The sequence below is a fragment of the Desmodus rotundus genome, chromosome 2, assembly GCF_022682495.2.
Source record: "Desmodus rotundus isolate HL8 chromosome 2, HLdesRot8A.1, whole genome shotgun sequence".
In the NCBI taxonomy this organism is placed as follows: domain Eukaryota; kingdom Metazoa; phylum Chordata; class Mammalia; order Chiroptera; family Phyllostomidae; genus Desmodus; species Desmodus rotundus.
The window spans coordinates 170217846-170289934 of record NC_071388.1 but is presented as its reverse complement, the minus strand read 5'-3'; the positions used below and the strand labels follow the sequence as shown (position 1 = coordinate 170289934).

At 37.6% G+C, this 72089-nt stretch overlaps 1 protein-coding gene across 1 annotated transcript; it reads right to left on the bottom strand.

The window, feature by feature from the left end:
- Positions 1 to 24886: 24886 nt before the first annotated feature.
- On the bottom strand, positions 24887 to 45264 carry ZC3H15 (zinc finger CCCH-type containing 15). The gene is made up of 10 exons (XM_024561547.4): positions 45060 to 45264; positions 37289 to 37390; positions 32944 to 33055; positions 32131 to 32283; positions 31602 to 31693; positions 30074 to 30256; positions 28599 to 28745; positions 28332 to 28433; positions 27474 to 27597; positions 24887 to 25717 (listed from the first exon to the last, which is right to left on the bottom strand). The coding sequence occupies exons 1-10, from the start codon at positions 45132 to 45134 to the stop codon at positions 25527 to 25529; spliced, it is 1281 nt and encodes a 426-aa protein (XP_024417315.2). The 5' UTR covers positions 45135 to 45264; the 3' UTR covers positions 24887 to 25526.
- Between the last annotated feature and the right edge of the window lie 26825 nt (positions 45265 to 72089).

Below are 72089 nucleotides of genomic sequence, written 5' to 3'. Positions count from 1 at the left end.
CTGTACCCTCTGCTTCATTTTGCTGTGAACTAAAACTGCTCTAAAAAATAAAGTCAATGTAAAAACAAAACACAAAAAAGCGAAGAACCTCCCTGTACCTCACCTTCCCTTCTAGCTTCCACCTCATTTCTCTGCTCCCTTTTCCAGAAAAAAATCTCAAAAGAATTGCCTGTGCTCACTGGCTGCTTCTAGTTCCTCTCTTCCCATGTCTCTTGAATCTAGGCTTTTGCCCTCACTATTCCAGTGATATGAGGTCAATTCTCAGTCCTCATCTTACTTAAAATATGAGTTTTGACACAGTGATCACTTTATCTTTTTTGATACACTTACTTAACTTGGTTCTGGGACACCCATTTCTCGTGTTTTTCCTCTCCCCTAAGGCCCACTCCTTCTTGATCTTTGCTGATTTCCCCTCACGTCTCTAAGTGCTAACCACTGTGGTGTACTGAGCTCAGTCTTTGGTCTTCTTTTCTGTATCTATACACACTTTAAATACTGTTGGTAACTGAGGATGTGTCCATTCAAAATACTTAGTATACAGAGTTCTGCTGTGGACGACATGCGGTCATATACAGGGTCTGGCAGAAGTAACAACATGGAGTGTGGTTGGCAGGGTGTGTGAGTGTCTCACACGAGATGGACAGCAATTTGAACATTTCACCTAAAATGTCAGATTGTGTGCTTGAGAGTGATATTGTTACATTACAGAATTACATGCTTATGATGTTGTAATAAAAGATTTTATGTAATAAAAAGGGGGCATTATTTGTGCCGGATCCTTTATGTAAGGCACTTAAAATTGTGTCTGGAACAGAAAGTACTCAGCTGTAAACTTGCTAGCTAATCGGCATTACAAACGTCACATGTTCAAAACTGAATTCTAATTTTTCTCCCTTGCGTTCCCCCTCTGGTAGTCTTTCCTAACATCCTTAATTCTTTGCTTCCTAAAATACTCCCCATCTTGTCTGAGAAAATCCTGGTGGTTCTACCTTCAAAATATATTCAGATTCCAGCACGGGACAGGTAACTCAGTTGATTAGAGCGTTGTCCTGATATGACTAGGTTGTGGGTTTGATTCCAGGTCAGGGCACATACAAGAATTAACCAATGAATGTATAAATGAGTGGAATAACAAATCGATGTTTCTCTTTCTCTAAAATCAGTAAGTTTAAAAAAATATATACTCAGATTCCCAATCTTCCCTGTGTCTCATCGCTATATCCTTGTCCCAGGTACGATCATCTTCCACCTGCTCTGCTGCACATTTGCTGACCAGTCTCCCTGCTTTCCCCTTGGTCCAACACAGCAACCAGAGCGATCCTTTCACAAGGTAAGGCAGATCATGTTATTCCTTTGTTCTAAATCCCTCAATGGCTATACTTCTTACTCAGGAAAAAAGCCAATATCCCCACAGAGGCCTAGAAGGCCCTAAATTAATTGGCTTTTTGCTCCTTCTCTGACTTCATTTCTTGCCACTCTGTGAGGCTCACTCTGCTATGGCAGACCATCCTCCTTACTGTTTCTGCAATATCCCGAATATACCCCTGCATTACTGTTGTGCATGTATCTGCTCGGCTGTCTTCCCTCACATCACGTGCTCAAACGTCTCCGCTCACCCCTTCTAGCCTTCTTCGTCTCTCAAAGAATTTTCCTCCCTCTCCTGCATCATCAGGGCCACTGGGGAGGATCCAACCTGAAGATTATGAAGTCAAAACTTCAAAAGCAGGTTCTTGATGACATCCCTTGAGCATCTAAATCAAGCCTAATGACAGGCCTGTCCTTGGACTGTGATAAGAGGCAATCGTGACCTTTAGAGTTCCTTACAATATCTGGTGAACAACTTGGAAGGTGTGAAAAATATCATTATCACTAGTATATTTTAATCATAATTATTATTGTTCATATTATAATGTGATGGAATTGCGTAATGATGAGTCCCAGAAGAAAAATAAATTGTAATTTGTGTAAATAAAGAACGGAGAAGTGTACTGCCTTCCAGAGACGTTATGACATCGTGCAACCTGAAGAGAGGGGAAGCAGCGAAGGAAAGGGAGCTGACAGCTACAAACCGAAGCTTCGTGCTAAGTGTTTCATGTTCGTTTTCTTCTTTAAAATCCAGCCTCCCAGGGCAAATCTTTTTCTCCACATTTTACAGATGAGGAAGGAACCAAAGGTTAAGGGCATCTAGCTATTAAGAGGAATAGTCAGGATTTGCGACTAGGGCTCTGTCACTCCAAAGCGTGTCCCCTTGCCATTTTCATCATGCTGGGCTTGGTCTTTAAATCTTTCTACAATAAATGAGTACTGTTTATTGAGGCAGTGAGTGAAGCCAGAAACCAAGTGGAAAAAAGAATTCTTTTCAGTCTGCAAATGTCAAGGGTGATAATATGTAGCAGTGTTTTTACCACTGAGCTTAAAATCTTGCAACTCAGACTTTTGTCGAAATAGGAGGAAGAAATTTTCCTTCAGCACTTGTATCAAATTAAAAAATGATCAAATGCTACTGCACATAGAGACAATATTCCACATATTTCCTGGGACCCATTCAACGACAGGGGATGGGCATAAACTATAAATAGAATGTATTAGCTCATCTGTCTTACCAGATGCAGTGAAATTTAGTACCTAGGGTAAGGGTTGGTTTAAGGGTCCCCCTGAACTGGATTTTTAGTGAGCAAAAATTTTTGCATAGTATATGTCTAAGAATTTATGGTTATTCACTTTTAAATTGTGGATAAATTGTGAAATGTGGTTTAAAGCGTATCGCATTAGAAACATTTAAAGAAAGATAACTTGATATTTGTCCCAAAGAGATTAAACTACAGTAAAAAAAAATCTAGTGAATTCACTCAAGTGAACATTATTTATTTAGTGCCTATTTGTGCTTTGAACTCTGCTGGAGACTATGCACAAAGAGAGCAGTCATGGTGTACTCAAACTAGCCCACAGCCTCCAGAAATCCTTCAGGGACCCTTTTTCTTTTGTGAGCTCCCAGGCAATGCAAAAGCTATTTGCGATGAGCTACGTCCCCGGCACAAATCAGTCATCTAAGTTGGCCTGCTCCCCTCCTTCACACAACAGGAAGAACTAAAGTAAGGGTAGGCCGGGTATTCTTCTTCAATCCTTTGCACAACCAACCCACATTTAATCCTTTAAATGTCTTCTAAATTAATGTCTTACACATTCTTTTTTATTGCTATTCTTTGAATCTATACCAAAATACTTTGCATATTCCCAGTACTGAAATACTAAGAAGTAGATAATTTGTCTTTGGGGTTTTCATTGGGATAGCTGTCCTACCAAGGCTTATTGGTATTCTAGCTATACGAGATGCCCACTTTTCTTTTTAGACTCAATGTTGAGTTCATTTGTTGTTGCAGATGTCCTCACCCCCGTTCATGTTTTGTGCTGTGCCAATTAAAACAGTGTTTCCATCTATGTAACATCGTTTGTTTCTGCTCTCTAAAGAATCTGCAATAGCAGCTGATCTCCATTTGGGGCCACCAGTGTGTTACCACGCTTTCCTTTCCTGTAACAAGCAGTTGTTCATGGTGTTATATCATAGTTAAAAGATTCCAAGAAAAAGTTTACTCAAGTCCAAATCAGCCACACCTTTCCACACACACACACAGCCGTGTCTGTGCACGGGTGGGAAAAACACTTGGCAAAGAAGGCGGTTGTACAGCTGAGCAGGAGGAGGGATGACACACTGGCTATGAATTTTTACTCCCGAGGCCAAGAGCGCCTGTGTGCGTGCAGTGCGCTTGGGTGCTCTCCACGCCAATCAGGCTTCTGAGGGCCCGGGGTCAGGAACCCCTCCGAGTGCTGGCAGCGGTGCTTTGTTTGCACGGGTTCTGGAGACAGGGTGAGGTGTCTGATGGTTGAGGATGTGTTCAGACATGAGGTAATTTTCAGGAACGCTGAGAAGTGAGAAGTCATGACGACTAAGTAATGTTCTTCTTTCTTCTTTATCCAGTCATGGAATATACAACTTGCGTCAGTTTGTGGTCTGTACATAGTGTGAGGGCCAGGATGGGGGAGTATAAGGAGAGAGAAACATTTCTTCTTTCTACGTTCAAGTGTGGAACTCCAAAGCATATTTATAGTTACACCCTCCAAGCTAATGGGAAACATTAAGGTCCAACATGTCATTTTGCTATTTTTTTCAGAAAGAAAAAAACCTAAGTTGATAGAAATTAACTTGATATTGGGGTAAACTCTGGAAATAGATTTTTTTAATCTAATGTTGAATATATAAAACAATTCAAGGATAAATTTTGCATGTAAATACTGGACACATATAACTTAATCATCTGTTCTGAAATTTTAATTCATTAAGTTAATTAGACTCTTTTTTCTGGGTTGTCTAATCCAATAAATATAATTTAGTCAATGTAGTTAAATCTAATTCATGCTCTATAAATGAGCTAAAGTCTATCAAATTATATGCATATTAGACTGAGACATTAATAACAACTATGTTTGAAAGTTACTGCTGAGTAATTCATTAAGAAGTTGAGATGGGTGGGATATGCAAGAAAAGGGGGGAAATCAACCTTTTGGAGATCAAAACCTGGCCCCTTCTGATGGCATAACATAGTCAGTAAAATTCCCTGGGCATCCCTTTGGGTTTGACAAAACTGACTGCTAAAGAAGGTCGCCGTCCCTGGGACCCCTCAGGCTCAGTGGGCAGTGGGGCTGTTCAACCATTTTAAGAAGCAAAAGCTAGTCAGCTCTGAGCTCTGTGGGTCCTCTGGAGAATCTACTCAGGAATGAGCCTCCCTGAAGTCTTCATTCCCTGCACAAGGCACCTCCGTACCTCAGGACTTCAAGTCTCAATTTCTAGCCAGAAGTTCTAATTTACTCAAGTCACTAAAAGCCTTAAAAGAATCCAAGAATTTGACTTTTGCGGGGGAGGGGGGAAGAATACCAAGCCTATAATATTGCTTTTAGTGATGTTATTTGACTGTGAAAGCTTGCTTTTGGATTTTTAGGACCCACCCTGAATCTTAATTATGGTTTCCTCATGCTTAGAATGTTTCCAACCATAAATCAGAAATCTCTCACGATACCTTCTCTCTTCTAGTTCCAATTATTCTGAACTCTGAGCCATACTTGCTCGCACTTCAAGATTTAAAGTATTATTATGAGAAGCGTGACCCTCCCTGAGTTACGTGATCCCCTCATGTGCTCTCATGGCCCACACACACCTTTATCCCATGTACTAACATCATCCATTTAGTTTTCCATTTTCCCATTAGGTTGGGGCCTCGTGGAGGCAGGTGCTTTTTGTTTTTAAATTTAACTTCTACTATCCCCAATACCTTCTCTAATGCTTGCATATGGTAGTTGCAGAAGTGTTTGTTAAATTAATGAAAAAGCTGAGATGCTTAACCAACAAACCGGTGGAGACTTACTGGTCTTCCCCCTCCACATCTGACTGGACTAGAAGTCTTTGCTAAACAGACATAGCACTGAAATGGGCGGTTTCTACACTAACTCTTTCTCCTACAACGACCTCAGTAAACTACTCTGTAGCAACAAGTTGTCCGTGTTAGCCTTACCCAGCTAATGTTATGCATAATGATGGCATGTTATTAGTGAGGGTTGTTCTGGTCATTCTAATTAAAAAGCTCCAGTTATAAGGACTACTGTGAGGATAACATCACACTGAGAAAGAAGTGAGTAGGTCCAGGAATGGGATGAATGGATTCATTAAACGGCTGAGCTTCGTTTTACGAGTTCACTGGTGTCATTGCACAATCCTTCGGGCTCCAGGGTTTGGTATTCATGTTGAATGAATCTGCTGTACCTTAGCCCAATTAATTCATCTTGTGGACCCATTGTCTAAAAGTGAATAGATGAATAGACTCAGATATTCTTCTAATTAAATCATAGTAATGTTGATTTTTCTATTGATAGTAACAATAGCCCCACAGTATATTAGTTAAGGTCAAGAATAAAGAACTATTCATATAACAATGCCCTTAAGACTGGCTGAGATTTAATTTGCTTCTCACACTGGTGATTTGACCTTGGGACATTTTCTTAACCTCTGCAAAACTCATTTACCTTTTATGCAACATGAGGATAACAGGACTCAGCTCACAGGGCTGTTGTGAGGGATGCATGTGATGGGCAAGTAAAGAACTCAGCACGAGAGCTGGGTCACAGGAAGTGCTCAATAAAGAGAAAGCACTATCACCATCATCATCACTACTACTGCTTCTATGTAGGAATGTTATTCCTTCTTAAATCTGTAGGGTTTGAACCCCCATTAAACTGAAATCAAATCTAAATATAATATCAAAATTCAAATTAGTTAAAAAATTCCTTCTAAAATACTTTCATTTTAAGTATCCAGTAATTCATTCTATTATCTTCAGTTAAATACTTATAATGTATTTATAATAAAGTATAAATCTAAATAAACACACCTGACTTTGAAGACATTTACTTTTAGATGGTAAAGCTATTCATCTTGTCCTTCATATATATGTATATACACAAACACACACTTGCAAATACAGTTGGGTATTTTCTGGATTTTAGAACACACAACCTTTGTCAAAATGATATAGACAAAACAGACACGCACCAAACAGAAAGAGAACTCAACATGAGGAAATCGGTCGATGTAGTGACACAGCACATTTACAGAATGAAGAACAAAAACTATGTGATAATCTCAACTGATGCAGAAAAAGCATTTAACAAAGTTCAATACCCCTTCATAATAAAACCACTCAACAAATGAGAAATGAAGCAAAGTATCTCGACATAATAAAAGCCATATATGAAAGATCCATAGTAACATCATACTGAAAAGCGAAAGACCGAAAGGTATTCCACTAAGGTCCAGAGCAAGGCAACGATGCCCATTCTCACCACCATTATTCAACAGAGCAACGAAAGTCTAGCCAGAACAGAAAAAGAAATAAAAGGCATCCACATTGAAAAGGAAGAAGTAAAATGATCTCTGTTCACACATGACATAGTCTTATACATAGAATACCCTAAATATTCTGCAAAAAGCCCCCCCCCAAACCCTGTCAAAACCAATAAACAATTTCAGCAAAGGTGCAGGACACAAAACCAACATGCAAAACTCAGTGGCATTTCTATAGATGAATAATGACCAATTTGAAGGGGAAATTAAAAAAAAATCCCATTTATTAGAGCATGAAAAAGGATAAAATCTTAGGAATAAACTTACTAAGGAGGTATACTGAAAACTACAAAACATTGCTAAAATGAATAGAAAGAGATACAAATAATTTGAACATTTTATATTAAGTTAAAAAGTTCATACTGCCCCTAAAAAACCTTCAGATTCAGGAAATTCTAATGACAGTGCCAATAACATTCTTTACAGAAACAGAAAAAGAATTCCTGAAATTCATATGGAATCTTTGGAGCCAAAACAACCTAGAAAAACAAAGTTGGAGGCCTCAAATCTTCTGACTTCATACCATATTACAAAGGAAATGGGGACAACTGTAGCTGAACAATAAAAAGGTAAAAATAATAAAAATAATTAAAAAGGGAGAAAAAATCAAGTAATGCTTTAGAAAGGTCACGATGATCAAACATTAGAAATAATTATACATAATTTATGGAGAAAAATATACTGTGGTTTTTTTGGCAGTAGATGACCTTAGCAGTCTCTGGAGAGAAATAAATATGTGAATCAAATAATGAGCTTTATAAGGCTAGAAACTGTAAATAAACATATTTTATTAAACAAATTACAAAGAAACAGTAACCAGGACTGTGTCATATATAGACCGATATATAGACCAATGAAACAGAATAGAAAGCCCAGAAATAAACCCTTGTGTACATGGCCAATACTTTTTGGCAAAGATGCTAAGACTACGCAACAGGGAAAGGTCGGTCTCTTCGACAACGGTGTCAGGAAACATGCCAAACATAAAGTGGGACACTGACCTTACACCACATAACAAATTCACTCAAAGTGGATGAAAGACTAAGCATAGGGCCTGAACCTGTACCTGTTAAAAGAAACATAAGAGACAAATTTCAGGACAATAGATTTGACAATAATTTCTTGGAATAACACCAAAAGTACGGCCACAAAAGCAAAAATAGACTAGTGGAACTATAGAAAACTTAAAAAAAAATTGTATCAAAGGAAACAACAACAGTGAAAAGGCAACCTGTGGAATGACAGAAATCATATTTGCAAATCACATATCTGACAAGGGGCTGATATCCAGAATTTATAAGAAACTTCTATAACTCAACAACAACAAAAAGTAATTCAATTAAAAAGTGGGCAAAGGACTTCAGTAGACAATTCTCCAAAGATATATATGGGCTGGCCAAAAATTCATTTGGTGTTTCCATTTGATGGCTCTGGTAGTGCTTAGTTGTCTTTAACTTCATTCAAACCAATTTTGTTAGACTGTATTGTGACAGATGTCTTTTCATCATGCATTTGAAAAAAATTTATCAAAATTGGTGAATTTTTGTGTAGTCATTTTAATATTGAAGATGGGAAAAATATGCAACATTTTGGCATACTATGCTTTATTACTTCAAGAAAGGTAAAAACACAATTGAAATGCCAAAAAAGATTTGTGCAGTGTATGGAGAAGGTGCTGTGACTGATTGAACGTGTCAAAATTGGTTTGTGAAGGTGCTGGAGATTTCTCACTGGACGATGCTCCACGGTCAGGTAGACAAGTTGAAGTTGACAGCAATCAAATCAAGACACTCATTGAGAACAATCAACATTATACCACACGGGAGATAGCTGACATACTCAAAATATCCAAATCAATAGTTATTGGTGAAAATGAAAAATGTGTCTTTTTATTTTATGGAAAAAACTAAATGGACTTTTTGACCAACCCAATAGGTCATGAACAGCATATGAAAAGATGTTCAACCTCACTATGCATAGTTGAAATGAAAATCAAAACCACAACGAGATATCAACTCACACCCAACAGGTTGGCCACAATCAAAAGAACAGAAAATAACAAGTGTTGCCAAGAATGCAGAGAAAATTGGTGTACTGTTGGTGAGAATGTAAAATGGCGTGGCCATTGTGGAAAATAGCATGTAGTTTAGTTTCCTTAAAAATTAAAAATAGAATTACTCTATGATCAAGCTATCCCACTTCTGGGTATATGTCCAAAAGATATTTGCACACCCATGTTCACTGTGCCATTATTCACCATAGCCAAAAGGTGGAAGCATCCGAAATACCCACTGACAGATGAACAGATAAAGAAAATGTGACATATACATATAATGAAATATCATGCAGCCTTTAAAAAGAAGGAAATTTTGTCACATGGTACAGTATCAATGAACCAAGAGGACATGATAAGTGAAATCAAGCCAGTCGCAAAAAGTCAAATACTGTATTATTACACTCATATGAAGTATCAAAAGTAGTCAAAATCATAGAAGGAGGGAGAGTTGCCCAGGGCTTAGGGCAGGGGTAAGAAGGAAGGGGGAATTAGTGTTTAATGGGTATTGAGATTCAGTTTTACAAAATAAAAAAGTTCTACAGGTCTGTTGCATAACAATGTGAACATACGTAACACTACTGAACTGTTACACTTACAAATGGTTAAAGTGATGAATTTAATATGGTTTTTTGGGATGCAAAAATATGAAAGGTTAGGGTCTCTAAAATTACACTCCCTCCCTACCATAAACTACCACAAACATACTACATAAATACCATGTTACCGAGACAACTACTGTTGACAGGTATATAGCGTCAAGATCTTTTTCAAAAGATCTATACAGACACATACACACTATACACTCATACATACTTTTTAACAAAGTTCTTATACTTGCCTTTTTTCTTTTTTGATACTCAACAGAATGTCACAGTCACCTTTCATGTCAGTACATGGAAAAGTCTACTCTGTTCTTTTAAGCAGCTGCGTAGTATTTCATTATATGAGTGTACCATATTTGGCAAATGTAGTACTCATAGGTCTCATATTTCCAAAGAACTTCATTAAAATGTCAATGATAAACATTTTCATAACTAACCAATATTCATTGCCTAAAAGTGCAGTGCTGGGGTGGGGGGTGGGAAGGGCGCTATGCTGAGTGACGAAGTTCCTGTCCTCAAGCAAACAAAACTCCATCATGGAAGCAAAGACATACATATAGACGTGCAAGGTAGAAAGGCATACATACATATTAATTTCCATGTGAATTTATGACCCCCAATTTGGGGGGATTCAATGGTGGTGTCAAGGGAATACGTCTTCAGAGAACTCAAGGATAAGAAGGGTTTAGGAACGGGGGTATAGGGAGACTAGGGAAGAGGAAGAAATGTTTCACAAAGGAAGAAAGGGTAAAAACTACAGTATGGAAATATAATAGCTACCAGTTCCTGAGTGCTATCTACCAAGTACTTGGCACAAGTACGAAGTACCTATGTACCAAGCTACATTCTTTACATACGGTACCCCACTTCAGCCTCACAACTGAGGAAGAAACAGTTTAATTTCTATTTTTATGACGAGATAACCTAGGATCTGGAAAGTTAAGTGTTAACACTGAGTTACTTAAGAAATGACAATGTGTTGCAACAACGTGGACCTGCAGAGCATGATGCTAAAGGCAATAAGACAAAGACAAACTGTATGACCTCATTTATATGTGGAATCTAAAAAAACCCCACAGAAACCAAATTGATAGGAAAAGAGATCAGATTTATGATTACTGGAAGTGGGAGGTGGGGGTTGGGGAAATTGGAGGAAGGTGGTCAAGAAATACGAACTTCCAGCTGTAAGATATGAAATCAGTACTGGATAAAGTAACACACAATAACTATAGCTAATGCTGCTGAATGGTATATTTGAAAGTTATTAAGAGAATAAATCCTAAGAGTTCTCATCACAAGGACAAACTTTTTTTCTTTTGGTGTTGATATGAGATGATAAATGGTTAACTAAACTCACTGTGGTAATCGTTTCACAATATATGGAAGTCAAGCCATTATGCTGTACACTTTAAACTTACACAGTGCTGTCTGTCAATTCTATCTCAATTAACACTAGAAAAAATGATAATGTAGGGAAGGGAAGCTGTGACCACCTCGAAGATTTTGAAGATCATGTCTGAATGTTTAGATTCTATTTGGTAAGTAACTTGGAGCCATTTTAGAATTATGAACATGGAAACCTTATGATTAAAACAATGCTTTAAGAAGATAGGTCTGGTATTGCTTTGGATGACCTAGTTACAGGAAGAAAGGAAATAAGTGAAAATTAGAGTACAGTGACCACATGCCCAGGTCTACAAGGGGCAGTCTTTACGTAAACCAGTTGTCCTAGTAGAAGTATTAAAGAACCAGCTTCACTCTGCATATGTTCCTTTCACACTCAAAGACGTCCTGGTTTGGGAGAGAAATAATGTGACTAAATAGGAAGGTAGATGAGAACCTGAGTAATGTGGGATAGTGACAATGTGACTAGAAAGGGTAGATATGTGAGAAAACATGGTGTGGTAGAAAAATCAATCGGTACTTTTCAGTTCAAGTGGCTGGACAAAATCTCAATAACCAGGAAAAAAGGAAGAAAAGACTTAGGAGAATTAAAAAACAAAAACAAAAACAAAACAAAACAAAACAAAAAAACAGTTTTTAAACATATGACAATAAGTTGGGAAAAAAAGACAGGTTCCAAACTTAAGATCATATGTAACATGTTCTCAACCACACAGGAAAGTGTGTCTCGAAGAAAGACTAGAAGGAAATAAATAAAATGTTCATAGAAATTGACTCAGGGTCTAGTGGGATTAATTTATTTACTGATTTATTTTTGTACCTTTGGTAATTTCCAAATTTTGTACAATGACCAGTCATTTCCTGACCAATGAGGAAAATAAAGAACAAAAAAAAGAAAAAAAAAAAGACTTAGGAGAGAGAATGATGACTTTAGTTTGGAATCTGACGTACTGGCAGGACTTCACACTGAGCTGTGTGGTAGCTTATTGGAAATATTGGAAATACAGTTGCCCATATGGAAGTGATTACTGAAATCATGCAAGTCAACGAGATCGCCAAGGAACAGAGAATGATCAAAGACAGCCGAGGCCCGGAGGATCTCAGAAAGACTGATTTAGAAAAACTCTCAAATTATAGATAGTAAATGAGGTTAATAGGCAGTTTATAGATATTTCTATAATTACTTGACCATCTTGATCCCTGTCAAAACTACCAACCACCCATGTGAATGCTGAGTCTGAAAGTAGCTAGCTGGTCAGGAAACCAACGGGCAACTTCACAAACTGTGTCCAGCTTGTTAACTCAGGACATTTTCATCAACATGTTTCTTGTGAATGTGGACTCCTGAGTGCTGTAAACATATATTTAGATTAGAACTAGAGTGACCGACTCAAGTAAACACAGCAGCAGGTGATGTAGGTCACTGCAGTGTCTACATCCTTTGTCATGCACTTTCTTGTTCATTGAAATACGTATAAAATTGTTATTTCCTACATAACTTGCCATCAACTATCAAGCTGAGCTTTATTCCACAATTGAAGCTGATGATGCGAAGCCTAAAGAATACGAGTGAGGTCTATACTATCCGTGTACTCGGAGCTGCAGAGCATACCGGCAAACCCCTTGCTTAGTGTTCATGTGTGGGAGCGTGTGGCACCGTTTCACTCACTCAGAGATGTAAATCTCACTCAGGAAACACCAGGTGCACCTTAAAATTACTATATGGAATGGAAAAACATACCAAAAGGCATTTGAATTTAATCTCAAGGTTGATTTGATGAAGGAAAAAAATTGTATTTAAAATTTTTGCATCTTGTAAGGCAAATTCATATTCTTTTGCCTTAAAACAAAGCCATATGAAAGCACTTCAAATGCAAAAAACTTCATTTAACTGTCCATGAAGTTGAAATTAAACAGGAGTATCAGCAAGCTTTCTAAGCTTATCTCTTAAAAAAACCCCACAAAAAACAAAAAACAAAACTTTGATGTTTCAGTAAGCACCAATAACATACATAATTTATGAAAGTCTGACTGATAAAAGTGACTTTGCAATTATTTAACTATGTTTTCCTTCATTAAACAAAATTCGCTTTTTAAAGAAGCTTTTATTTATTGCTAGAGAGAGAGGATAGGAGGAAGAGAAGCATCAAATGTGTGAAACATCAATCGGTTGCCTCCCACACACCCCCAGCTGGGGACCAGGCTGCAGCCCAGCCCTGTGCCTGACTGGAAGTGGGACCTGAGGCTGTGCAGTTCACTGGACGATGCCCAGCCCACTAAGCCACACCAGCCAGGGCTAACAAAATTCATTTTTTAAACTAGACCACATATTTCTCCATATATCTGAAAGCAAATGGTACAGCCTATTGGAGTTATGTAAAATTTATGAAGAGGAAAATAGAGCGGAATAATGAATCTTTTCAAGCAACTTCAATACATCCAAAACCTTAAACTACTGTCAAAAAGACAGTGCAGCAACTCTGCAGTGACTCTCTGAAAAGCAGACGATGTGCTTTTAATACCTGCTTGGAAGAGAAACGTGTATGTATCCAGTTAAGAATGCAGATTCTTTGCCAATGTTGTGAAATAAATCCAGGGAGTATGGGAATCTGCAATATGCAGAGTTTATTACTCATTGATGCAACCAATTTTTCCAGGCTGGCCCTGGGCCTTTCACATGTAAAACTGATAATTTTTAATATGGACACAGATGAAACAAAATACAGTAAAATTAGAGACAACAGGGAGTAAACCCCGAAACTGTTATTTTGAGATGATCAGAAGTTGATAAGCCTCTAGCCAGGCTGATCAGGAAAGAGAAGACATAAACTCTAGTATCAGGAATGAGAGAATTAGCATTACTACATATTATATAGTAGTATACTAAAAAATAAAGAAAAATTAAGAACAAATTTATGGTACTAAAAACATGTATGAACAAATTCCTTGAAAGACACAAACTAACAAAGCTCACAGAAGGAATATGTTAAATAGCCCTGTATCTATTAAAAGATATTGAATTTGTTATTTAAAACCTTCCCACAAAGGGAGCTATAGGTCTAGACAGTTTCACTGGTGAATTCCACCAACTACTTGAGAAATACACACTACTGTACACATCTCCCAGAAAATTGAAGAGAAGGAAATATTTTAGTTAACATTAAATATTAACTATTAACACACTAAATGACATTAAAAATTTTAAAAAGCCATATGATCACTTAGACAAACATTTGACAAAATCCAACATCCATTCCTGATTAAAACAAAACAAACAAAAAATCCCAACCCTCAGTAAACTAGGAATAGAAAGGAACATAATCTTACCTAAGGAATCTATGAAAAATGTACTGCTCAAATTATGCCTTAAAGGTAAAAGACTGAATGCTTTTCACCTAAGCTTATGAACCAGGCAACACTGTTCGCTCTTAACCACTGCCTAGCCAGTGCGGTAAGGCACAGCGTGACCAATTTTTTTGTTGTTAAGGGCTAGATGCTAAGTCAGGCTTTGGGGAGCCATTCAGTCTTTGTGGCAACTACTCAACTCTGCCATTGTACCATGAAAGCAGGCAAGATAATACATAAATGTGTTTGCATAAAACTCTTCTTACAGAGACAGGTTTGCCGACTCAAGCAATAATGCAAGAAAAAGAAATAAAACGTATGCAGATTGTAATATCGTAATTTATTCACACAAGTCCATCAGATGATCCTCTGTGTAAGACCATGAAATCTACAAAAAAAAGCTACTGGAATGAGTGTAGCTAGGTTTCAGAATACAATCAAAATGCAAAATCAACTGTATTTCTATATACTATTAATGAACAATTCACAATAGCACCAAAAATAAAAACAACAATGAATGACAAACAATGTGCAAAGCCTGTGTACTGAAAGCTACAAAGCATTGCTGAAATTCAACAAGACCTAAATATAAATACCAGATTTGTGGACCAGAAGATTCAACATTCAGATGCCAATTCTCTGCAAACCTGATTTACAGATTTAATGCAAGCCCAATCAAAATTCCAGCAAGTTTCTTTTTTTTTTGTAAACATGGACAAGTTAATTCTAAAATGCACATGAAAATGCAAAGAACCTAGAATAGCTAAGCAACTTTGTAAAATATGTATAACAAAGTTGGAGGACTTATTCTGATTCAAGACTTTATTAATATAAAGCCACAGTTATCAAGAAAGTATAGTATTGATGTAAACAAACAAAATAGAGTTTAAAAAAAAGTTGAAGTGTTAACTGATCGTCTGAGGATTTTCAACAAATGTACCAAAAGCACACAGGCAGTTCAATGTAGGACAGTCCTTCCGATGCACGATGTTGAAACAATAAGACTATTCACCATGTGCAAAACAGTGAACTTTTATCTATACTTTGAGCTGTATTAAAAAATTAACCCCAAATGGGTAATAGACCCAAATTAAAACTGACCACGTCAAGTGTTACTGAGGATGTGGAGCAATGGGAGTTGGTGGGAATACAAAATGATATGTATGTAACCACTTTGAAAAACATTGTGAAAATTTCTTAAACATATGAACTAGACATTCCACTTTTACGTTTTTACAAAAAGAAATGAAATATATTCACACACAGACGTGTACATAAATGTTCCTAGTTAACTTTATTATTATGGCCCCAAATGAAAATAACCCCAAAGTCCATCAGAAGGTGAGTCAGTAAAGAAATTGTGTTCTGTCCAAAGACGTACTATTTAGCAACAAAAACCACACTACTGATATCTGCAATGACATGAGTAATCTCCAAATAATTATGCTGAACAAAAGTAATAGTACATATTACATGATTCTATTTGTGTAAAATTGTATATATGTACATTATATCTTGATTCTGGTTATGGGTCCACAGGTATATTATTTGTCAAACATCAAGTTGTATACTTTAAATATGATAGTTTACTGTGTCAATTATATCTCAATACTGCTGTTTAAAAAGTTTAATGAAGATCTATGAAGAGCCATTCAGTTTTATCAGAGAAATTAATTCAGACATTTCTATCAACTAACCCCTTTAAAATTTGGCTTATATTTTTTAAATAACTCACTATATAAGCTCATCTGAAAAATAAAATTTAAAACTGTAGCAAAAAATCTCTATGTGAAAGCCACTGTATAGCAAATTCCTAAATATTGCTCTATTTCTCATACAAGGACCCATTCTCAATTCTGCAAGCAAGTATATAACTCATACGTATGCAATTAAGTCAGGTATAAAAATGCCGGTACAAGAATAAACCTGTTAGCAGCCTATGTCTGTTGTCAAAGCCTCCGAAATCCCATTGGCTCACTTTAATTTTTTCCTATGCTGCTACTGTTTGCCTCCGGACAAGTTCTGACAGTCAGTTGTGCATTTGGTATTCTGATCTTCAACTATCAAAGGGAGAGAAGATGAGAAAGGTGGACAGGCTTCTGAAAACTTAGCACCATGCCATTCTTCTCAGATAGCAGCGAGACCTCACATTATGCATCTCATATTACCAAAACCTTGAGAATTCTCTACTTATTTTCATTTATTTCACTTCAACTAAACTGGTAGAGCTCTAGACGACATACACCCTATTAAAGTTGGTTAAGTGCTATTTCTAATGAAAACTATCGAAGCTTAAGATGATTGGCTTTACTGTGTCAAGCACACCTCTTAATTTTAAAATGCCAACTGGCTAAACCCATTCAGGAAAACTTAAACTTCAAATTTGCTGTCTCTACTCCTGGAATGGCATTTGGGGGGTGGGGGTGGTGGCAAATATTTATTACTGTCTCTATCTCCTCATATTAAGTTTTGTTAAAATTTCCAGAAATGATTTGAAAACCATCTTTTAAAGATTTGAATATTATGAAAATACTGTAAAAACACATCTGAAAGTGCACTTTCAAAGTTTTCCATGAAAAATTCCAGGGTGCTCATTTCAAACTACAAAGCATTTTGGTGTGGCTATTTGACTACCCTGAAATTCACTCCTCCAAAGACTCAATTATTTCTAAACAGCAATAGAGTACCACTAGTATTCTCTCTTCAACAAAGGCTTACCTTACTTCATCTTGTTTACACTGAATAATTGTGTTTATTCATAAACTGTGTGTGTGGGAAGGGCAGAAAGACAGACATCTGAACAAGGTACACAGGGTTCTTTCAATGTTGAGGGTTTTATCATAACTTATTCTTCAGTAGATAGCTGACAGAAATGGTCTCTGGTGACATCCCCACATTTGAAATATAGAGGACAGGGAACTATGTTTTTCTGTAAAGTGCTATACATTGCATTACTGCATTTCATTTTTAACAGAATTTATCAGATGGGCTTCAACATGTTCATTCATATTAATCAAGTAAGACTTTAAAAAAATACTCACTGAAGAATACATTATTGATTATAGAAAAAGGAACGGTGGGGTGGGGGGAGAAGAGAGACAGAGAGGAACGTCCATGTGGAAAACATGGATCGGTTGCCTCCTGTATGTGCCCCGACTAGGGATGGAGCCCACAACCTACACATGTGCCCTGACCAGGAATTGAACCCGCGAACCTCTTGGTGCACAGGACGATGCTCCAACCAACTGAAACACCCAGAGAGTGCGCAAGAGTTTTTTTATAGCCAGTCTTGAATCCCTCATTTAAAAAGATTCCTTCCAGACTTCCCATCAAGATGGCAGCATAGGTAGACATGGCTCGCCTCTGCATAATCACAGCAAAATTACAACTAAAATATAGAACCATCACTCAGAACTGTCAAAAATTAAGGTGAATGGAAGTCTGCTGACTATGGTATTAAATAAACCACATCCATCCAGACTAGTAGGAGGGGCACAGATGTGGAATGGGCTGGTCCCTCACTCACATGTGGTAGATAAAAATTCGGGAGGGGATATCTTGGGAGCAAGGAGTCCCAAGCCCACACCAGGCCCTCCAGCCCAGGGTTCCAGTGCCAGGAAGATAAGTCCCCACTATTTCTGGCTGCAAAAACCAGGAGGAACTAGTTGGTGGAGGAGGCTGCTTAAAAGAATCCACACATGGACTCACCTACTGAGACTCACTCCCTCTGAGCTCCACCACTGGGGTAGCAGCTTGAAAGGCACCAGTGGTATACAGGGACAAAATGAAGTGTGCAGCACGAAGGTGAGCAGACCACTGTCCCTTTTTTGACCCTTCCCAGGCAGAGCCGGGAAGCTGGTGCCACATCTGACAGTCCAGTCCCTCAACCTGGCCAAGACTGTTTGACCTGCCTGGGATCTCCCGAGACTCCGCCCCACTCAATTTAAGGGCCCATCCAAGTTGCTTTTCCACATGAATGACTGGTCTGGGCCCTTGCTGCACAAATTCCTAAATCCTATCAAGCAAGCAACAGCTGGCCTCAGTGAGCCCCAGGCCCAGCACTAGCAGCAGCCAGCCTAGACTCACAGCTTGGCTTCACCTGGGAGTCTCCAGGCCCAGCAAAAGCAGCAGCCAACTCAGAATATGTTAGAGCTCAGGCAGGGTGGCCCTGGGCAAAACACAGGTGGGGGCTGACCTTGGCCTGCACCATCTGGGAAGCCCCAGGGCCAGTACATCCAGTGGACAGCTATAGACCATGTCAGAGCACCACCCCCCTGCCCCTGACAGCTGATCCTCCACAGAGGGCAGAGGTTGGTGGTCAGTGGTCACAGCCAGTCCTATCAGCTGACTGGCCCGGGTAAGCCCCTCCCATTGATCTGGCAACAGCAACAAAGGCTCAAGAACAAGAGGATGTATTTAGCCAATATGAAGGGCGCACCTCGCATACCCAGCTTGGGTGATAGGGGAGGCTGTGCCACTGGACCCTACAGGACGCCTACTACATTAGGCCACACTCTAAGACACAGAGTCAGAGCAGCTCTTCCTAATACGTAGAAACAGACACAGGGAAGCTGCCAAAACAAGGAGAGAAACATGGCCCAAATGAAAGAGCAGATCAAAACTCAAGAAAAAGAGCTAAACAAAATGGAGATAAGCAATCTATCAGATGCAGAGTTCAAAATACTGTTTATAAGGATGCTCAAGGAACTTAGTGAGGACCTCAGCAGCATAAAGACCCAGTCAGAAACAAAGGGTACACTGATTGAAATGAACAATTTAAAGGGAAACAACAGTGGAGGGGACGAAGTGGAAGGGCATTCAAATCAACTATTTGGAACATAAGGAAGCAAAAACCAATCAGAACAAGAAGAAAAAAGAATCCAAAAAATGAGGATAGTATAAATAGCACCTGAGGTAACTTTAAGAAGTCCAACATTTGCCTCATAGGGGTGCCAAGAATGAGAAGAGAAAGAGCAAGGAATTAGAAATCTGAAAAAACAGTGAAAGAAAACTTCCCTAATTTGGTGAAGGAAAAATACATGCAAGTCCAGGAAGCGCAGAGATTATCAATTATGATGGATACAAAGAGGCTCACTCCAAGACACATCATTATTAAAAGGTCAAAGGTTAAAGATAAAGAGACTCCTAAAAGCAAGAGACTGGAAGGTTGCCAGACGGGAGAACCAGGGAAGATGTGCGGGGATTAAGAAATACAAATAGGCAGTTACAGAATAGCTGTGGCGATGTAAAGTACAGTGTAGGAAATGGAGTAGCCAAAGAACTTGTATTCATGACCCACGGACATGAACAATGGTGGGGGGACTGCCTGAGGGAGTAGGGGGCACTGGGTGGAGGGGGCAAAGGGGAACATCAGGACAACTATAATAGCATAATCAATAAAATAAAATTTAAAAATTACGTAATTAAAATAAAACAGAGGGTAATAGCCTAAAAAAATAAAAAATAATTTCCTTTTTTCCTTTTGTCTATGAAACTCATATATAGAGAGTGAAAAGTACATTAATGCTCTTGTAAAAATGAAACCTTTGGTTTTGTGCAAATGAATTATCACACGAATTGATCGTAAACTGTTTCACTCGTCCTTGCATTCCTGTCCTTTTGAAGAATATTATTTTCGTAGTGTAGCATGCTGTATATGGACACAGAAGTCTACAGTTTATTTTACAGAACTATTGTCCCTGGGATTGTCTTCCCACCCTCCTAAACATTGTCTTCTTATAGACAACTCACCTGGGTTGATACTTCTGTCCCTTCTAATGATTCTGCATTTTTTAAATAAGTTCTATAAACGTTCATCCTTCATACAGTTTTGACTTTTAAAGATATCAGCAATCAGAAATCAGGTGTGTAATAAACCTACAAATTAAATAATCTTTTTAGTTATCTCTAATGTTGAATGATTAATAATTAAAAATAATTCTTTGCTGCCAAAATCTGCCTGGGAGAGAAGAGGGGTAGGGAAGGTGTCAAGGGGTGGGTAAGTTCTCCCATATACAAGCCATTCCGTGCCTCTAAGGGCTCCTGAAGGCTGCACATTAGATAGCTGAGGCTTTTACCCTTCCCATCAGGAGACTGCTCCGAGGAAAACAATTAAAAAGACCAATTAAGTAATTTAAAAACGCCACTGACTGGATCAAACTAGATTATATCATTACTCTTTCTAGTGTAACTTTTTGATTGAAGATAAATAGGCTGAAGCCACTAGCAATTATTGCCCCCCCCCCCCAGAAGATAGGTCTGGAGTATAAAAGTTACGTAAAATATTTACCTTTCCTTCTATTGTGGGCAATCAGTACAAGAGGTATAGAAATACTTAATAATTATTAGCATGTTTGAAGAAAATGGTCCATGGAGTGAACCACCAATTCATTTGGTTAATTAGGTTGTAGAGAATTGAACAAAAGCTGATTTAGTTATGTGTATCTCCACAAATTAAGTGGCTTCTTAATCACATGTTAATTTAGTTACTAAAGTCTTCATTTTCATTATCTATTCAATCCTGAGTAAAAATTCAAGAATGAATATTCCTACTAATGTAGCGGATTCCACATCTGCCACATTGAAATTTTCTAAATTTTAGTGAGATATTTGCAATATACAGTAGACGCTTTAACAACACAGGTTTCAGCTGTGGGAGGGAAATCCGCATATAACTGTAACTGGACCCCACAGTTCCAACATACGTTGTTCAAGGGTCACCTGTACTTTCAATCTGTGCTTGGGAAGCTGCCTATGTGGAAGGCTTATTGTGGTTATGCAGATTTTCAACTTGAGGACCAGAAGGGCTTGGTGCACCTAACCCCTGTGTTCTTCAAGGGTCAACTGTTTACAATAATGCACGATCACGAAGGGATCCACACAACTGTGTATTATTGTACACATACTTCTAACTGGAGAGGTTTCAGTTACTCAAATACTTTCAATTACACATTCTTTGATACTACAGTCCTACACACGCTGTAAAGTTATAAACAAGATTACTTAAATAACTACCAATTAAATATGGTAACGTCATCACAAAATTCTTAACATATGTGCAGTAGTAAAGTGGTACTGATAACCTTGGTCACTAAAATACAGAGTTCCTTAAGACTTAGATAAAAATAGTTTAAAGAAATCACAGGTAGAAAACAGCACAGCTGCACATGTGGAATGAAACTGATATATGTTCCTTTGAAAACAATGGCACACCCTAAAGATTGACTGCCAACAAGTTCGGTATTGTAACAACTAGACAGGGCTAAGGAAACTAAGTACTCGTGCTTAAATCTCCACAGACCAGTTCATTTTACACATCATACATCTGTTTGAGAACCAGAAATGTACGCTTCTGGGGACCAAATACAATTAAACCCACAACTTTTACCTGAAAAATGGTCACCACAGTATTTTCACGAAGGACATTTTTAAAACAGAAAACCTAAATACTCAATGAAATTTGAATACAAAATGACTGAGAAGCCTGCCGTTAGTCTGACTGAAAGGTATTCCTATTAGTGGTTATTAGGTACTCACTTTTAGCTTCATGTTTTCTAGCCTTACATGGTTATGACTTTCCTCTTCTAAATAAATGCATACTCAGATCAGGCAGAGAGTAAGTCTTAAACTAAGCCACACAGTTTATGCTATATATAGTGCCTAATACAAATGTCTCATTTGTGAATGGCACAAAATGTTAACTGAATGAAAGCTAGTAGTTTTTCTTCTTTGAATATAACAGAAAGCAACTAATTACAAAAGGGTAAATATAAAATTAAAATGGGGGATATAAAAAAACCATTTTGTATTAATATTTCATTAAGGTTTGTTTCTGAGGATATAAAATTTTACAGACGTTGTTAAACCTCTAGTTTACAGTTCAACTGCTGTGGATGTCTACTAATTTCTACCTCTGTCATTTTTATTGAGAAACAAGCTGTCATCTTTGTTCATAAAACACAGCTATTACCAGTAGGATACACACTTAAAAAATACAAAACCCCGCAATGCAGTATTTTGGTAGTCCACCCCCTCATCTGGAATTCGTACATGCACTGCAATTATGTGTGAGTTCATACAGTATGAACACGGTGTGTTCAGTACCTGTAAGCATTAACATAATAGTACTATAGTATACCAATCAAAATCACAGTCCTGAACTTAACATAAGAGTGGTAGTAAGTGGTCTGTGGTCTACGATCCTGAAAGTTCTCTATGAATAGCACTTACGCAATACCATATGTTATCTGTATGTACTTCTGTCACCAACTTCCTATGTCCACATCGTGTGTTAAAATCTGAGGATGGATGTGATGCTTTCTTAATGATCTGCAGCACTTAAAAGTCTGACCCTGTAGTTTTATTCCTATCACCTTCTAAATCAATAATTAGTCACCTAATTCAGGCACTAAAAATACATGGTACAATTAAGCAATTTTATATTAGTCTTACGGTATCATATACATCACTTGTGGAAAAATAAGACAAAATTTAATTTATTTTGAATTAGATTTTGGCAAACATGGGATCATTAAAGGCTGTAATTGTTACCGAGTATAAAATAAAAGTATAGGCTAATGTAATCTCCTAGATAAGAAAATGAAAAGTTCTTATGTTTGGAAAAATGATCTTATTTTACAGACTATAAGGAAGTAAGTGCAAAGCCATAGTTCTTACATCTTAAATTTCTAAACCATAAACCTTTTATAATGAAGCTGCTACGTAACTGAAACTGGATTACAGAGATTTGCTATATTAACAATGGGACTTACATAAAAGAGCAACCTGTAAGAAAAAAACTACTTAAAATTATGTGTAAATAGGTTTAAAAACAAAGCCAATTTCAGACTTACTGTATTAATACAGGGTAACTGTACTGCGAACATATAAATTACACCTACTGGCCTCTGAAATGTACTCTATGTTACTGTAGAAGCAGATTTAATTTACCATTTTGATTTTCTCAGATCAAAATGCTTCTGCATTCTCTAAGCATATATTGGATTTATAATAAAAGAAACCTAAGGGCATGATAGATGAAGGCCATCCTACATTTCAATAATTATAGGTGTCAAAAATTACCTCCACACCATAGCTTTTTTCCCTTTGATTCACTTATTAAAGATCGCCTGGTTTTCACAATCACATGCTTGCCGTAAGGTAGTAATACTTTAAATTTACATCAAACAGCTAAAAGCCTTTAGCATATTTGTTCACAAAGGCCTATGTATACACATTAAAAAAACAAACTGATTTAAGGTCTAAAGCAAATGGATTCTAATTTTTATGAGATAATTCTTAGGAAAAGTTTTAGATGGTTTCAAAAATGGAAAAAAGATTGCTTGGGTACAGTTTTAGGAAGATTTAAGCTCATGAGATTATTTTTAAATGCTTCATTATTAAAAGCTGCAAGAAATAACATCTAAAACTTTAAAAAAATAATAGAACACTCTTTCATGGATATAAACTAAAACTCAAGCAGTCTTTTTTTATATACAAAGTATTTAGAGTACACTTTCATTCATACTTGTTTTATATATGGGAAATAAAGATGGCTCATGATGTTCTATGTTTGAAAAATGCCAGTTACATTACTAGTATTGAACAGCTAGGAAGTCAATTTCTTTATTAACTTTGTTAGCATTTAACAAGATTTACAATCATGTTTTCTTGGGTTTTGTAATTCAGAAGCACTTTATATGCAGGCAAAGAAACTAAGATTCAGAGATTTAATAACCATACACCTTATCTGAAGCAGAAATGTGATTAGGGTCCATGTGACCTGACATTTTAAGTGTTATTATTTTAGTTGCCTTAAAATCCACTTATATTTGCAAATAACAAGTTACCTGCTTATATTTGAAAATATACTTACACAAAAATAATAGTAAGGTATAACTAGTATTTAATATGTCATAATTATGTCCATTTTAAATGTATTACCGTAATTTTTCTGGGGATCTCAATGTCAAAGGCATTGATATCCACCAGTTTTTTTGTGAACTGGCTTACACTCCTTCAAATAATCAACCTCCGTATGTACTATTATAACACCATAGCTCTCCACAATGATGCTGACACAGTATTTGGTTCAACTATAGGTGATATTTAATTAGGTTGATGATCTATCAATTCGGGAATTACCCTTTCATGTAACATCACCTACAGGAGCCTTTTTGGCACCAGGGACCACTGTCATGGAAGACAGTTTTTCCACAGACAGGGATGGGTGGGGGGATGGTTTTGGGATGATTCAAGTGCATTACATTCAAGCTCACTTCCTGCTGTGTGGCCTGGAGGTTGGGGACCACAGACCGACAGCGTCTTTCTGAGGCTAAGTTATTAGTGTACTAAACTTGTAGCAATACTGTCAGAACTCTGCATAGTTCTATATTCAGTATTAAGAAAACTCTTTAAATGCCTGTGCCTTCTGTGACAGTTAACTGTAACAAGTATTTAGTTAAAATCCTCAACCTAGAAATGCTAAGAAAACTTTCACAGAAAAACTTAAAAAAACAAGAAAGGCCCATATTTGGATTTTAATGTATGATGGTCTTTATTTACAACTTTATTGGCAAAAAAGAAGAGGGATAGGTTTGTAAAACAGTCTATCACAGGGCATTGCAACTGATCCTGTCAGATTAAAGAGGTTTCCTTTTAAATGGCTAATTGTCCAAGGACATACAACACTGAATCTGCCTACGCAGTTTCCTTTATGAAGTACAGTTTCATATTTTAGGCAGTCTTTTTAACATATAAATACAAAAGAAACGAAATCACCCATTAAAAACTGCATTAAATAAAGGGTATTTTAAATTTAAATTTATGTTGTCCTTGTAGTAACACATGCCCAATGAAAACCAAAAGCTGGAAAAGCAGTAACACTTCCTACTTGAGCAGACAGTTACAACAATCATTTTTACAACGATCAATCCTTTTCTGCAATGACCAAATTTTCAATTTATCATGAACTACTCTGAACTTACTATGAGATGTAGCCAAAGTCAGAAGACAAGACGTAGGGAGAATAGTCCTTTTTTGGAGGACAGTAAGCCCTCCAAAATCAGCATGGGAAATAAACATCCTGTTGACGAATTCTAGGTGGAGAAAAATTAATGTCAATTTCAATTCATGCTGAGCTGGCTTAATTTTTTCATTGACTTATTTGGTGTCATTCTTCTAAATCAAGTGTGTTTAGTTCTTCTTCTAGTTCATCCAAATCTTCCCCCGTAAAAAGATTTTCATCCACAGGAACAGCATCGATAACTCCATTTTCCTGTCCCTCCCCTTCGTTGTCTTCTTCTAAATCACTTCTTTCACCGTTTTCAGCCCTACCTCCGGAAGCTTCACTTAATTTGTTTTCTAAAAATAAAAAATGAAATCAGTAAGGCCTAGAAACAGAAAACACTATTCCATTAGTAACTGACAGTCACAGACTGATACACTTCCCTCTTCCCCCCCTTGCCATGAAAGCCTTCCCTAAGATTACTGCAAGAACTGAGCTTTCACTTCTGAGCTAATTTACCAATTACCTACACCTGTATAAAATGTCTTTTAAATATTTGACAACTGAATGGTTCATACCTTTGAGAGAAAGTTATCCTACACAACTTTGTGTCCCCTACATGACTAGCGATTAGCATCCACATATTTTGTTTGAATAAATGGTTATGGAAAAAAAAATGTTTATGACATAAGCAGCTACTTAGCTTTTGGTTTTGCAAGCCGTAATTAATCCACACTAGTTGCAACACTGTAAAATGAGTGGCAATCTAGAAACCTTTTGTGACATCAAATTATGAAAAAAGATTATGGGGCCATGCAGCTACTTTTCCTTACAGGCTATAAATGAGAAAACAAAAATGCTGCTTTTCCTTGTTCAATGATACCATACACAAAGATGATTTTCAATAGACTAGCTCAGATTTTAGATATTCCAAAAATCTCTTGGTGACAAAGTCTTGGGGATTATAACCTCTGAAGTACTGGCAAATGGGCCTATTGTCACCAACGCCCTACTTCCAAAGGGAGCAAACCAGTCTGCAGACTGGCATTAAGACAACAGTCTGACAGAATTCACAGATCTCAGGAGGGCAGGCCAGTTTTTCAAGTTGTAACTTGTATTCCTTTATTGTTAAAATAACGTTCAGCTTTTTCTCTCTCCACTTACCTTAACTAGTATCCTTTCTATCTTTTTCTCTCATAGCAACCATGCCAAACTGTAATTCTTTCTTCAAACTCCTCACTCGGGGCACAATTAGATATAAATTGTATCAACAATTCTGATTTCCAAATCAGCCCTCCCTCCATTCTGATTCCTAACTGAACTCATTATTTATACTTTTAGATCTTGCTTCTATTACTTGCTTCCTTTCATCTTCAATTTTTTCTCTTCTCCCAGATCCTTTCCCCCTGGCCTACAGATATACTTAAACAGATATACTTTTTAGGATTTCCCATATCCTAAAAAGCCTCCGCTTACCATGTCTCTCCCCAAAGTGAGAGGTCTGTACTCATTTTTCTCCTCATTCCACATATTGCAGTCCCAACGAACTCTGGGACCCTACTCCTGCAACTCCTTCCCTAATTGTAACTGAAGAATTATTTCCAATTCACCCTGCTTGATTTTTCTGAAACCCTTTTCTTAATTTTTCTCTGTCCCTTTCAGTGACCCCAAGCTTTTCCTCTTTTGATTACTCTAAAACACTGATGTTTGAAGTATGCTCTAGAATGTTCTCATCCTATTATTTTACCTGGGTGAATTCTTTCACTCTCAGCTAAATGACTTTCAAACCTTTTCCTCCTGTGAATGTCTACACAATATCATAGACAATGCCACTGTTGATAATCAAATATCTCAACCTCATGAGGTCCCAAACTGAACTCATTAGCTGTATCTCCAAACTCATTTTTATCCCCTTCTAAACTCAGTTAATGGCTTCCATAATCTCCCAGCCAACCATTTCTATAGTCTCTACCACTCACTACTTCTACATACAGTCAAACCACATACTTATGTCACCAGTTTGGTATCTACTGCCATCTAAGTTTGCCAAGCTGGTCTAGGCCTCTCTGGATAGCCTCCTAGTTACAATTACACAAAAAGTAGGATACTCACCATCTTTTTCTGAAGTGTATGTGCTGAACCTTTCAAGACTGGCTACAGTAATACCTGTCTCATCTACATCTCTGGGGATGTACAGGCTTAAATCTATGTCATTTATGCTCACTGAATCATCAACCTTTAAAAATACATAGAAAAAAAAAGTTGTTACTAATAAGAACAGTTTTCATAAATTATGCCTTTTACCTCTAACATTTACCTTAATGAAACAAAATTATTACCAGTGCCAAGAGAAAATAAATGACTGCTGCCAAAATTTACTTTTCTAAACATCTCGAAAAAACAGCAATGCCTTCTCCCTCTGACATCACGTTTTTACACAAAGAATACGATATTCTTATCTTTCAACTGCAAAACGAAAGTCAGAATTTCATAACCTTATAAAAAGCAGTCAGGTCTCTATTATTAATAAGTCTGCCTGCAACAAATGATTCTGCTATTGTCTCCTGCTTCCTACTCTGTACTTTTTTAGTTAGTATTTTTTTTATATTTTGTCACATGTTTTTAGTATAAAATACTAATTTTTTTCTTTTAGAGGGAGAAAAGTATGTAAAACATACTTTTTATAGCTAATACATGTAAGCTGTTAACTATATACCAGGCACTGCCCTAAGTTGTATAAAAAAACATAAACTTATTAATTCATTTAATTCTCACAAGTACCCTGTGATTAAGGGATTATCCTACGTCTACATTACAGATGAGGGTGGAGGCCTGAAGTCTAGGTAATTTCCTAGGTTAGAGTCAGAATTTGAAATGAGGCCCAGAGCTGGCACTCTTAACCACGCTGCCCTATTGTCACTATGTTCTTTCTCAATCAACATGAGATGAGGTGCCAAAACTTCCTCTTACCTCATCACCACCTGTTCCCTGGGTGTAGCGGGTATCATCTGCTTCCTCGTCATCGTCATTAACCAGTTCAGGGCGAAATTCAAACACCTCACGACCACTGATCTATTCAGATGCACAAATATATCAACTCAGAACAAAATTCAAACATTTCTTGGTCACTGATTTTAGACATACACATGATTAAATAAGGATAAAATCTTGCATGACACAGAAATTAAAAAATGAGAGAAACAATAAAGAATCTACTTGGGTGTGTCTGGGACATACCACTAATGCTTTCCCTGCTTTGAAGTCTGCTTTTCTTCTTTCCATATCTTGCTCAAATTTATCAATCTTTTCTTGTCTTTTCCTTTTCTTCCATGCAAGAAAAGATTCTAGAGTAATTTTGGTAACATTTGGACCTAGGGCAGAACGCTGCAAAGACAAAGAATCAAAATTTTTCCTCAAGTCATCTATAATAGTATTTAGTAGCATTCTCTTAATGCAGTTAAGCCCTTGCCTGTGACTGCTATGAAGACATAAAATTAAAACAAACTGATTTATTTTTATTTCACATGGCAATGAGCAAAATTAGTGTCCAGATATTAACATTTCTAAATAAAGCATATTATTCTGAACTAGATATCTTTACAAAATTCAAGTGAGCAAAACTTGCCATGAAAAATTGTTTTAATGTAAGTCAGCTACTGAAAACAATATGAAAAGCAACACGACAATATCCAAGTCTCATCTGTGCTCCTCAGTAGATGAGAAAAAAAGTAAGCAAAAACTACCATCTGCTTCTCTCAGCCAATAATCAAGTAACAAATATAGAGAAAATACTACTTGCTGAACATCTGCCAGGTATTCACCATTAATGCTTTAGACACACATGCTTACACATGAGCTCCACAAATAAGCAGAGGGTAACGGAAAATCTACCAAAGGTTCACAACTGATATGTGGCAGAATGAGAATACAAACAATCTGAATGTATTAAGTACTTGATTTCAAAGGCTACATTTTCTAACATAGTATATTACACCTCCAGTGTGAGACATCAAACAGTATATCCATTTTAGAACAAATGTAGAAAATCCCAACATTAGACATTTACACAATACATTTAAAATTACTCAAGTCATGGCAAAATGAATATAGTTTAAAATGTGCAACCCTAAATCTATTTATGATAACCTCAACATTCTGCACCACACACAAAACTGTAGCTACTAACTCACAGACTAAAACTCTTTTGTGCTGAGCCAGAGACTAGTAGTTGCCGATTGTTTTTAAAAAGATTCATTCTCCTTTTGAGTCCAGGGATGTTAATAAAACATGTAACTAAAATCTGCAGAGGAGCTGTCTCCTCTCACACAATGTTAAAGATGAGTAAAATGGTGAAAAAATAAGACATCAGGGAAAATACCTGAAACTTCTAGTTCAATCAATCTGAATACTGACTAAATATTTTAATGAACTGATAAACTACTATGTTGATCATGAAACAATTTATTTGATAAGCCAATGGCTAATACTTAAGAACTGTGCCATGATCCTAAAATTAATGACTTAATTACCTAATGATTATGGCTAGTTTGCATTTTAGACACATAATAGTAATTAAAGAAAAGGCAACTTCTGGAAAAGACCGCATTTTTTTCCTTTTATAACAACATGCTGTTGCCCCCAAGTGGTAAATATTAAAATTTCACAATAAATACTGCTTTTTCTTTCTATGGTAGGAAAAAGATACTAGTTACCTCTCTTTCAATTAGATCTTCTAATGAAATTTCATCTTCTTTTTCTTCTTTCTTTTTATCTTTTTTCAATACAAATCCAGGAGGAAGTGCATGCCGATACATGCAAATATCACCTCCTCCGGGGCATACCCAAAACCAGCCATATTTGTTGTTTTCAATCGCTTCAAGGAAATGCTTGCACACCTATAGAGACAATTATTATTCACAAGTAGTGGCTCAGTGCAGACCATTTCCAAGATAAATGCTTAAGTCTATGGAGCAAGTATACTCTTATTCACATCCTTAGGCTAACCATTCTGTATAGAGCATCCTCTGTGCAAACAGGTACGTATAAATTATCTTGAAGTACTTAACAGGAACTTCTCTTCAGATAGAATCTACATAAAATCTGTCTTTGACACTGTTCTAAATTCTCACTTTTACAAAAGGATTTGCCGGTGTTTAGCCTTTGTAAATGTAATCTGAAAAGTCTACTTTTTTAAAAACAGATTTTATTTATTTATTTTTAGAGAGGGGAAGTGATGGAGTAAGAGAGGGAGAGAAACATTAATGTGTGGTTGCCTCTCATGTGCCCTGACCGGGAATTGAACCAATGACCCTTTGGTTTGCAGGTGGTACTCAATCTGAGCCACACCAGCCAGGGTTGAAAAGTCTGATTTTTAACTGAGATAACATAAATGGTTATAAAAAATAAAACCAATGATTCTGTTTCACTTTCACCTTAATCACATGCAGTAATGATATAAGCACTATTTGAATTATCTGAAATTTGAGGGAATTTCCTACATCTAAGATGGGAGAAAGGTGTAAAAGGAACACAAAGCATAGTGACCCTGCAAAGCATAATGGGTGCAAGATGCAAATGTATTGAAGCCTCAGGCAATAAACTTTGCAAATAAGAAGGAAAAATTAATAAATAGTGTTTCTTTCCTGAAGAAATGTAAAGAATGTAAGTAAAACTAGCACTTAGAATTTTTCTAGCACAAGCTAGGTTTTATGCTGTAATTGCACTACAGATAAATGTGAACAGCATCCGAAAAATTAGGCACAAATTTTTAAAAGCACATTTCCTGGGATACTAGAGCCATTACCCACCAAAAACGCACCCTGCAATTCATATGTAACAATATTTTCACCCACATGATTTTAAAAGTCTCCCTACCACTAAAACAGAATAAATTATCAACTAAGTGGGTTAGTTTAACAGTTATCCTTCCATTCATTTTGCACAAAAAATAAGGAAAGAGTTCTTATCTGAGTATGTGATTGTGTTCATCCATACTTGAGAAAGATAACCTCAGAAAATGGTGGTTGAAGGACTTCAGTCACGCAGTTTTCAAAGGCTACTTTTGAACAAGAATTCTGCATAACTTACACTTGTAAAATTCCAAAAACAAAGCTCAATACATCTCATCTTTATGAAAAGATGTAATAACTTAAAGAATAATCCAATACAAAATAGCAGCAAATACCTGCCACATTGTTGTCCCTAATGATAAATACCACTCAATTCAAGAAAAGGACATACTATTTGAGTTTTTGGTTTTTTCTTTTCCGCCTCACCGTGCTTCTTGTTCACTACTTCTTCCAGTTTTTTCTCATCCCAATTATCCATAGTATCTAAATAAAAAGAGAAATGGAGACTAAATACTGTATTTTTATCTGCTGTTCCCAAAACACACTACATATTTCCTTAGACAGGAAAGCTATAAGACTTGTGACTTAATGTCTTTTTCCTTTAAAACACCAAAGGTAGGAATGAACAGTGCTGTGAGATTATTCACCAAAATCCTAAGTAGTCTAGGCAAATGACGAGGTAGTAATGTAAAAAAGGGTGAGAGTCAAATCCAAAATAAGTCAATCGTTTTTAAACATCTTCACTTAATCAAAGGGCATATGTAATAAATTCAGATTTTATGAAAGATAATTATTTTTTACAAACACAGTCTACCAAGACTAAAATATTCTTCAAGTCACTAAATATTTCAGTAACAAAAACTGAAAGTCAGAGACAGAGATGTATATCTTTAAGAAAATGTTGTTTTTTAAAAAAATACCTTTTTCAAGTTCTTCGTCTCTTGCATCAATGTAAACACTTCGCTTTTCACACTTCCTCTCCAGAGTGAGGTCATGAGAGAACTTACACTTATCTCCTTTAGTACACTGTCCTTGCTTGAAGAACGCACACACCACAGACTTGGGATCTGCGCCTATGTCAAATGCATAAGGTATTTGTATGTCAGTCTGCCAGATCATAAAGTATAGCTTCTGCCTGAGATACAATTACTTTTGGTTAACCTGGTATCTTCTATTCGCTGATGTGAGAGGAAAATACCACTTATGGGGTGGCAGTACAGCATCTCTTTTCCAGTTCTTCTGTAGTATTTTATATACATTTTTTTTCTTTTATTTTTACCAAAAAAGGGACAGGAAATGGAAAACAAAACAAACACAGAAGTTATTCCACAGTCACTTGTCTAGTTGCAATTGGGGCAGGAGGCAAAAGGAAAATACAAGTATACATGGAAGGATACTGCCACGAGTTTGGGTCTTATGGCTTATACAACCCCAGCTTTGCCTTGTATACTACCGAAAATCGTTATCATAGATCACCTAGCAGACTGTCTACACCCTTAATTTTGCTGTAAGTAGGGGGCTAGAGGCTGGAGTTATACTTGTAAAATGACATAGCTGTGTCCATATGTAGAGCGATTGTAAGGAAGGTGCTGACATAGGTCATGTTGATAAAGGCAGTATCAATTTTAGAGCGGACACAGCTCTGAAGAAAATATACATCAAAACAAATGAGAAGTTTTTAAACACAAATCACATCTGATAAGAAAGTAGTATTTCTGAAATTTAACGTTTACCTTTACTTATTTTTTGAGCAGCAACTACAGGTTTGAACAGCTCATTTAGCTCTTGCAATTCTTTCTTCTTGTCATCTTTCTTCAATTTCTTTTCAGCTTCACTTTGTGCTACCTATAACATTCCCAGGATAATATAAAAATTTGATTCATATAATTGTTTTCACTATACAGTAATATATCTTGTAACACTAAAGTAACAAAGACATTTTCACCGTCATGTATATAGTCCTTACCTCTTAGTATCAGTTTTACAATGGCCTTTCGGTATATATTAAATCGTACGGTTAAACTATTAAACAAAACCGCTAAATCTTGTGGCAGTTACTTTAAAAAAAAGATCTATAAATGGTACCATGCCAAGTTAAAAGCATATACAAACACTTGGAGCCATAAGCATTTATTAAGCATCTGCTACATGCCCAGCATTTTAGCAAATAGTTCTCGCCTATGATTTTCTTCTTGTAACAACCCACTTCCCAGAAACACATGGGCACCTTTGGAAGATCAAAGGTGCAAACAACCTGAAATGCACAGTCCCACACAATGAAGAACAGTACCACCCAAAATACCTCTAGTACCCTTGTGGAAAAACACTGGGTCAAGTCAACGTGGGAGATTAAACAAAACAAACATTACGTATGACATAGTTCCAGGCACACAATTTACATACCTAATATGATTAGAGGATTCATCCATATATTTATATGTCAGGTCCTATGTTAGATGACAAGGAATACAAAGATGAAAAGACAAAGATGCTTATTTAAAGAAGCTCAGAATCTAGTGAGAAGACAGACATGTCAACAACTATAACATACATGGTGCTCTGGGAACAAGAAACTCCTATATGCCTAAGAAAATTAGATTGAGTTAATAATTTATAGATACGTTTTCCTGATGGGTAAGAAAAGGAATGCAGAGACAGCCAACAAATGCAAAGATACAGGGAAGAGTAGGGACAAGGTACGAGAAACATCAATGAGAGTTTTGGACTGTTATCAGCAGGTGACAGAATAAGACTCAAGGGTTTAAAGTAAGCCTGTGACACAATCAGATTGTATTTTATAAAGATCACGATGATAAGTTTGTGGAGGGTAGACCAGAAGGAGCCCAAGAATGAAGGCAAGGAAAATTAGGAAGCTAATGTAATTGCTGTAGGCAAGAAAACACAAGAGCTTAAAATAGGCTTTAGTAGTAAGGATGGAGAAAAGGTGCGAGAGCGAGCTCTTAAGAAGGTAGAACTGATTGGACTGACTGAACATGAAGTGTAAGGAGGAGGAACTAGGAGGATTATCGTATGTATAGTGGTGCTGTTAATGAAATGGATAGGGAATACAGGAGGAACAGGTTTCAGGGTAGAGGGTGGAGAGAAGCTCAGTTTTAAACACACTGCGTGTGAGATGTTTACAGAGCATCTGGGTGGAGCACACAAGGCAACTGATGTGGATCTTGACACTTACAGAGAAGGGGTGCTCTGAGATAAAGGTTTTAGAACTAGCAGTTTACAGATAATTGAGTATATTAGGTTACTCAAGAATAGCTTAAAAAATGATAAGAGCAGAAGATAGGTCCCTGAAGAATAGCAGTATTAAATGAGCCTAAAGAACCTAAAAAGCCTGTTGAAAGGATCAAGAACCATCAAAGAAATAGGTTAAAAATCCAGGACAAAAATGTAACCAGGAAGAAAAAACTTTAGGAAGGTAATGGCCAAATGCTATAATAAGGTTAATGACTTTGCAGTCCCATCTCTGACCATGTAGTGGATGTATTTAAATAGAAAAATGGGAAATATATATTTTTTAATTTAAGTCATTTTATTTTTTAGTAAAAGTAGCCATAGCTCATTGGGCCCATTTCAAACATTTCTGGGGCTCAGGGCAAATACAGTGAAGATCCACAGACCATTTTTACAAATATTTGTAAGTTAGAAATCAAACTAATGTTAAATACTGACAAATACCTTATGACCTGGATGGACAGGTTCAAATTTAAAATGCTCAGGTTCCATGGAGTTCTATGCTGGAGCATGGCAGTAAAGCAAGAGTCCACCCCCAGCTCCTCCTCTTCCCACCCTGAGTTTCATCCCACCCCGTGCGCAGGAAGGTGGAAGGTGCAGGGGAGGACATGGTGAGGATCTAGGCTGGGTCCGCACTCCTAGCACACACCCTCCCTTTGATTACTTCTATAACATTGGCAACACAGTATACTCTAAGATGGATGTGAGGTGACCTTTTGAGGCCCTGAGCTGTTGTGGAGGGGGAGCTGTTGTGGTGCACAGCTGGGGGGCCTCATATCGCTAGCCTCACTGACTCCTTAGCTGTGAGGAGAGCTATGTTTGAAGGCAACAGAGCAGGTCAACCTCTGTGGTACAGGGCCTATGGTGGGCACCTCTTGCCCAGCTTTAATGGCAGGACTGCTGCTCATTCCCAATGTTAAATATGGTAGGTAGTTGTGTACCTCATGTTTGCAGATAAAAGCCCAGGTAAGGTACCCAAGAAATTATAAAAAATATAATACTGAATGTATAACAAACCTAACTATCACCACAAATGTTACGGCTTTCTTCGTTCTACAACATCTGAAATTACCAGTCAACATACTTCCCACTAGAAGAAAAAATAGGGGGAGGAACAGGATTGAATAAGGGAAGAAAGTGAATTCTTCTTACACACCTACATTATGAATGAAGATTTACATTATGTTCTCACTTAGCCATCATAGGAACCCTGCAAGGGTAACTGCCCTTCCACTGTATCGATAAAGAGCAGTGTCACTGAACAGTTTAAGATCATGTTAACAAGACAGGGAGATTCATATCCAAGATGATCTCACACCAAGGCTGAGCATTCATTTTTACTGAACCAGGTATGGAATATCAACAGTTTTGGGCTTTAGAAACAAGCTACGTGTAAGAGGAAAAAAAGTGTTGGAGGTATGGATTTGTAGACACATGAGTAAGAGACATTTGTTTCAGATAGGGGTTAACAATCTCACAAAAACATATTCTGATATTCCCAGATTTAAAATAAAAAAAATGTGTTTCCAAAAGTTAAGGAAAAGAAGACAGTGTGCTGACAGAAGTTCTTTTTAAAATAAAACTCTTATGTCTATAAAATCTTAAACTCAAGAAGGTGAAAGATCTAAAGAGCCTGAAGAAAATGGGGCTGAATTTTTCTGAATGAGTTACCAATGAATAAAACTCACAATGAATAAAATTTCAAAACTCACATGGGATAAATGCTTAAGAAAAACTAAGAAAAACAGAAAAGAGTATCATTTGGGGGAAATGACTTGCCTTAATAGCTAAGAGAATATGTTACTAGGCCACTGTAATCAAAACCAATGGAATACTGGTTGAGGGGTAGACAATAAATAGAATAGAAAAAAAGAATCCAGAAAAAGACCCTAATATAATTGAGACTTTAATATGTCAATAGCAGTATTTCAATTAGTAAGACAAATGACGCTGGCATAAGTGGCTACTCATTTGAAAGAAAATAAATTTAGTGACATAAATTTTTATGACAAATTATAGACTGTGAAAATAATTAGAAAAGAATGTAGGAAAAAGGCAAATATTCTAGTGGCAGGGAGACTTTTTTAACCATATAAAAGTTAACATATCTGACAATACAAAAAATAAAAACTGTGTATAGTAAAATGTAATAGAACCTTACAAGCTGTCTATAATATAGACAAAAGATGCCTCATAAATTGACAAGGAAAAAAAGCAAATAATTTAAATAGGCAAGTCAGAGAAGCACTAACCCACAGAGCCAACAAGCAAGTGAAAAGGTATTCAAACTCACCAGTAGTGAGGGAAACAAAGTAAAACTGAGTTATAACTTTCTATCATCAGATTGGAAAGCCATTAGAAAGAACTTCGATACCTATAGCTCATGTGCTGCAAAGGAAAATGTGAAGTACTGTATCTCTATGGAAAGTGATCAGGCAAATTTATTAAAATTAGAAATCCACTGCATTTGATCTAGAAATGCGCCACCAAATAATTTATGCCACAGAAAGAAAAGCGCAAATGCATGTAAGAACACAGAACTGTTCTCCGAATCAGAAGGCTAGAAACAAAGCGATCACTTACAAGTAATGAAATGGATGAATGTAGTGTACCCACCACACCGCAGAGTGTTATACAGCCATTAGGGTAAATTAAGAGCTCTATCAAGATGGCTGGAATAATATCTGAGAGGCATTGCTGAGTAACATAGGCAAAATGCAGAAAAGTTTGTAGAGTAGGATTCCAATTTAAAATATAATACCAAGTATTTTTGTAATAGATGTTGTATTACATTCAGATGAAGAAAATGTAGAAATTTAAGTTATTTACCTGACGTGGATTTTGTTGACCAAATTTAACTTGGTGAGTGACAGCCTTGATAAACTTCTGTTGCTTTGCTCCTTTCTTATTCTTTAGACCAAAAGTCTTGTCCTAAATGAGAAAGAGTATAAAAATACCTTAGCAATTTATATTAATTCCTCATCTTTTTTCTCATCATGTCTAAAAGTCATTGTTTCATTTACTTACTGTAAGAAACTTATTCTTTCTTATGCTATACAGAGGCAAAACACTGACTCATAAAGTTAAGGCAACATATGACCTCAAACGTCTTCCAGCACTCTTTACAATTCAATACCTATTAGAAACAATCACCATTCAATCTGTTCCTCTACGATGCTTTTCCCAGCGTGTTGTGGAACTATCACTTCTACAGGATGTGCGGAGTTGCTATACTGGAATAAGAAGTCCTGAAGTCAAGTAAGTTTAGGAAAATTCTTGATTAGTAGGGCTTTTAATTTTAAGCACAAGATAGCTTAGAGCCTTTACCGCAGGGGATATAGTAGGCAGCAATGCCAAAACTTATTCCACCTCAGAATGCATTTTCTTAGAGTATCCTGAAGGATTTTGTACTATTGAACATATTTTTGGGAATAGTGCCTAAGAAGATACATTAAGTTTTGGACTGATTTTTGGGGGGGTAGAGTTATTCTCTCAAAACATTTTAATTTAAAGAACTCAAACTACTGAGAAGCATTCATTCCTAACTTTCACTAAAATGGAAATATTAAAATTGAAGTATACTTAACTAAAAAGCAACATGTCACTTAAATCTGTGAATATTAATATAGTAATCTGTGAAACTATTAATGTAATAGCAGTTTTCATTTATGAAATACTCATTACGTGCAAGATGCTAATCGTGATCTTTGGTTATCTATCCATATTCATTACGTATGTAGTACAAAAACTAAATTCACACCTACCTGGAATCTCAGAATGTGACTTTATTTGGAAATAGGTCTTTGCAGACACAGTGAGTTAAGATACAGTCATGCTGAACTAGGGTCGGCCCTAAATCCAATGACTGGTATCTTTGTAAGAGTAAGGGACAAACAGACAGAGAGAGAAGGCAATGTGAAGAAAAAGGCAGAGAAACTGGAATGACGCAGTTATAAGCCAAGGAGAGCCACAGATAACTGGAAGATCCAGAAACCAGGAAGAGGCAAGGAAACATTTTCCCTAGAGACTTCAGAAGGGTCATGGTTCTGCCTACATCTTGATTTCAGATTATCTGGTCCCTCTATTGGTAAGAGAGTAAATTTCTGTTGTTTTAAGCTGCCTGGTTTGTGGTAACTTGTTACAGCAGCCCTCGGAAACTAATGGAGGAGACTTGACTAGTAGGTTTCACCCTAAGTGAATGGGTGGCAAGGGTGTAAGGAAACCACCAAATACTGGGTATTTGCTGTTTCTCTGAAGAAGGGTCCTTTAGCTGGGAGAGCAATAAATCTGCTTAAAAGGAGTAGAGAGCAGGTGGGAGAGGGTGTCTGTTACTGCACAGACTCCTTAGCAGCCATTTTCAGGCTCATTTTGACCACATCTGCCTATCTCCTTTGTGCCCAGAGTTCCAGAAGCAGAGGGGCCTCTTGATTTATTCCCTTTCTCCTTGTTTCTTGCAGGGGTAATCATCTGGCCGAATGGTGGGAGAAAAGAACTATCAACTGCTCCTACACTTTTAACCCCTAGTTTTCAGCCCCTTGCCTTCTGCATTACCTACTCCTCTCATTACTGAATTTTTCCAGAATTTTGTAGGGCAAATCCATTTGCTTCCCAACGGCACACTCCTAGGTGGGCAGATAGATTTGACTGCTCTGCTCTACTAAGCCAGATACCAACTCATTTACCCATTAGCAATCTTCATAAATTGAGGTTCAAAATCAAAGGTACCTCCTAATTTCAGGATAGAGTTTGTATCTCTTTCTTATTCTCCTGTTTATGCGTGAGTTTCAGAAAGGAAAACAAAAGGCAAAAAGGTCTTTACTTTTGAAAGTAATCTAAAATCACTGAAAGGCATTTAGTCTGGCAATTATATATTTTATAATCTTTACTTTGGTATCATTTCTAAGGGAAGACAATTATATATTTTATAATCTTTATTTTGGTATCCTTTCTAAGGGAAGGGACAGAGTAACAGGAAGTATTATAGGTACAGAATACCTGAACAAGGTGGAAATGGAAAACAGTATTGATAGGATTAGGATTTAAACACATCCAACACAGCATAATTTTACAGTATCCCGAAAACCAATAGATCTTTCAATGTTCTTAAATCATAGAGTTTATAAGAGGGTTTTAGTTGTAACAGAGTAATTCTCATTGAGAACTATCTTTACTCATCGTATCTATATCCATCCATACAAAATTTTACTTCTCCCCTCTAATGCCTATATCATGTTTTAATATCCCATTGTATTACAAAACTCTACATGAATTTTCTATAGCTTACGCACATAAAAAAAAAAGGCAAGCACATATATGCTGAAATTCTCTCTACTGAATTTTTTTAATGGCTGGCTTCCCTTGTTTTTATAAAGGAAGTTTAACACTCAATCCAATTAGAAGAAAAGATAATCAAGAGTAATGTGATGCTTGATGCATGATGACATGCAGCAACCAGGTGTCAAGTGACATATGTTCCTTTTACAAAAAGTGAGTTCTCATTGCGGAAGGAGGTGGGCAAGGAGGGGACAATTCTACATAAAATATTAGCAGCATCAAAGTACAACAGCATCTACATATACCTTGCCAGAGAAGAGCTTAACTGGGGTTCACCCCATGTCCCTAATGTAGCTACGGAGAAGAAACGAATTATGAATAAAGACCAAATAGCAAAGTAGATACTGATATATGAAGGCTCAGGAATAAAAGAGTCCATCAAGGGGATCTGGCCAACCAGAAAATGAAGTACCCATGGCCCTGGCTAGGTAGCTCAGTTGGTCAGAGCCTTGTCCCAATTTGCCAAGGTTGCAGCAAATTGATGCTTCTCTTACTCCCTTCCTCTCTCTCTAAAATCAATTAAAAAAAAAAAAAAGCACTCATGACAACAGTAGAGGTGAGTGAGCTCCAGATCCCAGAAGAAAAAGTTTTAATTACATGGTTTACTACATATTTAACCAGTCTAACGAGGTAACAAATAAGTCTCTAGTTTAGAGCTCAGAAATTATTTTTCCAGACAGAGGGACACTTACTTATCTAGCAGTCACTATACATAAACTCCTGAATATACAGGGTCCGGCAGAAGTAACGCCTACTTGAGTGTGGTTGGTAGGGTAATAATGTGTGTGTAATAATTTACAGTTTTAATTTGAGTATTTCACCTAAAATGTCCTATGGTGTGCTTGAGTGTAATACTATTATGTTACAGAATTACATGCTTATGATTTTGTAATAAAAAAGGGGCATTATTTGTGCCAGACCCTGTATGTTTTACTGAATCCTCTTAACAGTCTTATGATATACTGTTATCACTCTGTAAACGCAGACATCGGAATTCAGAACTGTTCAACAATTCCTTTGAAGTAACACTGTTAATAAGGGGAGGCTATATAGTATGAGACTTAAAAAATATTAAGTTTTGGAGTCAGACTGCCCATGTTCTAATTACAAACAGAACTGAGCAAATTTCTTTTTTTTCAGTTTTCTTATTTGCAAAGTGGGTCTCACACTAACCTTTCAGGATTTTTGTGGAAGTTAAAAGATTTACTACAATGAGGCAATACAGCACAGAGGTCAGCAGTAAGGACTTTGCAGCTAGATATCCTGGGTTTGAATCTTTATATTCTGTCAGTTGCCATCTTAGTAACCTTGGGCAATCTATTTAACCTCTGTGCACGTTTCCTCAATTTAAAAATGGCAATAATACTCACCCCACTGAGAGAATTGTGTGAAGTTATCTCTTGCAGATGGCTTGTTTTCTTTTTCCCCAACACAACTGAGAACTGTGTCTGGCCCGTTAAGTGTTAACTATTGAGCGACACAGATGATATCTCAACCAAGGTATATTTGATTCCAAGCACAGTCCGTGTTCTTTCCACCATGAAAAACTACTGCCCAGAAAAACCTAGTTAGGACTGGTTGGTAGACAAAAAGTTTTCTGAATACCACACTGCGGATCTGGGATGCCAACAACATTTATTGAAAACAGGATGTTCTGCAATTTGGAATACTTGAAAAGGCCTTTCTCCCTTTTTCTTTAGTTTAGGACAGACTCTTACCTAATATTAACCTGGATCTGGTGGAACGGAAATATGAGGTGGGAAGAGGTTACAATCAACCCCAAATCACGGTTAAGAGAAAACTACGGAAATAATAAGATCCCAAAGCTTAGGTTATAAGAAACTGTGTGTGTCTCAGAATTTCAATATAAAGGAGTTTAGAAAACAGCTACTAATTCAGAGCCCTGAGGCTCCAAAGGCCTTCACACTCAGTGAATTCCAGATTTCACTTAAAACTGACTCCCCACCCCCGCCCTTGTAATCCTGCTTCTTTTAAAGGCCAACATCCAATCATATAAGATGTCTGAAAAAAAGGAAAAGGCAGGAGAGCAGGTCAATACTGAATAGTGCTCAGAGATAGTTAGGGTCTACCTTCTGGAGCACTAGGGTAAGGCAGAAGCTAGCACGGTTTTACTTCATTAACCCCTTCCCCCCTCCCCCCCAACTAATGTATTTCTGTCCTCTATCCATGCAATGGGCATTCTGCAGCTGGTCAAGTAATCACCAGTTGACTTGGCCTAAGTTTTTCATTATCACCAATTATTTCTCTTTCTCCATCCTTCACACACCTGGATCCCCTCTCTACAGGTCTCTAAGTATTACTACTTCCTTGCTGCTCTAAGTCCTTAACTGGATTTCTTCTATTTGCTTGCCTTAAACCCCAAAATTAATCCCCCCTTTCCACAATCAGCTTTCCATTTCTCAAAGCTGATTTCAGTTTGTTAAATTTTAGCTATAAGTAAAGCAAATGGTATATGCCATTTGGGATAACTGCATGAACGTCTAACAGAACAATATCCTTTTTGATATACTCATTTCAGAAAGAAAACACATTAATACAAGGAAATTCATGAAATTTCGGGGAGTTTAAAGAGGGAAAGAAAAAAATGCAGACAATATAAAGTATTTCAGGTGACAAAAAGTAAGCAATGTATATAGACAGTAGAGGTCAGTCTGATTATTTCCCCCAGATAGTTCTTATGATGTTAATAAAGAAGGGCTGCTATTTGTTGAATACATGTTAGATACCTTACATGTCATCTCATTTAACCCACAGCTCTGTAATACAGGAATTAGCTGCATTTTGCTGATGAGAAACTGTGGTTCAGATAGGTCATGTAACGAACCTAAAACTACCGCGATGGACATTTTAATGTGAAATATGGGACTCAAATCCTGGTTTCTGTCACCCCAAAGCTAGTGCTTCTTACATTAAATTATGCTGCCTCTCATGCCTTGTTTCACTTCTTTCCTTAAGAGTTATCAAAAGCCACAGGCAGATGTTTTTCAACAGCAAGTGCCTACAGTGGTGGCAACAGAGGTACAGAATAGGGGACAGGTAGATAGATAAGCCACTTATTTTGAACAACTTAGAATTTCAGGACATATTACTACAAAATTTCTCCAAACCAACCATTGCTGAAGTAAATATTAGTCTTTACAAGCCAAAACAGACTATAAAGTAACAAAAAAAAAACTATGATAGAATCAAGCAGTATGAACCTGGTTTCAAAAACATTCATTAAGAGTTTGCCATAAAGTATATTTAACTTTTATACCCCTTGCAATAGCCATCGACATATGCTGGGGCTTTAGGTAAGTTTTGTTTTTTTGAAGTCACATATAGTGTTCAATAAAGTGGAATACGTTGTTTTCTTACCAGGCTGCTTATATTCTATAAAAATTTATAGAATATTTTCTATACAGCTTTCACAGCACATGATATACATTACAGTTCACAATACTGATTGACCTCTCTGGTGGTAGCAAAAATCCATGCAGCACTTGAGTCTGCAAAACTACCATTAAAAAAACTCATTATATATGGGGGAAACCCGCTGCGTCCACACTGTTTACACTACCCACCAGCCACTGAGCAGCCAGCTAGGCTAAGTTATGAGACAGATTATTAGACAGCGACCACATGCACACAACTTTCATTACGGTGTGTCATTGTAACTGTTCTATTTTATTATTGTTGTTGATCTTATTGTGCCTAATTTATAAGTTAATCTTTAACGTATTGTGTACATATAAGAAAAAATAGTATATGAAGTATACTTTATAAAGTATAAAGAAAGGTTCTGTGTCAAGCATCTACTGGAGTCCTGGAAATATCCTTTACTGATAAGGGGGAACTAATGTAGTTAAAGCTCAATAATGAATAAAGTATACTTTAAATTTTCATGTAACAATTTCACATCTATATGGGAGTTTGATTTTGCATCATGGTCAACCATGTTAATTCAAATTCAGTAAAGGAAAACGATTAAATGTCATCCCTAAAATGCCGCCCATTTACTTCGCACTGAACGCCATCAGGTCACCATCCCCAGAGATCTAAGGAAGTGTCAGGAGTCTGGCTATGCTACTTCAGGACAGTCCCAATGACTACAGACAGACAATAAGAATACAGGTGCTGCCTCAGATTTGGAACCTGACCAAGATTAGCAGAACTCTTCATAAGCATATTAATTAAATCAAATCAGAAGAATTGATTAAAAACATAATAACTTGTAAACATCTCATTTCAAGATACCTAACATGCATTTTGGTGGCACTTTAATAAAAAGTAGCTATTCCACAAAAAGCTGTCCATTATTCAGGTATACTTTATGCAAAAAATCGGCCAGGGGTTTTTCCAGTTACACCCAAACCACACGAGGAACTACTTAATTACGAGAATGATTAATAGCAGGAATCGAGGGAAGAAATATCTCCTTGGGGCCTATGTGATATGTTTATGGAATCTTAAGTATGGTTCACTCTCTTAAGGAATCTCACTGACACATTCGTTGGGACACAAATATACAACCTTTAAGAAGTAAATTGCGATCCTCGTCCATTAAAGGGCTACAGGCGCAATGCACTGAACCAACTCGCGTATGTAACAAATTCGGGTACGACACTTAACACAGCTAGTGACACTGACAGCTAATGTCTTTTGAAGCGTTATCCAATTTAATTCAAAATATATGTAGCAAACGTCTGGTACAACAGGGTGGGCTGCGACTTGAAAGAAGCCTCCACTCTTTAAGGAACGTGGAACAGTTTAGAGATGAATGAAGATGCCATAGTATTAATTGCTGGCTCGAAAGTGGTACTACTTCTAGATGATGGGTGAAGAAAATCAGGCATACAAAGCCTTGTCAGGAGTCGGCCTTCCTAAGAATCTCGCCCAAGCCCAGCCAGCGTTATTTTTTTAAACACGAGCCCAGAAACATCTTTAATTTTGAGAACTACCGAAAGACCAAACCCGGTGGCAGGTATGGGGTGAGGGAGGGGGAGCTGTCGTTTCGCACTGGGGTCAGTGAAGGGAGGCGTGTAGAAAGAAGCAAAGGCTGGGTCCGGGGGCGCCAGCAGCGTCACTATAGCGATGAGACGCAGCGAGCGTTACCGGGGGCTGAAAAAGGGGCAGTGGGCAACTCTGTGCCAAAGGAAGGAACACGTGGCCTCGGAAAACGCGAGCAGGAGCCGGGGACCGAGGAACCCGGAGGCTGCTTCCCTGAGGGCTCGCGGCGTGAGTGGGGGAGGGGACGGGTACTCACTTCGATAATCTTCTCCTTTTTTTTCTGCTCCGCCTTTTTGCTGCCCCCGGCCTGAGCCTGTTTCTTCGGGGGCATTGCGGAGACAGGTGACACCGGCCAGACTTAAAGGCAGCTGGACACCGACAGGGTACGTGCCCCGCTGCCGGAAAAGGAGGAAGACGCGGGCCGCCGTCGCCGCCGCACCGCACAGAAAACTAGGCGCTCACTTGCGGCCGAAACGCGGCTTTTGCGACAGGTGGGGGTGGCGGAGCATTGTGGGTAGTGAGGCCCCGCGCCCACAAGCGGAGCTGCGCGTGCGGCTCTGCCAAGTCTGGCCAGGAGGGGGCAGGGATAGGACGTGGGAAAATGACTACGCGTGACACGTGATGAAACGCTGTGGCTCTCCCACCTGGCCCTTCCTGGGGTGCGGCAAGCCTGAGGATTCAGGTGGGTGTGCGAGTCGTGTCCTCCAGCCGCACTGTCGTCCGCTGAAGACAGGTCACTCTTTTGTCCATCTCTGTGCCTCGCGTGGGATCTTGTCTGCCGGCTGGTTTAGTGATCGCCTCTGCCGTTCCCATCCTGAGTGACCACCAAGCAGCTTCAACAACTCAGGGCTGCTTGGGCGGGCGGGGTACCAGTTACCATCTTGTGCTTTGGTGGGAAGGGCCCGGCTGGCGGGCAGGTGCGGCGTGCTTCAAATTCCTGCCCAAGTGTTTGAAGAAATGAAAAAAGTTTCCTTTTATTTGAAGAGTGCCAGGGATGGCCGCCCAGAGAAGGAGGCACTTGACTCCTTTGATGTACTATATCAAGTTATTTAAAGATTTCAGGGAAGTGCCCAAAGGCTTTCTAAAATCCCAATTACAATGTAAAATTAATCAAACTTATTTGAGAGTGGAGAGCACATCTCAACAGCTTTCATTAAGTGCTGGGTAAGCCCGGAAACTACTTGGCACATTATACATTACACATTATTTCATTTAGTCGTCACAGCGGCATCGAAGTAGGTGGTGTTGCTGCTCGCACTTTCCAGGTGAAGGACAGAAAGGAAACGTGCCCAAGGTCATGATAAAGGCCGGGCCAGGGACTCCAACTTTCACAGTGTAACTTCAAGGTCTAAATGTCTTATCACTAACATTACAAAAGTAGATCATGTTTGAAAAGGTATTTGATGAATGAATGGACCCCCTTATTCTACAAACCAACACATTATCTTTGAAAAATGTCTCCCTGTGTCTGTCTCTCTCTCTCTCACACGTGCAGTAACTATATGAGATGGTGGATGTTGAACTTTATTGTGGTAATTTTGCAATATATACACGTGTCACGTCATTGCATTGTACATCTTTAACACATATGTTAATTATATCTTAATAACGCTGGGATAAAATAAAGGGATAAAGATCCAAGATCCAAAATAAAACAATAAAAACAACAACAACAAAACCTAGAGGCCCTTCCTGTGAGTGTATAAGAGATTACCCATTATGTTAAAATTCCCATTTTAGAAGCTAGAAGGGCAGGTTTCTCTCTTTTGCTTATCCCACAGAACCAAATCCTTGCTACACAATTTAGGGTTTAGCAGGCAGATTCTTCCTGCCATCTCCACCTAAGCCTAAGGTTTTTAATCTCAAAGGAATGAGACAAGACTCAGGAAGAGATCAGGAGTTCTTCAGGGCATTAGAAAAATACAAGTATTACTAGTCCAGTGTCGGTAGGCCATTTACCGCATCTGCACGAGACTGTAATTACATTGTTTCCTGTTACCTCTTGTTCCTTTTGTTTTCCTACCTGATTTTCCAGGCTTCCCAAGGTTCTGGATTTCCTAAGATTTACAGGATTCCTTAGATTCTGTGAGCAATATTTCCAATAAATTCTTTTTTTAACTTAAATTAGGCTTGATTTTAGTTGTTTGCACCTAAGGACTCTGTTATGGGATGCATTATGTTCCTTCCCCTCCCCCTATTCATATGTTGAGGTACTAATCTCCAGTACCTCAGCCTGTGACTGTCTTAGGAGACAGGGCCTTCGACGAGGTGATTAAATTAAAATGTGGCTGTTAGGACAGCATGTAATCCAATCTAACTGGTATCCTTATAAGAAGAAATTTGGACACACACAGAGACACAAGAGATGCCTGTGCACAAAGGAAACACCGCCTGAGGACCCAGCAAGAGAGCAGCCATCTGGAAGCCAAGGAGAGAGGCTGCAGAAGAAACCAACCCTGCCAACCCTGTCCTTCATCTTGGACTCCTAGCCTCCAGAACTGTAAGAATATGAATTTCTATTGTGTTGACAGAAGAAATGTCTAAACCTGTAGAGATTTTTATATACATTTATTTGAGCCAGACAGAGGATGTGCCTAGAGGCAAGATATCAAAAGACAGAAGAAAAATGCTTCTCAGAACAGCAGTTTACAGGTTCTTTTATGCATTTGGAATTAAGAAGCAAACATTGGGAAGATTACATGAAGGTGTAATAAAGCAAGAAAAGGATTGGGTTTCAGGGTAGTTAACAAGACTATATGCTCTCTTGAGGGTAGTTTCAATTCTGAGGGGTTTGAAAAGAGGCATTTCGAAGGTGTGTTAACCTAGATGCACAAAAACACTGGACAGGTTTTGCTTAAGGCAAAGATAAATCTTTTACTAAAGAAGTTAATATGAGGTCTGTCCAGAAGGTATCCAGCCACGTAACATGCAAAATAAAGACATTTATTGAAGAAGACACAAGAAATATTGTACCTAGGACAATGATGCCTCAGTCCCCTTCAAAGTAGGCACCTTGGGACCTCCTATAGTTCTCCCAGTTGTCATCAGCTACGCTATTGTATTTTCCTGAATCTCATCGACAGTCTGGAATCTCCTTCCTTTCAAAGGTGATTTTAGTTTTGGGAAAAGCCACAAGTCACAGGGTGTCAAATCTGGGCCACAGGGGAGCTGAGTCACCTGGATGATGTGATGTTTTGCCAAAAAAAACTGCACAAGACGTGTTGGGTGAGTGGTTGTGGTGTCATGTTGAAGCTACCAGTCAGCAGTTGCCCATAGCTGTGGCCTCTGAATCATCTGACTAGTTTCCAGGGAGGAATGTTCAAGCTTAACACAAAATTCGATGCAGATCCATTGCTCTACTCCTCAATCATTTTGAATGTGACAGCTGCACAGTACACATGCTCACCCAATGGCATCTGTCGCCCCCACTGACTAGTACAGTGAAGTCGTCATTGTTCACCCATGTGCATTCCAGTCCGCTGTCCTTGGCTGTCAGATCATATTGATGTTGCACAAACCATTCTTGTTATATTAACGATGGCTGGACTTTTTCCAGACAGACCTCATATACCTGGGGTGTTACTACCCACCATGCCCTTCCCGGTTAGGAATTTATGGTCAGATCACCACGACGTTACCTTCTGTAGAATCCACTCTTCATCTACAATTGCTTAAGGTACTTGGTGATATTTTGTTATGGCAGCCTTAGCAAACTGATACAGATCCTAACTAATAAAGGACCAAACTCTTCTGTGGGTGTTGCTATTATGGTGAGCAGAGGCAAGACTACTATTTTATCTAAATAAGTTACTGTCTTAAAGACAAGACTAATTTGACTGGTCATGTTAGTCAAATGATCCATTTTATGGGCTGAGGCTGTATACATTAGAAAGTATTTTGATTTAGATATTGAATGCTTCTGAATGCAGGCAGTTTACTTTGAGATATTTTTTCTTTTCAAAAATATTACAAAAGATTTGCCAGTGTTTCAATAGAGCTTGTAAATTCCCTTCTAACTTGTCAGTTTGAGTTTCAATTCTGTAAACCTTACTTTCAACGTATTCTGACAAACTTTTCTTAAATCAATGACTTACGTAGAGGATTAATCTGTTTCTATTTGAAGTATTCCTTGCTGCTATTATAATAGTTATTATGACATTTGTCAAGAAATCAAGATGTACAATTTCCAAATATTTCTTGCTTCATTGAAGCTAAAAAGATTTCCTATGATTCCCATCAATCATGTCATCTCTCTAGTAATAGCTTTCTAATGGTTCCCATGTCTCTTTGAATTTAATACAAGGAATTCCATGTTTTCTTCTGCCCAATAAGGCCTGCTTTTTATATCATGTTATTTAGTTATATTCCTCATGTTAAGCCAACTTTGCCTATCCCCTACCTCCACACCCCACCTACCATTCTTTACTGCCTTATAACTTTTCATAGTGTTACATATATAGTCTCAAATAAAAACTAGTCTACCTTCTATCTAGCTGCTATAAATAGAAATTTTGGTAAGTCATTGTTGATTTCTCCTTTAACCTCCAAGTCCCCTCAAGTCCCAACGTCTCCACCACTTAAGCTTCTTTCGAATTATATCCTTCCTACTGTTACAGGGCCAATCTGGCTAAATCGCTGGGGAGTGGGGAGGGAACCCTGAAGGTGGGAGCGCCCGCCTTCCCAGGTCAAGGGAGCGGTCACGAAGTGCCAGAGGCCCTGGGATTGAAGCTGCAGCAGGTGTATGCTGGATCTCCCTCCCCCCGGGTAAGGGTGAACAAACTAGCCTGGCTCGGGCCACAGCAGGAGGAGGCTTGCACGGAGTACTCGCCTGCTGGACAGGTCACAGGAACAACTGTGCTATGGAGTTTGTCCTGGTGGTAAGCGGGAGGTGCAGACCTGCCAGTTTAGTCGCAATTGGCTGAAAAGTGGGACGCTCCTGGAGCACGTAGGATTTGGGGCCTGGATTTTTAAACAGAGGGTGGGTGCAGACTTCAGGCTTTTCCCCTCTGATTTTCCTTGTTCGCCCAGTCAGGGGCCCGAGTGATTCCAGGCCACCGGGCCTTGGAGACCGTGTTGTCTGGCTGCATTCCTGGGCTCCTCCGGGTACAAGGAGCAGCGAGCGGCAGAGCTGGCGCCCAGCGTGGTACTGTGCGGTCCTGCTCGGCTGGGTGCATGGACACAGTGGTGAGCCAACAGCTGCAGGGACAGGTACAGACGCTGGGTCGGTGGGCAGGAGTGGAGACAGGGCAGTGCACAATGCATAGGACTCCCAGGAGCACGCAAAATCCAGAAAGAGGCCTGAAGCTGGACTGCGACCGGGAACCAGCTGAACCACCCGGATGAGTATGTAGCAGCTGGACTGCGTTTCCCAAGGACAGTACTTTAAATGGGTGAAGGAATTCCAGGCACAGCTTTGAACTAATCTGCAAAGGGTGGCAGGGTTATTCTTCTTTGGGCATTTTAGTGGGAATGGGCTCTGAGGCAGAAGAAGCCTGCCATTCCTCCAAAATTGTGGAGCCTTTGAATAAACGAACCCTTTCCTTTTCCCCCAAACCTCTGCCTCCAGAGTTTGCCTAGTGAGTGACAGGCAGGAGAACCCCACTTGCTGTTTGGTGACACTACCTCACTACCTTATTTCAGGGCCACATCTCTTGCTAGGACTATTGCAAGAACCTCTTGTCCTCAATTTCAAGCTTTCCCGCTCACGTCTGTCCTTAAAAATTAGTAGGTTGCTAGCATTTTTCAGCTAGCAGAACATCAAGAAATGAACCAAGAAGAAACAAGCAGAAATGGATAAAACATTTTATGTAATAAAGTGTGTTTAAATACATTCCAAAAATGTGGGAATATTTATGTAAAATATAGTCTTAAGTCAAGTTAAATGCTTTATTTTTCTGTTATGAGAGCTAATTGCCTGCTTCTTTTCTAGATTAGATTTTAGAGTCAGAAATTTGTGGATTAAATATCATGGCTTCCATTTTATAAGCAGCTTTAGGCCAATTGCTGAACACCTCTATGCTTCAGTTTCCTTATACATAGAAGAGAAATAGTTACACTGTAGCTCACGTGTAGCTGAGTCACTCAGAGGGGCGCATGTAAACACATAATTAGCTTATATCACAGTGTAATCCAGGGCATAGTCTAAAGGAGTAAAGGATTCAGTGTTGACTCATTAATTGCTACATAAATTCACTCCAAGAAATAATAATAATGTAAAATTGGGCGATTGGATGACTGGATGTGGGAGCTGAGGGGGCAAAAGAATGTGGAGAATTTTCAGGTGTTAAGCTTGGGCAAATGTTCACTGATGGTGGTGGCGAGGCAGGTTACATTGGCAATGTATGAAGTATGTGGGCAGGCAAGGAATAATGTTTCCGATTTTGGCTTTGTTGAATTTAGGGCGCTAGTAGGACATCCATGTGGAGAAATACAGTGGCATATGGATATTTGACTTGGAAACTCAGGAGAGACTTTGGAACATACAGTATCAATGGGAATAGACAACTTTGAGAGGGATTATACAGAGCGACAAAAAAATAGGGTTTGGGGGAACATTTAAGATATACATGCAGATAAAGCTCAGGGAGGGAAAGTGAGACGAGGCAACTGTGACAGGACGCTTAGGGAGAGGACGCTTTCTGGTAGGGCAATTTTGACTCTGGAGTTGGCTCAGAAACGTGGCTACTCATTCAGAGTGATTAGAGTACTTACTGTATTTAAGGTATGTATGCCCGTATTCCCTCTTTAGTGTGTATTCTCCCTGATCTCCACAGAGCGGCCTCATTTCCATCTCAGAGGTCTCAGCTGAAGTGCCAGTTCCTCCAAATGGTTATCCCTGACCATTATATCTAAAGGGCCTCCATGCCCTGCTCCCAGTTAATTTCTATCCTGTCCCTCTCTTCATAACTTTAAAAGCATTTGTCACATGTGTAATTGTATTTTTGTTGACTTCTTAATTGGGTGTTTCTCGCCCCAGAATGTAGGCTTCATAGGGACAGGGATTCTGTCTGCTTGTTCATCACTGCATTCGTAGCGCCTAACACAACCCGTCTCTTTGAAGGAACTCGCTAAATGTGTTTAAAAAAACAATGGGTGACCGAGAACTAGACTGAGAGCTGACAGTTCTTTCCCATTTATTGTGCAGGAGGGTATGAGTTTTGGTATGTTAATATTTATCTGATCTATTGAAGATGAATTTAATAACAGCCGCTGCGCCACGATGTTATGAGCACCCAGACTCATCCGGGGAATTTCCCAGTAGTAACGGAGATGTGCTATACGTCACCAAATGTCAAGGTTCCACAGTACAGGGCAAAATTAATAGATGAGACTTCGAGGACAAATGTCCGTAACTGGTGTGTTCTCCCAGTTCTCCTGATGACACCTCAGCTGCATATTGTGGAATGGGAGTTTGTAGTGGTGTGCTGGGCATTGCGGTGAATGGGAAATGAGCAACATAGGAAAAGATGTAAATGCTGGTAAAATAGGTGTGTTCTGGGCTTGATATAACACCTCACCATCTTCAATGATGCATGTTTGCAACACAAAATCAGAAAATATTCCAAAAATTCTGTAAGAGATAAGTCTCTCTTTGTAATAGGTTATCCTGGGATTCCTGGAAAGGACAAGAATTGTGTCACTAGCAATTATATTTTCTGAAATAAAAAATGTAGGAAACATGATCTGACAAATTTATCCATGTGCTTATGAGGGCATAAAGACAGAAGCTTCAAAATTGAAACAGTTCTAAAAAATCTATGATGTGTGGGTAACACGTACCATCAGTATACACACAATGATGTAGAAGCACAGTAGATAAAAATGACTTCTCACCTAGGAAAGTCAGAGAGGAGCTTAGAGAAGGTGCTGTTTGAATTGTGACTGTAGAGTTACCAAACAGAGTGGAGAATAGTAGCTATTTCCGGTGGAGAAAATAGTATGGGCAAATATGTGAATGTGTGAAAATAGATGACATTTTGGGGGAATTACAATAATTTGGTGAAGATGTGTTGAGACAGTGACAAGAGATGAAGCTAAAAACATGTTAGGATCAAAATAGGAAAAAAAAAAAAAAAGAAACCTCATGTGAGCTCACAAAAGAATCTGGTTTTACCCCTGGCTAGGTAGCTCAGTTGGCTAAAGCATCATCCCTACATGCTAAGGTTGTAGGTTTGATCCCCAGTCAGGCACATACGAGAATCAACCAATGAGTGCGTAAATAAGTGGAAAACAAATTGATGTTTCTCTCTCTCCCCCCTCACTCTCTCTATCATCATCAATTAAAAAAGATCTGGTTTTAAAATTACAGTTATAATAATTTCCAGTTTTCAAAAAAGAAAATGTAGGCTTATATAAAATACATTAATTGTCTAGAGTCAGTGATTAGAAGAGCCAAAAAACCACTTCTTTCTTCAAGGCCAGGCTATTAAGTAATTAGGTAACAGATTTTACTGGTGTTTGGTGTTGAGTTTAACCAACATTGTGTCTTTTTGGCACTGTGCTTTTGTTTATCTTGATGAAATTGGGTTAAAAAAAGTGATTAAATTACAGTTGCTCCAACTTTCATCATGTGGTTTTAAACTAACTAGGGAATTATGTATGTCACTGTTCATAAAATTTAGATTTTATTATAAGGAAGTGGCTCATGTGACTTTGGGAGCTAGAAAGCCTGAAGTACGTAGGGCAGGCTGGCCGGCTGGAAACTCGAGCAAGAGTCGATGTGGCCATCTTGTCTCTGTCTTGTGGCGGATTCCTTCTTCTCTGGGAGGCTGTAGTCTTGTGCCATGAATTGTCTATCCTTACAATAAAGTTACCTGTATGTTTTCTTTTGTCATCATCGACCAAATAAAAAGGATATCAAAACTCCATGAGGAAAAAGCAGAGAGAATAAAATATCAAGTACTTTTCTAGTGCCAATTGCAACTCTAGTGTAAATTAAAATTCCTAAAAAACAGATTAATTCTTAGAAATTAGCACCCACAAAGACACTTTATTCCTCTCTGATTTTATAAAAATCTGTGTTTGTTTCATGTGCACCAATTCTGATTTATTCCAATTGCTTTTGTTCCCCCAATATTTTTTAAAAATACTAAAAATAGTTGGTATTTGAAAAGCATTCCATCAATCAGGAAAAGAATAATTCTTGTCGACAAGACAATACACTATTTGGTATGAAGTTAGAAGTACAGATTATATGAATTGGTATTACAAGGGACATAAACCCTTATAGTCCTCCCAAGGTCCTATTCTTCATAATAAGGCAAAAATAAAAGTTTAATCAGTAAGGATGAGCTTGGTTCCAAGATAAGAGTTAACGTTAAATTTGAATGATTCTATTGATTTGTCTTGATGAACCTGAGGCAGGATTGTATCTAAGGATTGAGGTGACTTTAGTTTAAAATGAGTGCTTCTTAAGTTGTTGGCAAACACTCTGATTGCCAATACACTGGGCTGAGACAGGCTCAAACAATAGCTAAGCTCATATAGAAATAGTAACTCAGATAAATACAGCAGTCACAAAAATGTTTACTTAAAAAGACCTTTCTACTTTGCAATTATCAAAATAAACATCACCAGTAATGAAAAGTGAAGCTAACCAAAATACCTCAAGGGTACTCATGACCTTCAGTGTGGAAAACCAGAGAATAGTTTTAATCTTTTTTTTAAAGAACTACATCCTTCTTTCCACCTTCTCTCACTTTCTTCTACAATCTATGTGAACTGTACCTACAGGGAAGTCACATTTTCAGCAATTTCTTAAATGCTTATCAAAGAAGTTTGGCTCTGACATCTTACAAAGTGACAGTGGTTAAATTCTGTGGGAGCTGGAGGCAGAGGAGACACAGATAGAATCTCATGCCTGTTCTTCCCTCTTCTTTTTCCGATGGTTCAGCCAACTAAAACATCAAATAATTGCAGAGGGACAGGACATTTACTATTGTGATAATACAAGTTTGTCTTAAGTGTTTTAATTAAGCTAAATTAGGTAGCATATTTTATTTTGTTGCCTTTTAGAGATTATGAAGGCCAGGTTGCATAAGGCATGGCGCCTGTTTTTAGTTTGATGGTGAATATAGACAGGAAGTAGTACGACATGGTAAATTATGGAACAGAAGCCTGCAAAGTGTTCTGAAACGACAGTGCCAAGAACTCTATCTTAGAATGACAAGAGATGTAATGTAATATAAAGGTAGGTCTTACTGTATTGTAGAAATATGTTGACACAGTAAAAAATAAACTAAGAAACAAAGACTCCTTCCAAAAACCAGAAGAGATAACACATCCATTGGCCTAATACCAACAGGCATTAGGGAGATAGAACAAGAAGGGGATAGGTAGCTCCCTGTATTATAAACCATGCGAATAGAGAAACCAAGGCCTGGGCCTCATACAATCCCAGGGGAAGTAATCAGTATAGGAAACAAAAGGAGAAGCAGTTTTTATTTTTTGTTTGTAAGTATGTAGATCCAAGCCTGTGCAACTGAGAACTTTTTTATAAACCTATAGCTTCACTCACAACGCATGAAATCAGTGTAGATAAGAAATCACAAAGTCGCCACACAATGTTGTCACACTTGTTCTCCTAGCTGGCCTCACTCTGTAGAAGAGACCTTTAACTGGGGAAAAGCAAAAGCTATCCAGGAAGTCAGCAGAAGATAATGGGAAAGGTTCACAGAACAGGTGACTTTTTCCAGGCATGGAAACAACATAAATTTATTCTGGGAAAAGCAAAGCATAAGTGCAAAGGCGGAATAACAGAAAAATTACGATGAGCTTGATAATAGTAAGTTAACTGGAGGAGCTAGAGTAACAGCCACTACTTTCAGAATCATTGGCAAGACTCTAGGGCACAGCTCTCTGTGTACCATTATTTTTTGAGTTAATCTTCAACTTGAATTGTGTGTAAAGACGATGCTATCAATTTCAGGAACTCAAGCCAGCTGCGTGAAAGTTTTCTGATACTAGATAAACTTCTAAATCATTGACAGTTCTATTTGGAGGTCACAGCTTAGGTACGAACACATTAGGATTGGTTTCAGAACTCCCCATGAACCCTGGGTTTCCCTTTACTAGCATCCATTTTCTTCGCCATTAGAAGTCTAGTGACCTTAAGTGACAAAACAGCATAAAATGATGAAGACCTGGCTGATGTGGCTCAGTGGACTGAGTGCCAGCCAGCAAAGCAAAGGGTCACTGGCTTGATTCCCAGTCAAGGGACATGCCTGGATTGCAGGCCAGGTCCCCAGTAGCAGGCGCATGATAGGCAACTAAACATTGATGTTTCTCTCCCTTTCTTGCTCCCTCCCTTCCCCTCTCTCTAAGAATAAATAAAATAAAATGAAAAACAATTAAAATGATGAAGAAAAAAGAATGTATTACTACTTTAAATGTAAAAGCTGTGGGCTGCAGCTACTATGATTTACATAGTAGCAGAGTTCTACTGAGAGGTTTCTATTAGACTTTATATAATTTCCTTGTATTTATTCCTGTTTTCATTGTATATACAATAAAGTATATGCTACAATAAAGTTATAAGTATATGCTATAACAAAGTTATGATTTTCATTGCCGATTTTGAGTTATGAATGTCTTAGGTGAAAAAGGGAAAATAATCTTATGGCCTAGTAGTAATATACTAACAACAATGTAAAGTAAAAAAAAATGACTTGAAGACATAGTGTATTAGTTTTCTATTGTTGCATAACAAATTATTGCAAACTTTAGTTTAAAACAACAATATTTACTACCCTGTAATTAGGAGTCCAGTGTAGCTAGGACCTGTCTCAGGGTCTTGAAAGCAGCAAGCTGTCAGACATAGCTGCTCCTCATCTGAGGTTTGGGTCCTCTTCCAAGCTTACCAGTTGTTGGCAGAATTTGGTTTCTTATAGCCGAAGATCCAAGGCCCTCAGCCCCTGGCGATCGATTGCCATCCCCTGGTACGTGGCTCCTTCCACAACAGGTCATTTTGCTGCTGGGCCAACAGGGTAGTGTCCACTGCTGCTTTGAGTCTCTTTTAAGGGCTCCTCTAATTAGGGCAGATCCCACCTAGAAAATCTCCCTTTTTTAAAATTAACTCAATTTCAGCTAATTAAGGGCCTTAATTATATCTGCAAAATCCCTTATAGTAGAGGGTACACTATATTTTTGCCATATAGTGTACCCTAATCAAGGGAATGCGATTCCAGTGTATTCGAAGATCATGCCCACACTCAAAAAGGAGGGAATTATACAAGGATGTAGATCACTGGTACTCATCTTAAAATTCTGCCTACCACATATATCAATCTTAAATAGCAGGTATTTTTCCTATTTTCACAAAGGAGCTGAGAAATTTTATACCTTTTATATATCTAAGGCTTGGATGCTCTCTATCACAGCACTATTGAGTAGAAATACAATCCAAGCCACAAATGTGAGGCACATATGTAACTATACAATTTTTAGTAGTCACATAAGACGAAGTAGATAGAAACAAGGGACATTCATTTTAATGTATATATTTAACTTTATTTTTATTGTTTACACCATTATAGATATTCCCATTCCCCCTCTTTAATAACATATATTTTATTTAACCAATATATCCAGAATATTATCCTTTCAACATGTAATCAATATAGAACATTATTAGTGAGACAATCCTTTTTTAAAAATGTTGAGTCGTTGAGCGCCACCTCTCAGTTTGGTGAGGCACACTCCGAGTGCTCAATGGACACAGGTAGTAGCTTAGCGGGGGCTGCATCGAAAGCATATTGCTATTACTTGCAGTTTTAACAATGTCCACCAGGTGTCACAATGACTTTACAACGCCAAGTCAGGCACCCCAAATTTCTTCTCTCTTGGTGGCAATTGTTGGGATTCTTTTGTATTCACGTATTTTTGACTTCTCACGCATTTGGATTTCCACTTGAGGTTTTTGCCTATAATTGAGAAATCAAGCAAAATGGATTTTGCTACTTAAACAAATGAGTTTGAATTTAAAATGATTTGCGTATCAGACCCACCATCCCTAATTTTTCTGTAATCTCATCCTAGTTGATCTACGTGCTGAAAGCAAATAATTATGAATTACATGCACATGCAATATTTAAAAACATAATAGAAATGACTTTAAAGTTAGAGCGTTTCAAATACCCGAGCAATTGTTACAACCTCAGATGTCATGAAATAGTGTTCTTTTTACCTTCTTAAAGAGTTTAATAGAACGCATTAAACATAGAAAGCCCAAGTTTTAAAAATGAAAGCAAGTTTTTTAAATTTTCATTCCATTAATGCAATTTACTAATTGCCAATAAAAATTTCTGCTTCTTACACACAGTGAGCCCAATGGAATAATGATGTTTGAGGTTATTAACATTTATTACTTTGAAAGTATAATCGATTAAGAATTTTCATTTAGTTATTTGCAGGTTGTTACAGGATTTATCTTTATTTATTTATTTACTTATTTATACTTTTAATTATATTTTATTGATTATGGTATTACAGTTGTCCTGATTTTCCCCCTTTGCGCCCCACCACCAAGCACCCCCCATTCCTTCAGGTAATCCCCACACGATTGTTCATGTCCATGGGTCATGAGTACAAGTTCTTTGGCTACTCCATTTCCTGTACTGCACTTTACATCCCCATGGCTACTCTGTAACTACCTGTTTGCACTTTGTAATCCCCTCACACCTTTACCTATTCCCCCACACCCCCATCCTACCTGGCAACCATCAAAACACTCTCTGTATCCATGATTCTGTCTCTGTTCTCTTGCTTTTTAGATTCAATTGTTGATAGATATGTATTTATTGCCATTTTATTGTTCATAGTTTTGATCTTCTTTTTCCCCTAAATAAGTCCCTTTAACATTTCACATAATAATGTTTTGGTGATGATGAACTCCTTTAGTTTTTTCTTGTCTGAGAAGCTCTTTATCTGCCATTTGATTCTAAGTGATAACTTTGCAGGGTAGAGCAATCTTGGCTGTAGGTCTTTTCATGATTTTGAATATTTCTTGCTAATCCCTTCTAGCGTGCAAAGTTTCTTCTGAGAAATCAGCAGACGGTCTTTTGGGAACTCCCCTATAGGTAACTAACTTCTTTTCTCTTGCTGCCTTTAAGTTCTCTCTTTATATTTAACCTTTGGCATTTTAATTATGATGTGTCTTGGAGTGGGCTTCTTTGCATCTAACTTGTTTGGAACTCTCTGTGCTTCCTGGACTTGCATGTCTATTTCCTTCACCAAATTAGGGGAATTCTCTTTCATTATTTTTTCAAATAGATTTCCAACTTCTTGTTCTTTCTCTTCGCCTTCTGGCACCCTTATAATGTGAATGTTGGAAAGCTTGACATTGCCTCAGAGGGTGCTTATACATTCCTAATTTTTTTGGACTTCTTTTCATGTTGTTCTGGTTGGTTATTTTTTGCTTCCTTATGTTCCAAATCATTGATTTCATTTTCAGCTTCATCCACTCTACTATTGTGTCCCTGTAAATTGTTGTTTATTTCAATTAGTGTATTCTTTGTTTCTGACTGGATCTTTTTTATGCTATTGAGGTCCTCATGAAGCTCCTACAGCATCCTTATAACCAGTGTTTTGAACTCTCTATCTGAGATTGCTTATCTCCTTTTCATTTAGCTCTTTTTCTGCAGTTTTGATCTGTTCTTTCATTTGGGCCATGTTTATTTGTCTCCTTGTTTTGGCAGCCTCCCTGTGTTTGTTTCTATGTATTAAGTAGAGCTGCTATGACTTCCCGTCTTAATAATATGGCCTAATGTACTACATGTCCTGTAGGGTCCAGTGGCAAAGCCTCCCCTTTCACCCAAGCCAGGTACTCAAGGTGCACCATTTGTGTGGGCTGAATATACTCTCCTCTTGTAGTTGAGCCTTCGTTGCTTTTGGAAGGTCAATGGAAGGGATTTACCCAGGCCAGTCAGCTGCAAGGAGTGGCTGTGACCACTGACCACTAACCTCTACCCTCTGTGAAGGATCAGCTGTCAGGGGCAGGGGGGTGGTGCTCTGATGTGGTCTGTAGCTGTCCACTGGGTGCTGTCCCTGGGGTTTCCCACTTGGTGCAGGCCAAGTTCAGCCTCTCCTGTGTTTTCCCTGGGGCCACCCTGCCTAGCTACAAAGCAATCTGAGATGTCTGTTACTTGTGCTGAGCTTGGAGACTTTTCAGGGGAGCCAAGCTGTGAATCTAGGCAGATTGCTGCTTGTGCTGGGCCTGTGGCTCACTGAGACCAGCTGTTGCTTATTTGAGAGGACTTAGGAAGTTGTTCTGCAGGAACCACGACTAGCCATTCATATGGGAAAACAACTTGGGTAGGCCCATAAGTTGGGTGGGGCAGAGTCTCTGAAGGTCTCCCAGGTGGGTCAAACAGTATTAGCTGGGTTGATGGAGTCTCAGATACGGCACCAGCTTGCTGGCTTTGTGGCTCTGTGGGTGAGGGTAAAGAAAAGGGACAATGGCCTCTGCCTGCCTTGATGCTGGATACTTCAGTTTCTCCCTGTATGCCACTGGTGCCTTTCAAGCTGCTACCCTGGTGTTGGAGCTCAAAGGGAGTGAGTCTGAGTATGTGAGTCCATGTGTGGGTTCTCTAAACAATTTTTTTAAATTAAAAATAAATAAATAAATAGATAAATAAATAAATTTTATATATATATTAAAAAAGAGGAATTGCTTGACATTTCAGAAGTTTCTTCCTCTAACTTAATCCCTGCTGGTTTTTTGCAGCCAGAAGTTGTGGGGACTTATCTTCCTGGCACGGGAATCCTGGGCTGGGGGGCCTGGTGTGGGCTTGGGACTCCTTGCTCCCAAGATATCTCTCCTGAATTTTCATCCACCACACGTGGGTGTGGGACCAGCCCATTCTGTGTCTGCGTCATCCTACCAGTCAGGATGGGTGTGGTTTATTTAATTCTGTGGTTGTGAGACTTCCATTCAGCTCGATTTCTGATGGTTCTGAGTGATGGTTGTTCTATACTTTAGTTGTAATTTTGCTGTGGTTGTGCAAAGAGGTGAGCCATGTTGACCAGAAGTAGGAGTTGTTTAAATAATAAACTGCTTTTGCTGTAATATCCTGTTATTTTATTTTTTATATTATAGTTCTGCACTTTAAATATATCCTAGATAAAACTAAATATATATATTTAGAGATGATGGCATTTCAAATACTTTATTTTAGAAAATCACTAATTTAAAAAAATTAAAAATAAATGAACATATGCCATACAGAAGCAATCATGAGTGTTGAGAAGATTAAAATATGATTTTTATTACTAACTTATATTAAATGAGTCAGTTACCTGCACTGTAGTTTTATACCAATAATGAAGCCTGTTCTTTGTCCTGTTAGTCTCAATTATATTATATTCATAAAATAAAAGTAAGCTTGATTCTAATTATTATATATTTCATATTTATAAAATATATTTGTCTTTTGAGGATTTACATTATCCTCTCATAAGCTTCAGAAGAACTGAATCGGCCTTTGCACCTTGTTAACTTACATATTAAGGAGAGAAGTGACCAGCTATGTTAGAAGATGGAAGAGTCACAGGACAGAGGTGGCAAGGAACAGTTTAAATAGAAACGTAATCAAGGGGGGGGGAGCAGGGGAGGGGGGTGGGGATGGCTGGGTTGGGGGGAGTGGTAGGGGACAAGTACAGACAACTGTGCTTGAACAACAATAAAATAATTTAAAAAATAAACCAGTGCTTAGGTGTTAAAAGTAATAAAAGTAAAAATTAAAAAAAATAGAAACATAGAGCTTAAAGTTAGGATAATGCATATTCCTTTTATTTTTTCACCACCTGTTTGGATAACCTCTTAACACATCTAGGAAAATTTAACCATTTATATAAATACTTAATAAGCAAGCTTTTTAGTGAGATAATCAAGGACATGCAAATAATACTACAATTTTGTTATTTCTTTCTTGAAGAAATTCTAGCAATGTTAAAGGCTGAAGGCCTAATCTGATAGTTTTTTTTTGAAAAGTGCAATGCTCAGAAAGTCCAAGAGATGGCAGCCGATACTTTTTGTAAAATAAACAAATTCCGTTGCTCTTTTATCATGATAATTTTAATGCGATCTCTTTATTTTAATAATGTCAGCACCAAAGCAATCATTAAAAGAAAAAAAAAGCTGTTGAAATTCTAAATACGCATATCTCATTGTGCAAATGTGCTTTAAAGAGATTCCTCAGGGTATTTTACCAGGCAAACTGGATAGATGTCTCCCTTCCCTTGCTTTAGAGCAGTGATTTCTTCCGGAATACTAGCTTAGCATTACCAATAGAGCATTAAGACAAAAGAATAAAATGTTATATTAATAAATATTTCAGAGGTATGAAAAATTGAACATGTAAAATACTTATATTATCTAGAAAGTATGTCGGCATTGGTAGCTGAGGTTTTTCTGGAATAACATACTTTTTTTGGCTAAATTCATAATTAAAATTAAGTCTTTTTTATGGTAGGTAGATGAGTCTTTTCGTACAGCAGAACAGAGGACCAATACAGTAAAGACTTTGCTTGTGTATTTGTTGTAAGGAGCTATTTTAAACTAGATATATAACTGTGTAACTTAAGCTGTCTGGTATAGAATTCAACAGAGTAAAACGCATTGGCTTGTTTTTGGTCATTAATCAATTATAGCTATGGATCTAGGAAACTCAGCTTCTGAATTCCAAAATTCAAATAAGAAATTCTTTACATCAGTGTGTTAGTTTTTTAAATGCCATCCAATAAATTATCACACACTTCATGGCTTTAAAAAAACCCACCACTTATTAGCTCATAGTTCTATAGGTAAAAAGCCTGGGGACAGCTCACCTGCATTCTCAGTTCAAGATGCTAGTTACGGGTCCCATCTGGAGCTCACATGGCGGGGGGCACGGTTGTTTGTCTGACATCCCTGTTTCCTTGCCAATAGTTGCCCAGGGTCTACTCTCAACTTTTAGAGGCCACTGAAATTCATCGCTGTGTGGTCCCTTCTGTACCCAAAGCCAGCGGCAGAGAATCTCCCTCACACAAATTTCTCCCACGCTTTGAATTTCCTTTGCCAGGGAGAACCTGGTTTCTTTAAAGGGCTCACTTGATTAGGCCAGGCTCACTGAAAATAATTCCTTTATCATTATGTCAACTGACTTGGTACCTTAATTATATCTATAAAATACAAGTATTGACACCAGCCCCTAGATTGCTTTTGATTAAATAATCGAGAGAAGGCATGCTTGTACACCAGGGGCTAGTAATTTGATGACCATTTTAGAACTCTACCTACCAGAGCAGACTACTTTTGCTGTGCATTTACACATAATTTACATAGGAAATAAATAGAACTTCTCACATTGGAGCAGTTTATTCACTGCTAAAGAGGGCCTTTGATTTATTAGGTGCCAATTCACCACTTTTTAAAAAAAAATTTTTTATTGTCATTCAATTACAGTTGTGTGCCTTTTCTCCCCATCCCTCCACCCCACCCCAGCCAAACCCCCTCCCTCCCCCACCTCCACCCAACCCCTTGATTTGGTCCATGTGTCCTTTAAAGTAGTTCCTGTAATCCCCTCTCCTCACTGTCCCCTCCCCACTCCCCCTGCCCATTGTACAATGGAATTCTATGCAGCAGAGAGAAAGAAGGAGCTTATACCCTTTGCAACAGCATAGATGGAACTGGAGAGCATTATGCTAAGTGAAATAAGCCAGACGGTGAGGGACAAATACCATTGAAGTTAAGAAAACCACTTACTTCTTATGTAAATTTATTCACAAAAATAAGTCATCAAAGAAAAGACTGATAACAAAGAAAGTCATGGGGAACAAACCATAGAAATTACTTAGAAATAGGAAAGCTGAGGCTTTGAGATCCCATGTTTTCCTGATAACCAGCTTTAATTTCTGCTAACACTTCTGACCTATTGCGAATCAATTTTTTTAAAAAAAATCTCCAAACAAAAAATTTCCCCAACACTTTAATTCCATGGCCAGATTTGGGAACAACTGTCCTGGAAAAACAATTTACTATATTTTTCAGACCATAAGACGCACCTAGGTTTTAGAGGAGGAAAATAGGAAAAAAAAATTTGAAGCAAAAAATGTGGTAAAATATTTAATAACATCCTTTAAAGCAGAAACCCTGTAGTGAGCCAGGTAAGGTACATTCGGACTATAAGACGCACCCCCACTTTCCTCCCAAATTTGGGGGGGGGAGTGTGTCTTATAGTCTGAAAAATATGGTATCTTATTCAAGGCCCCAGTTACTTAGCAGCACAGCCCCAACTAAAACTTTGCTTTCTAGGTGTTCATGTCTAATTCCTCTCACACTGTCTTCCATGCCTCACCTCTCATAAGTAGAGCAAGATAAAAGAAACTCCCACGGCAAACCTTGAATATTTCTTTTTTTAAAAAAAAATTATTTATTTATTTTTAGAGAGAGGGGAGGGAAGGGAGAGAAACACCAACTGGTTGCCTCTCATATGTTCCCAGACTGGGGATTGAACCCACAACCCAAGTATGTGCCCTGACTGGGAATCAAACCTGTAACCTTCTGCTTTGTGGGGTGATGCCCAACCAATTGAGACACATCAGTCAGGGCAAACCTTGAAAATTTTCTATAAATAGATACTGAAGAGCTGGTAAACTGTCATGTCTGATTTTGGTATATTTTAACTGGAGTCTTTCTGAACTCTGGTTCTGTATCAGTTCTCTATTACCACAATAATGTCGTGAAATAAGCAACCACACAACCTCAGTGGCACAAAACATACACTGATTTTTTACTTATGAATGTGTGGGTAGGCTGGTCTAATCTGCTAATTTGGCTGGGCTTGACTGATGTCATCTGGGCTCAGTCATGGGTCTGTGGTCAGTTGGGGGTCCCCTGGGGGCTGGTTGGCCTGCCATGGCCTTGCCTGAGATGCTTCGCTTTGCTTCTCCTGGTTTCTCTTCCTAGTCAAGGCTTATTCTCATGGTGATGGCTGGGTCCAAGTGATAGTGGAAATGCACAAGAACTCTTGGATCTTAGGCTTGGAACTGGCACGTTATCCCTTCCACCACATTATTAACTGGCCAAGGCTTTAAGGGTTGGGGGAAATAGACTTTACTTCTTGGTGAGAACTGCTGTAAAATTATCTTGCAAAGGGTGTGGATACCTATGACGTCAATCTGCCACAAATGTCATAGTGTCTATTGAGTGCTTTTCTGGTTTCCTCAAAGATAGTGACTATGGCAAACATGGTAGAGGGTCCTCAAAAATTTTAAAGTATGATCCAGCAATCCCACTTCTGGATAGTTATCCAAAGTGAATGAAACCACTATGTTGAAGAGATGTCTGTATTTCTGTGTTCATTGTAGCTAAGAACATAGAAACAAACCAAGTGGTGGCTGATGGATGAACAGACACAAATAAAATAAACTATTCTTCAGCCTTAAAAAAGAAGAAAATCCTGCCATCCATTTGCGACAACATAGATGAACCTTGAGAGCATCATGCTAAGTGAAATAAACCGGAAAGAAAAAGATGAATTATGCATGGTATCACTTATATGAGGAATCTAAAAAAAAAATTGAAACTAATAGAAATAGAGAGAAGATGGTGATTGCCACAGCCGGAGGAGTGGGCAAATAGGGAGAAGATATTTAAAAGACATAAACTTCATATCTGAAAAACTTGCTAAGAGAATAGAACTTAAGTGTTCTCACGCACACAAAAATCGTAAACATGTGAGGTGATGGGTGTGTTAATTACCTCAGTGGTGGGAATCTTTCCACAGTGTTTATCTGTGAGTTATACCTCAATAAAGCTGAACAAAAAAGGATTTAGCTTATCATACTTCTTCCTTTAGCTTTGCTCTATTTCTAATATTGAAGATTTTTTGGCATTTTAATTATTTTAGACTTTTAAATATCATATCATATACTTCATCAATGTTTTAAGAAGGATAATGATAATAAAATATTTGATAATACATAATATTATTTATATTTTACCAGCCATATATTAATTAAATTCTTATAATCATTTCATTTGATCCTCATAACAACTCTAGGAGGTATTTTTGAAAAAAATCTGTATTTTTATTTTTTATGCTGTTAGAGTTGTTCCCACTTTTTCTCCCTTTCCCCACCTCCACCCAGCCCCACCCTGTCCCCACTCCAAGCCAGTCCCCATGTTGTTGTCCATGTCCATGGGTTGTGCATACATGTTCTTTTGTTAATCTCTTCACCTCATTTGATTCCATCCCCCACCACCCCATTTTAGGAGATATTTTTAACTTAATTTTACAGATAAAGAAATAGGATCAGAGTTGATAAGTAATTTTCTTAAACTCCCACAAATAATAAGTGGTAGAGCATTACATAAAGTCCCGGAAATTCAGAGTTGTTTTGAATATATTACTCTTTATCACATCTATCTCTGCATCTACAAGAAATCAAATTCTGTAAAAGCATATCTTATGATAAATTCTTGTCACATATTTCTCACAATCTCATCCCTCAACAGGTCAGAAGAGACTACAGGGAACATTATTCTGTAGTTAATTTTAAATAAGAAAGAATTGATTGGTGATGTGGAGCAGATGGGCCACCTGAGAGAAAAGTCTATAAGGTGCAGACTGTAGTCAAATATAGACAGTGGATTTTAGAAAAGAGTATTTCAAAAATTGAGGAAAAAAAGAGTATCTTGAAACCATGGTCGGAGACCGACATGGAAAAGGAACTTAAGGTAGTTGAGAAGTTTGAGATTAAGTGCAGGAAGTACAATGTATTCTATTGATAATAAACAGGGAGCTACAATGGAATAAAACAATGTGAATAAAATGCCAAAAGGAGACACTAAAGGCTATATATAGAAGATGGGAAGAACATACATACCAAGAAGCCTATAGAAGTGGTAATTAGGATAACTAAATTCCTAATAGATTCACATTTTGAAATAGGCTATAATTAAGAAATAAAATTGAAATACATTTTTCAGTAAGAAGATGAAGGAGAATGAAGTGGGTGTGGGTTTGCTGTTTGGGGCTGTTGGTACAGTGTTAACATGTTTTGAAAAACCCCAACTATCCCTGTATTTTTCTCCTATTTTGCCTACTTAAAGGGAATGGTCTTCAAATTTTAAAGCAAACAGAAATTGGTAAGAAATAAAAGTGTAGTCATTTCAATGAATTCATCTCCTTGGTTGAATCATACTTTTTAAAAACCACATGAATAGCACCTTTAATATATGTGATCAAAGAACTGTCAGAGATTTGTTGAGGAATGCCGAATAACATGAGAAATAACAATTGCCTAGAGATAATCAACTTTGATTTTTAAGATAAGAAACATTTCTAATTTTCAGGAAGGGAAAAAGTGAATCTTAGAAATTACAGTCTGATAAATAAATTCTGAGTAAAATGTTCAAGGAAATGTTAAATAATTCATGAAGAAAAAGCACTATTTATGCCAAGATTTATTCATACCAAATTAACCTCTCTTCTGGCTGCCCATCCCCCACCCCCATTTGCTTTTCCATTTTGAAAAGAGATTCCATGATGCAAAGTGAATAATGAGGTGTATAAAAAGATCCTGATAAAGTCGAAAGTAGTCTCTCAAATAGCGAATAAACAGAAGTAGCATAATAACGGTAAGGTTTTAATTGTGTATAAACATATAACAACAATAATCATCTTCAGGTTTAATTTAGATGTGCCATAACAATCACACATTCTTGCCATGGAGTCTTTACGGAGGAGAGCACATATTTAAAACAACAATCACTTAATGGTATTTCTGTTTTTGTCTTATGTTAATTAAATTATCTAACAGGTCTTTATTGCATTTATTTCCTAGGTGCCAGATTGCACTCCATGCTCAGGGTACAAAATTGGATAAGTCCCCAACCCTTGAAAGTGGGGATAAAAAAAACAACTATGGAAATATAAGCATTATAATATAATAATAACACAATTATTATACTATATTAATAAAATACTTATACAACAAATATTAAAAATTCTCAAATATTATTACAGGAGACAATGATAATACAGAAGAAGCAATAGTTAACTTTGCCTTGATAATTCAGGGATTTGAGAAAAGAAAATTTCACAAAGTTCAGAAAAAAAGATAGGTGTAAAACCATGTGGGAGTATTTATGTTGAGCCCTGAAGCATAAATGGTAAAGGAAAACTATAATTGCAAGAAAAAGGACTAGGCTGTGAAAAGTCACAAGTTGAGACAGAACTGTGTCCTCAGGCACCCACAAATGGCTTAGTATTGCTAGAAAATGATGTGTACATGAAGGGAAAGTGGCAATGGGAGTTGCAGCTGGAAAGCAGGTACCAACCAAGAAGGGACAGCTGACATTAAGCATGTTAATGGGTTATTGAGCTGGAGAAATAATAATGTATAATATGCTTACTATCTTTGAAGATAAGCTACTAGTAGGGTCTTGTACATAGTCTGTCCAGAAAAAGTCCAGCCATTGTTAATGTAACCTGAATGGTTTGCATGGCATCGATGTAACCTGGAAGCCAAGGAGAGTGGATGGGAATTCACATGCATGGACAATGACAACTTTATTAATCAGTGGGGGTGTAGATGCTGTTGAGTGAGCATGTGTGCTGTGTGACCATCACATTCAAAATGACTGAGCAAGTAGAACAATGCTTCTGCATCCAATTTTGTGTTAAGCTTGAACATTTCTCTGCAGAAACTATTCAAATGATTCAGAAGGCCGCAGCTATGGGCAACTGGTGATTGGCAGCTTTGTCACTACAACATGTCTGTTCATGTATCATGCCTCATGCAGAGTTTTTTTGTGAAACATCAAATCATCCAGGTGACTCAGCCCCTCTACAGCCCAGATTTGGTGCCCAGTGACTTCTGGCTTTTCCCAAAACTAAAATCATCTTTGAAAGAGAAGAAATTTCAGACCATCAATGAGATTCAGAAAAATGCAATGGGGCAGCTGATGGTGATTGGGAGAACTGTGTGAGGTCCCAGGGTACCTACTTTGAAGGGGACTGAGGTGTCGTTGTCCTGCGTACAATATTTCTTGTATCTTCTTCAATAAATATCTCTATTTTTCATATTACACGCTGGATACCTTCTGGACTGACATCATATGCTAAGGTTCTTATTTTTTAGAAATAAGAAGCTGTTGCTCTGACTGGGTAACTCAGTATCCTCCTCATATGCAAGGTTTCAGGTTGGATCTCTCATCAGGGCACATAAAAGAAGCAACCAATGAATGCATTAAGAGCTATTAAAGAACTTTAAGTGGAGGAAAAACATTATTAGATTTCTTTTATGGAAACATCACTTTCATCACAGAAGGGTTTGGATTAGAGAAGGCCAAGATAGGAAAGAAGTAGGGAGGCTACTAAACTATTATAAGAGATGAGTTGAACTAAAACAGTGGAAGGCAAATAAAAAGAGAGGATGGTGAATTTGGCTTGGGAGATTCATTGATCTGATGAATTAATTGAAAATGATACATGCTGGAGAGGAAGGAATCTAAGATAACGTCTAGTTTCCTGACTCAAGTGACTAGTTAGATGGTGATGCCCCTAACCAGGTAGGGTACATAAAAGAAAATCTTATTTTTGTCATAAAATACAAAAATTATTTTGATAATGTTGAATTTGAAATATGTGTGGGAAATTCAGAAGAAACTGTTCAATATTGGAAAATATGGATCTGCCACTGAATATAGGCTTAGAATCAACCCCAGGTAAGTGGTTATTGAAACCTGAAACATTCCCATCCCCAGAGACTCTGTAGTGTGGTATAAAAATCAACGTTTGAATGAAGGTGAGTCTCTCCATTTGTTTGGCGATAATATAGGAAAGCCTAAGAGAAATGTTTTAATATGTATGCTGCATTTTGGATCTGTACTCCTTTTTTCTTTAATATGAAGTTACCTACTTCAAAGAGTAAAAATATAAATTTGAAATAGTATCCATATGTGAACAACATAATTCTTATTTTAGGGCATTTTATAATTATAAATTAAAAAGTTACTCTGAAACAAAATTTGTGGGTAAAAATTATCATATAGCCTTTTCCTCCTAATCTGGTTGTAGAACATATTATTGTAACCTGTGAAGTCTGAATATCTAATCAGTATTGTACCAAATTTTATAAGGCATAAAAATATTTTTAAGAGCAGTACTTTAAATTATTTTTACATAATACCTTTAGAATTCATTTAACAATAATCTCCCATTGTTAAATAGTATAATGGGTAGATAACTGTGTTGATTTCCTTCTTAAAGATTCCTGTTTCTCTATAGGCTGGGTTAAATAAATGCCCGTCCCCAGTTTCCATACAACCCTAAACATCGTTTTGTCATAGCACTTATATTATTATATTGAAATGCTCTCTTTACATATGTATCACCAAACACCCTCTCCATTCCCAATCACCGTCCTGGACTATGAGATGTTCTAGAATATTAGCTTTCAATTGTTTTGCCTTCACCCATAGTAAGAAATGTGTTTTTATGTGAGTGATGCATACAACTGAAATTAAATTTTATTTATCAATATTTATATTTACTATGGGAAATGTACTTTGATATTTTCTATTCCACTTTATTTCTTAAGAGATATTGGTGCAACCCAATACACTGATTTAACAAATTGCTAATTGATCTTAAGATGTGGTTTGTAAAAAATTACTCCAAGGCATGTCTTCCTGATGCTTGTACCTCTGGTGTTTAGTGTAGGATCTGGCACTGCTGGTTGAATACAGACCTACAGAATTATTTTAGATAGTACTGCAGGTGTAAATTCCAATGTAGGAAAATATGCTGCTTTCCCTGCGCTCAGCCTAAGATTTTCTAAATTCATATTTTAAGAAGTAGCACATGCCATGAGCCACAAATCGTATTAAAAATAAAAGGCTTATTGCATTACATTTTTTTTTGATTCTACTAATACCAGTGTGACTTATCCACATGTACCCAGGAGTAACGAACTGACAAATTCTCAATTAATGCAAGTATTTCTAAGCTTCTGGTAGTCAGCTCCAGTGTATTAAAAGCTTTATCACTTTCAACACGGAAGGATCATAAAAGTTAAATGATTAGAGTATATAAGAGAGCTCAATTTTTTACTTAATATTACTTAAATGTGAGGAAAAGTTGTACATTTAAAATGACTATCCTAATAAGTCAAGAGAAAATTATCTTTTTTCAATATGAATAAGCCTTTAAGAACTGATGACATATTGAATAAATAAAAAAAACTTAATAAGTACTTGTTATTTGTATTCATAATGATTTTTATAAACTTCGGTATAGAAAGGTAAATGAAAAACATAAGAATCTATTATGAAATTCATAATACAGACATTTACATGTTTTTTTCTAGCAACTTCCCTCACTCTTTTCTCACTTTCACAGCTGAATTTCTAAAATTCAACCTACTTCAGTCAAGCTTTGTCGCAGTTATACCACTGAGAATGCTTTTGCTTCAATCGCCAATGATCTCATCATTGACCATTTCAAAGGACACCTCAGGTCCTTATTTCTTTTGCCAAACCTGTGCAATTTGATACTGTGATCAATCTTGAAATTTTTTTCTTATTTGGCTTCTTTTGTTTCTTTCAGTTTTATTTTGTCTTGATTTCAGGTGTACAGCTTAGAGATTAGACAGTCATACTTTACATACTATTCTCTCAATATTTCCAGTGCCCCACCTGACACCATATGTACTTATCACAATATTGTTGAGTATATTCCCTATGCTTTGCTTACATATGACCATATGACACAATAAATACATAGATAAACTCCAAGGAAAAGGTGATATAAAAGTTATGGGACTAGATAGTGGTAATAGATGTACAACACTGTGAATGTAATAAGTGCCTGTGATTTATATACTTTAAAATGGCTAAAATGCTAAGTATTATATGTATTTTACCATAGTAAAAATATGCTAAATCTAACACACAGAGACTGCCATTTCTCCGGTTTAAATTATTTTGCATTAGTGTGTGTGTGTGTGTGTGTGTGTGTATACAGTTACTCAAAAATAGACTTCCCTTTAGAATTATCTATATAAATAATCATGTCAGCTGCATTATTCATGGTGGCCAAGACATGAAGACAACCAAAATGTCCTTTAATCGAGGATTGGGTGAGGAAGATGTGACACATATACTATGGAATGCTACTCAATCATAAGAAAAGATGAAATACTGCCATTTGCAACAACATGGATGGACCTTGGACCTTGAAAATATTATGCTAAGTGAAATAAATCAGAAAAAACTAAGAACTATATGATTTCACTCACATGT

Coding starts and splice junctions, on each gene's coding strand:
- ZC3H15 (XM_024561547.4), bottom strand. CDS start 45,134: ATGCCCCCGAAGAAACAGGCTCAGGCCGGGGGCAGCAAAAAGGCGGAG. Junction 32,284..32,943: donor TGCTCAAAAAATAAGTAAAG/GTAAACGTTAAA, acceptor CATTTGACATAG/GCGCAGATCCCAAGTCTGTG. Junction 28,746..30,073: donor AAGATCTAATTGAAAGAGAG/GTAACTAGTATC, acceptor TTGTCTTTGCAG/CGTTCTGCCCTAGGTCCAAA.